This window comes from Schistocerca americana, chromosome 3 (genome assembly GCF_021461395.2).
Source record: "Schistocerca americana isolate TAMUIC-IGC-003095 chromosome 3, iqSchAmer2.1, whole genome shotgun sequence".
Taxonomy (NCBI): domain Eukaryota; kingdom Metazoa; phylum Arthropoda; class Insecta; order Orthoptera; family Acrididae; genus Schistocerca; species Schistocerca americana.
In genome coordinates, this window is record NC_060121.1 from 398891394 (window position 1) to 398963482 (window position 72089).

Consider the following 72089-nt stretch of genomic DNA (forward strand, 5'->3'; position numbering starts at 1 on the left):
AAATAAGAATTTCAGTTGCTATTTACTCTATACTATTCACTGAAATACATTACCGACTAGTAGAAAAAACAATTCAGGTCAACGGTACGTTCATGCCATGATACAAAGTTGTACGTGGAATAGCCACTAATGTGTAACATTATTACAATACGTACACATTATAAGAAGAAGAAACATATAACATTTCAGTAAGGCAGGGAATGCTAGATACCTGTAAAATGTATTGTACAGTTGGTAAACAGCAAACGCGCTGAGCTCAGATTAAGAGCTCTCGAGGAAAATAAACAACGAAGATGCACAGGCTACATTATTTCTAAAATATTTCTTCTCAATAACCCACCAGAATATTCTGAAAATAAAATGACAAATTTAAAATATTCCAGATATTTAGACGTCGTTGGTTTGCTGCTGCATCTGAGGTAAACCCTGAAACAGACACCTGATTATGGAAAAAATGTTTCCGAAATACGTCGTAAACAGTATTTGAAAATTTAGTGACAGATTACGTTGTGTTTTATTTATATTTTAGCTATAAATAAATTCACTAGGTAAGTATAAATTCGTTGTCTTCTAGTAGTATTAACATCCCCTCTATAGTTTTCCTATTCTAGGATCCAGCATTAAAAAAAAAAAATAGTTCAAATGGCTCTGAGCACTATGGGACTTAACATCTGTGGTCATCAGTCCCCTAGAACTTAGAACTACTTAAACCTAACTAACCTAAGGACATCACACACATCCATGCCCGAGGCAGGATTCGAACCTGCGACCGTGGCAGTCGCGCGGTTCCGGACTGAGCGCCTAGAACCGCTAGACCACCGCGACCGGCTCAAGCATTCAAGGACAGTCGCAAAAACTGTAGCTTCTACACTCTCAATAATAGCTTCTAGTTTGAGCAAACATTTTTCATTGCTAGAAGAACCTGATGAACAGTTAAAGCTCAGCCCACAGTTTGTCTGCAGTACAGACAACCATATTTGTTCCTTTTACGGAACCATTCCGTTTGACATAGTTCTTCTTACTGAACTACTTTGATGAACGTTCCAGTGGACTACATAGTTCAGTTTCAATTCGTTGCATATTATGGGCTGTGGAACAAGAATTTAAAGCTGTTTTTAATATTTAAAAAATACAATAATAAAAACATAAACAGATGAGAAAAGGGCTATGGCAAACAGATGATATAGTTTCGATATTTTTAAAAACTTAATTTACTAGACGTATTCAAATTTTCAAATGTTTTGTTATTATATATAATCAACGGTTCGTTGGTGGTGTCGAAATTATTACGAAATTCATTTCATTCTGGCTGCCTTGGTCGCAGATTAATCGTACCCTTTGCACGAGTTGTGGTGGGTACTGGAGGCATGCAGATACGGATCAGTGTGATTGCCTCCTGTACACGCTGCGTCGCAGGTTGCCACCAGGTTTCCGTTTCATTAGCACGTCAAGAAACGGAAGGGCGCCATCCTCTTCCACCTCCAACGTCAACTGTATGTTGGGATGCAGCGAGTTGAGATGTTTGAGAAATTCGCTTAAGCTATCCCGTGCATGTGACCAAACGACAAACGTGCCGTGCACGTAGCAATAGAAACGATTTGGTTTTAAATGAGCTTGTTCTCCAGTAAGAAATTCAGCACAGCTGCCGGCAGATGACATACCATGGAGATGCCATTTGTCTGTTCATAGTTATTTCCATCCAACACGAAATTCTTTGATGTGAGTACAATCTCAAATAGCCTTATCAGGATGGTGTCGAATTTCTTGCTTATCCGTCCCACGGTGTCGGTCAGCGGAACCCTGGTGAAGAGGGACACTACATGGAAACTCACCAAAAGGTCACAATATTGAAGGCACATTTCTTGTAGATGTTTTACAAAGTGATGGGAATTGTGAATGTGATGTTCGCATTTTCCCAGGTGTTCCGCGAGTCCATATGTTGCTGCCTGTGTGTTACTAACTGTCGGACGCATTGGGATATTCTATTTATCGACCTTGGCAGCCCGTACAGAGCTTTTTGGCAGTTTGCGCGTCAAGGATACTGCGAATATGTTCGGTGATCATTCTCTGGAAGCGACTTGTCGGGTTTGCTTCTATCTTCTTGCAAGTCGCGTGATCGAGAACTTCATAATATAAAAACTGGCCATACTATGAATCACGAAAACAGCAAAATGCGTAGGCAATCCTTCTTCTTTTGAGACTGTATAATTAAGGAGACCATTGGAATCACATTGCAAGATGGTTCAATTAAAAAAATAGTAGCCAGCAACTCAGTCAGGTATAGTACTGCACTGGAAGGAAGAAGCTTGCCAGGACACTGTAGCCCAGAACGCGGATCGAGGCACCACTTCCACCACGACCGCCACCGTCCTTCACGGCGGCGACAAGGACAGCGAGCGGAGCGAGGTAGTGGAAGGGGTAACGGCCAGCATATATATAGCACGCCTGGAGGAGCAGCACCCACAGCTATCCACTACCTCACATCCATCTATAATTCCTGTCTCGAGCACAGTCACTTCCCCACCCAACGGAAAACCACAAAGGTATCACCATCCGCAGACCTAACGAAAACCCCTTGTTCCCGAAACACCATAGGCGTATATCACTCCTAAGCTTCCTAGGCAAAATCTTGGAATACTTAAGCCATACCTCATTGTATACCTTCCTCAACGACAAGCAGATTAATATCCCAGATCAAATCAGCTTTCGTGCTGGGCAAGGCACCACACACCAGACCACCCGGGTGGTTGAGCTGGTCCGCAAGACCAGGACAGGAGGGCACAGCACCGGCGCAGTATTTTTCGACATCGGAAAAGCCTTTGACCGTGTCTGGCACGACGGCATACTATTGAAGCTCCACCAATATGAATGTCCCCTCCACATCATCGGGATGATAGCTTCAATTTTTAGATAATAGGAATTTCTTTACATGTGTAATAATCAGGTCTACTGCCGGATGTTTGTGTCGCGCTGGCACAATATTTCGGCCATGTAGCTCGTTGCCTTCTTCAGGTGCTACCTGAGACTGCCGTGTTGGAGGATCTTGTACAGTATTTATGCCCAGAGGGCGCTGGGTGCTCTCTTTGCCGTCCGCGCCCGCCTGGCGCTGCTTGTAATGTGTTGTCTCTTCCCCGGTGTTCCCTTGGACGTCCGCGCCCGACTTGGGCGCCAAAGAGAGCACCCAGCGCCCTCTGGGCATAAATACTGGGCAAGATCCTCCAAAACGGCAGTCTCAGGTAGCACCTGAAGAAGGCAACGAGTTACGTGGCCGAAATATTGTGCCAGGGCGACACAAACACCCGGCAGTAGACCCGATTATTACACATGTCAAGAACTACTTAAACCTAACTAACCTAAGGACAACACACACATCCATACCCGAGGCAGGATTCGAACCTGCGACAATAGCAGTCGTGTGGTTCCGGACTGAAGCGCCTAGAACCGCTCGGCCACCGCGGCCGGCTCCATGTAAGAGTCCCAGTGTGACATCACCTTCGATGCTACCCGTGCCGCCTAACTGATGGGTGTCGAAGGAGTTGCACCTGCAAGCGACTAGGAATCCGTTACGGCCTGTTTCTGAACGTTTGTGAATAGTACCGAGGATGTTGCCGAACGGGATCGTCCTATAGGACCCTTTCCAACTACCGTTTTATTCACGCACATCTTAATTTTGTACCCGATCCCGCAGCACCCACCCCTCTTTCCGTAGGGCACTAGGGGACGAAGAAGGTGGCATGGAAAAGCAAAACAACGTATTTTTACTTCCTACTTCCGATCACGCTGAGATTTCGTCAAATCGTTTTCATTGGTCTGTACTGGCCCCACCCTGCGTATCGGGGCAAAACTTACAATCACACTACACTCCAACGGACTCAGATCACGTTCGGTTTGCAGCCTCACGATGTCATTAGAACAGGGTTGAAACGCCCAGAGGTTGGCAGTAGTATGGAACGTTGTCAGAAACATCCACCTGTTGCTCATCGCACTGCGAACTGTCATTTTCGTAAGCGAAATATATGGAAATAAATGCTCCAAGGCAAAGGATGGTCTCGTTGACATCATCTATGCCACCTCCTACGGGCTTTCTGAGGCGATTCTGAGCGGCGGTGTGTCTGAAATTTCCTCCTCGCCCACCCAAAAGACAGCAGCCTGATTTCAGAGCTGAATGTCGTGGCTGTGACGTCCATTGGAGAGGGATCATAATAAGGAGCGAGACGTGATTAGGAGGACGTGTTATGCCCCTCACATCGTGTGACACTACCACGGTGGTGTTGGGCAGAACAGTAGGGAAATTTGGTGCCACAACTGACACCTCACACGAACTTCTAAGCTGAGGGCTTTTTTCAAATATGTCCGCTTTTTAGTGTTTGAAGTGGCGCTCAGCCCGAGAGTGACGTTAGCGTGTCCCATGCTCCTGCTCAACTACAGAGCAAGATCGTAGGCATATTTGAGCCAAATTTCAATACTCTATTTCTCCAAACACACACACACACACACACACACAGACACTCTATTAGTTTTTAGTCTATTCCGAAATGATGATTATAGATGTTCTTGGTGAGTGTTGGTAATGGAATTTTTGTCAGCAACATTAGATACGCTGATGACACTGTTTTACTTTCAACAAGGCTGGAAGACTTCCAAGAGCTACTGAACACTTACGAGAGCAGTACCATAGGGTTACATTCAAAGGTCAAGAAGACAATATGGATGCCTGTCACCAGAAACGGAGTTGAAATTAATGGAACTATGGTATCGGTAACGATAAAATCGAAAGTGTTATGGTCACATAGACAAACGGTTCAAATGGCTCTGAGCACTATGGGACTTAACTTCTGAAGTCATCAGTTCCCTAGAACTTGGAACTACTTAAACGTAACTAAACTAAGGACATCACACACATCCATGCCCGAGGCAGGATTCGAACCTGCGACCGTAGCGGTCGCGCGGTTCCAGACTGTAGCGCCTAGAACCGCTCGGCAACTAAGGCCGGCGATCACATAAGCATTTTCTGTGTCAAATCAAATATCTATCGGATCTATCTCGCTGAAGAACTGAATACATCGCAATTTATTTCCACAAAATGGGGAAAGTTCTCACAGTCGTGGCAAAGTATTTCATTATACACTCGGCTCTTTAGATGCTACGTTTCCTGTATGCAGCTTTATGGTCTTGAGTCATGAGCACTTATTGACGTATTAGGTAATAATTTGCAGATATTGGAAATGTGGGCTTATCGAAGTATATCATGGACGCATAACGTCAATAGTGAGGCTGTCCTGCTGCATCTCAGAAAAGATTTATAAATTCCCGATACCATCAAGAAATAAAAACTAGACTATTTTGGAGATATAAGGCAAAAAACTAGTACAATTTGTTGGAACTAATACTTCTGAGAAAGACTGATAACACATGTGGTCCAAAACGTAGAATATTATCCTATTTAAAAAACATAAGCTAGTGGTTTGGATTGAGCAAAGAATCTCTGCTCATAGAAGCTGTGGGGAAACAATAGACTTTCTTACTCATGACCAGTGTTATTCGAGGATCAAGCACATAAACAAGAAGAAGAAACTCACTCAGAACTTCACAACTTGAAGTTCAAATTAAAAATGAAAATTAATAGGTAAATGCGTAGAACGAGAAATGAAAACTTATCTCTGTAACTGCAACCAAAATATTGGACACATATTACTTGGAAAGCGTTATTGAAATTAATCTATACAAGCGCATCACAAAAAAATTTACTACGGTGGGTAATCGTTAAGTAATGCAACACATTTTCTTTCTTTGGTAATTTCTGTTGAAAATATTCGGAACTCGTTGTGCAACATCGTGGAATATTCCTGTTTCAGCCAGTGTACCAGGTGTACCGGTATGAAATGAGCGTTTTTTTGTGAAAATGAAACACTTATTTTGAATCGAAAAGTAAAAACATTTTATTCAAAGCACTGGTCATTGCTTTCTATACATTTTGACCACCTCTCTGGCAATTTTTGGACACCACGCCAATAGAAATGTTCGTCTTTTGAAGCAAACCAATCAGACACCCAATTTTCGACTTCTTCGTAAGAATCGAAGTGTTCCTCAGCCAATGCGTGTCCCATTGATGGAAACAAATGTTAGTCGGAAGGGGCCAAGTCTGTTGAATACGGCGGGTGGGGTAGCAGCTCCCAGCCAAGCCTTTTGATTGTATCCTGAACCAGTTTTGCTTTGTGTGCAGGTGCAGTGTCATTTAAAAAAATTACTTTGCCATGTCTTCTGGCCCATTCTGGTCTTTTGTCGATCAATGCGTAGTTCAAATTGATTATTTGTTGTCTGTAGCGATTAGTATTCACCGTTTTCCCGGGTTTTAGATGCTCATGATACACCACACCTTTCTGATCCCACCAAACACAGAGCATTGTCTTCTTGTCGAATCGATCTGGTTTTGCAGTCGATGTTGATGGTTGTCCTGGATTAACCCATGATTTTTCCCATTTAGGATTCTTAAAATAAATCCATTTTTCATCACCAGCAACAATTCGATGCAAAATTGATTTTCTTTCATGTCTTCGGAGCAAAATTTGACAAATGGTTTTTCGGTTTTCTATCTGTCTTTCATTCAATTCATGTGGCACCCATTTTCCACACTTTTGGATCTTTCCCATAGCTTTCAAACGGTCAGAAATTGTTTGTTGTGCAACATTTAGCATTGCTGTCATTTGCTTCTGACTCAAAGTATGATCTTCATCCAATATTGCTTGCAATTCGGCGTCTTCGAACTTTTTTGGTGGTCTTCCACGTTCTTCATTTCTTACATCGAAATCATTATTTCTGAACCATTGAAACCATCTTTTGCATGTTGCTTCTGACAGAGCATGATCACCATAAGCCTCGACAAGCATTAGATGCACTCTGCAGCACTTTTTTTCAAATGAAAACTAAAATTTAATGCTTTGTGCAAATCATCATTTCCTGGTACAAAATTCGACATTGTTAACACCTTTAAAACATATGATTTTGTTTGTTCCATGACTTGATGTATACTAAATGTCTATGACACATGTCATACCAACCAAAAAAAAAATTAAGGTTCGTTCACAACAAATGTTCCCTGTCGACACATTTGTATCTTAACGCTCATTTCATACCGGTACACCTGGTAGTTTCATGAAGTTCCGATAGATGATGGCGCTATAACTAACCTTCAATGTGGCGCCTGCAATGGAGATGCGTTCCAAGCAGAGCGCTGTCACTGAGTTTCCTCTGGCGGATAACCAGAGCTTACTAGATAAACACAGGCGATTGCAGACTGCCTACGAACACCTGGCAGCGAACAAAAGCACGGCGAGTCGTTGGTCAAGGCGACACTCAGCTGTGATTCCTCCAATGTTGTGACATTCTCATTCGTGGTAAACGACGGGTCACAATTAAACACCTCGATACTCAACTAGACGTCTCTGTTGATAGTGCTGACACGCTTACCCACCACTTGCTGTCACTGAAAGGCGTGTGCCCGCTGGGTTCCACGCCCCCTAAGAGCATAAAGTTCTACGAACGTCCGACTTTGCTGAATTTCATACGCGTTACGAGACTGATCGCGACGATGTATTGTCGAATATCGTCACAGGCAATGGGTTGAACACTTCGAACCGGAAAGAAATCGCAGTTCCCGGAGTGGCACCACACGACCCCTCCTCCGAAGAATTTTTTTAAAGCTGCACCCTCAGCCGGTAAAGTCACGTTGACGATCTTCTGGGACTCTGAAGGCGTTATTCCGTTTAATGTCCTCGTACGCGGTGCAGTAAACAACTCTCAAGCGTATTGGGGTACCACTCAGGAAACTGAGGAAACGACTTCAGCGTGTTCGTCGCCACAAAAACGCAAACCAATTTCTCCTTCTCCACGACACCATAATTCTGCTCACCCGAAGAGGAGCTCACAAAACTGCATTGGGTTATTTTTCCTCATCCACCCTACAATCCAGATCTCGCACATTCCTACCGATATCCGGTTGGCCCAATGAAGGATGCACTCCATGGGAAGCAGTAGCTGGGTGATGGAGATGTTACTGCGGCAGCAAGACGTTGGCTCCAATGTCGACCAGCAAAGTGGTACATCTACATCTACATCTACATCTATACTCCGCGAGCCACCTTACGGTGTGTGGCGGAGGGTACTTATTGTACTACTATCTGATCCCCCCTTCCCTGTTCCATTCACGAATTGTGCGTGGGAAGAACGACTGCTTGTAAGTCTCCGTATTTGCTCTAATTTCTCGGATCTTTTCGTTGTGATCATTACGCGAGATATATGTGGGCGGTAGTAATATGTTGCCCATCTCTTCCCGGAATGTGCTCTCTCGTAATTTCGATAATAAACCTCTCCGTATTGCGTAACGCCTTTCTTGAAGTGTCCGCCACTGGAGCTTGTTCAGCATCTCCGTAACGCTCTCGCGCTGACTAAATGTCCCCATGACGAATCGCGCTGCTTTTCGCTGGATCATGTCTATCTCTTCTATTAATCCAACCTGGTAAGGGTCCCATACTGATGAGCAATACTCAAGAATCGGACGAACAAGCGTTTTGTAAGCTACTTCTTTCGTCGATGAGTCACATTTTCTTAGAATTCTTCCTATGAATCTCAACCTGGCGCCTGCTTTTCCCACTATTTGTTTTATGTGATCATTCCACTTCAGATCGCTCCGGATAGTAACTCCTAAGTATTTTACGGTCGTTACCGCTTCCAATGATTTACCACCTATGGCATAATCGTACTGGAATGGATTTCTGCCCCTATGTATGCGCATTATATTACATTTATCTACGTTTAGGGAAAGCTGCCAGCTGTCGCACCATGCATTAATCCTCTGCAGGTCCTCCTGGAGTACGTACGAGTCTTCTGATGTTGCTACTTTCTTGTAGACAACCGTGTCATCTGCAAATAGCCTCACGGAGCTACCGATGTTGTCAACTAAGTCATTTATGTATATTGTAAACAATAAAGGTCCTATCACGCTTCCCTGCGGTACTCCCGAAATTGCCTCTACATCTGCAGATTTTGAACCGTTAAGAATGACATGTTGTGTTCTTTCTTCTAGGAAATCCTGAATCCAATCACAAACCTGGTCCGATATTCCGTAAGCTCGTATTTTTTTCACTAAACGTAAGTGCGGAACCGTATCAAATGCCTTCCTGAAGTCCAGGAATACGGCATCAATCTGCTCGCCAGTGTCTACGGCACTGTGAATTTCTTGGGCAAATAGGGCGAGCTGAGTTTCACATGATCTCTGTTTGCGGAATCCATGTTGGTTATGATGAAGGAGATTTGTATTATCTAAGAACGTCATAATACGAGAACACAAAACATGTTCCATTATTCTACAACAGATTGACGTAAGCGAAATAGGCCTATAATTATTCGCATCTGATTTATGACCCTTCTTGAAAATGGGAACGACGTGCGCTTTCTTCCAGTCGCTAGGTACTTTACGTTCTTCCAGCGATCTACGATAAATTGCTGATAGAAAGGGGGCAAGTTCTTTAGCATAATCACTGTAGAATCTTAAGGGTATCTCGTCTGGTCCGGATGCTTTTCCGCTTCTAAGTGATAGCAGTTGTTTTTCAATTCCGATATCGTTTATTTCAATATTTTCCATTTTGGCGTCCGTGCGACGGCTGAAGTCAGGGACCGTGTTACGATTTTCCGCAGTGAAACAGTTTCGGAACACTGAATTCAGTATTTCTGCCTTTCTTCGGTCGTCCTCTGTTTCGGTGCCATCGTGGTCAACGAGTGACTGAATAGGGGATTTAGATCCGCTTACCGATTTTACATATGACCAAAACTTTTTAGGGTTCTTGTTTAGATTGTTTGCCAATGTTTTATGTTCGAATTCGTTGAATGCTTCTCTCATTGCTCTCTTTACGCTCTTTTTCGCTTCGTTCAGCTTTTCCTTATCAGCTATGATTCGACTACTCTTAAACCTATGATGAAGCTTTCTTTGTTTCCGTAGTACCTTTCGTACATGATTGTTATACCACGGTGGATCTTTCCCCTCGCTTTGGACCTTAGTCGGTACGAACTTATCTAAGGCGTACTGGACGATGTTTCTGAATTTTTTCCATTTTTGTTCCACATCCTCTTCCTCAGAAATGAACGTTTCATGGTGGTCACTCAGATATTCTGCGATTTGTGCCCTATCACTCTTGTTAAGCAATTATATTTTCCTTCCTTTCTTGGCATTTCTTATTACACTTGTAGTCATTGATGCAACCACTGACTTATGATCACTGATACCCTCTTCTACATTCACGGAGTCGAAAAGTTCCAGTCTATTTGTTGCTATGAGGTCTAAAACGTTAGCTTCACGAGTTGGTTCTCTAACTATCTGCTCGAAGTAATTCTCGGACAAGGCAGTCAGGATAATGTCACAAGAGTCTCTGTCCCTGGCTCCAGTTCTGATTGTGTGACTATCCCATTCTATACCTGGTAGATTGAAGTCTCCCCCTATTACAATAGTATGATCACGAAACTTCTTCACGACGTTCTGCAGGTTCTCTCTGAGGCGCTCAACTACTACGGTTGCTGATGCAGGTGGTCTATAGAAGCATCCGACTATCATATCTGACCCACCTTTGATACTTAACCCAGATTATTTCACATTCGCATTCGCTAATAACTTCACTGGATATTATTGAATTCTTTACTGCTATAAATACTCCTCCACCATTGACGTTTATCCTATCCTTGCGGTATATATTCCATTCTGTGTCTAGGATTTCGTTACTGTTCACTTCCGGTTTTAACCAACTTTCCGTTCCTAATACTATATGCGCACTATTTCCTTCAATAAGAGATACTAATTCAGGAACCTTGCCCTGGATACTCCTGCAGTTTACCAATATTACGTTAACTTTTCCTGTTTTTGGTCTCTGAGGACGGACGTTCTTTATCAACGATGATAATGTCCTCTCTGGTAAGCCGTCAGGTATTTTATCGTTTCGCCCAAGGGGGGGTCCCTCTAACCTAAAAAACCCCCGTGTGCACGCCACACGTACTCTGCTACCCTAGTAGCTGCTTCCGGTGTGTAGTGCACGCCTGACCTGTCTAGGGGGGCCCTAGCCATACACAGCACACAGGCCCTTCCATTAAGGTCGCCTCAGGTCGCCGCATTAAATGGAGATAATGTTGAAAAAAAAGGTTTTTGTACCAAAAGAGTGGTGAATGTTATGGTTATTGAAATACTGAGTAAAACCAAACTGCTTTCATTACTTTTTGAACGCCCCTCGTATTTCTTCAGAAACACTCATTGTTTTAAAATCTACACTACTGGCCATTAAAATTGCTACACCAAGAAGAAATGCAGATGATAAACGGGTATTCATTGGACAAATATATTATGACATGTGATTACATTATCACGCAATTTGGGTGCATAGATCCTGAGAATTCAGTATCCAGAACAACCACCTCTAGCCGTAACGACGGCCCTGATACGCCTGGGCATTGAGTCAAACAGAACTTGGATGGCGTGTACAGGTACAGCTGCTCATGCAGCTGCAGCACGATACCACAGTTCATCAAGAGTAGTGACTGGCGTATTGTAACGAGCCAGTTGCTCGGCCACCATTGACCAGACGTTTTCATTTGGTGAGAGATCTGGAAAATGTGCTGGACAGGGCAGCAGTCGAACATTTTCTGTATCCAGAAAGGCCCGTACAGGACCTGCAACACGCGGTCGTGCATTATCATGCTGAAATGTAGGGTTTCGCAGGGATCGAATGAAGGGTAGAGCTAAGGGTCGTAACACATCTGAAATGTAACGTCCTCTGTTCAAAATGCCGTCAATGCGAACAAGAGGTGACCGAGACGTGTAACCAATGGCACCTCATACCATAACGCCGGGTGATACGCTAGTATGGCGATGACGAATACACGCTTCCAATGTGCGTCCCCCGCGATGTCGACAAACACGGACCCGACAATCATGATGCTGTAAACAGACCTGGATTCATCCGAAAAAATGACGGTTTGTCATTCGTGCACCCAGGTTCGTCGTTGAGTACACCATCGCAGGCGCTCCTGTCTGTGATGCAGCGTCAAGGGTAACCGCAGCCGTGATCTCCGAGCTGGTAGTCCATGCTGCTGCAAACGTCGTCGAACTGTTCGTGCAGATGGTTGTTGTCTTGCAAATGTCCCCATCTGTTGACTCAGGTTTCGAGACGTGGCTGCACGATCCGCTACAGCCATGCGGGTAAGATGCCTGTCATCTCGACTGCTAGTGATACGAGGCCGTTGGAATCCAGCACGGCGTTCCCTATTACCCTCCTGAACCCACCGATTCCATATTCTGCTAACAGACATTGGATCTCGACCAACGCGAGCAGCAATGTCGCGATACGATAAACCACAATCGCGATAGGCTACAATCCGACCTTTATCAAAGTCGGAAACGTTATGGTACGCATTTATCTTCCTTACACGAGGCATCACAACAACGTTTCAACAGGTAACGCCTGTCAAAAGCTGTTTGTGTATGAGAAATCTGTTGCAAACTTTCCTCACGTCAGTACGTTGCAGGTGTCGCCACCGGCCCCAACCTTGTGTTAATGCTCTGAAAAGCTAATCATTTGCATATCACAGCATCTGCTTCCTGTCGGTTACATTTCGCGTCTGTATCACATCTACGTGGTGTAGCAATTTTAATGGCCAATAGTGTATTACGTGGTGGGCCAGGATCCACGTAAGGTAGGTGTAAAAGCTGTAGGGAAAGACCAAGGCTGAAGTACAATAAACAATTTCAAATGGATGTAGGTTCAGTAGTTATTTACAGATAAAGAGGCTTGCTCTGGTTAGCTGCATCAAAGCAGTCTGCTGACTAAAGATCCCAACAGCAATAACGTATTGAGGCTCTTCTACGGGTTCAGCGTTTCTTGTAACCAGTAGCATGCTAAGCCTGCAGCGGGCGGACAAGAGCAAGTGAGCCAGCAAATGAGCGTGGGAGCCGCGGTCGGGCTATTAAATCCGCACTTGTGCGTCCGACTGCGGCGGCTGTAAAAGCCAGCAGTTCCGCTCCCCTCCCCACCCCTCTCCACCCCGTCATATCTCCAGCTGGCGGGCCACGCACGCACACTCCGGGGGCAGGGCAAGCGGCCAGCAGCCGGCCACTTGCGCGGTGATATATATGCGGGGCGGCCCCCGCTGTGCAGCAACTGGTTTTCATAGGACCGCCGCCCAATAGAATATATTTGCCGTTTGGCGCCGACTGTCGGCCGCATAGTCCTCGGAGCCGCTGGCACTGGCTTCCGCCCGCTTCCGACTGATTTCCGTACAGGCGACTCCGTAGGAAACTCCGGAAATGAAGCACGCGGAGAACAACAGCGGAGAACAACAGCGCAGATCTCAGGAAATGGTCAGCCTTACATAAACAGGTAGCTTCTGAAAATCTGGTTAAATGGATCTATATTTGATAATTTATTTATTTATTTAACCTGATCAGATTAGGGCCATCAGGCCCTCTCTTACATCGGACCAGTGTTTTACACATGCAGCATTTCACACATCAGAGTTACCTCATGACAATAGTTTAAAAAGAAAATGAGATTACTCTAGTGACAATATGAATAAAGAGTAATGACTAACAAGGGGAAGGCCTCAGACACGGCCAACCGATTCGGCTCTGATTTGGCAGGTCGCTTGTGTACAACCTAAAGCGAAGGACTCTAAGATATTTTTGGTCAACACCCCCGCAATTTTGAGAAAATGGCCCCTAAAGGTTATGACGAGCAATCGACTCAAAATTGGCGGGATCGATAGATAATTGTAAATAAAGCATTTTTCATCATCGGGTATGGGGTCAACAAACGCAAAATTTTCCAGAAATCGAGGAAAGAAACTTTTATAACTGCCGCTTGTGTACCCAGATGGTAAACGCCTTTCGCCGACAGCGCCGATAGTGCTACAGCCAAGGTAATTGGCTGGGAATCGGAAAACCCGGGTTCGAATCTCGAAGAAACGTAGCGGATGTTATTTTTTCCGTTTGTATATTTCCATATCTCAGTTGATAGGGATAGGAGGATTAAAAAGGTAAGTAAATCAATAAGGAATGATAATAATACTTACCTTATTAATCCTCCTATCCCTATTAATTGGGATATGGAAAAATACAAACGAAAAGAACAACATCCGCTAGGTTTCTAAGAAATTCGAACCCGGGTTTTCCAAGTCCTAGCCAGTTACCTTCGCCGCAGTTGCAAAAGTTTCTTATCTCGATTTCTGGAAAAGTATGCATTGACGGACCCTATGCCTGATGCTGAAAAATGCTCTATTTACAGTTGTCTATCGATCCCGCCAATTTTGAGTCGATTGCTCGTCATAACCTTTAGGGGCGATTTTCTCACAATTTCGGGGGTGTTGACACAAAATAACTTAGAGTCCTTTGTTTTAGGTTGTACACAAGCGACCTGCCAAATCTGAGCCGAATCGGTTGGCCGTGTCTGAGGCCTTCCGTTTGTATGTTGCTTAAGTAGATCCGTCATTAACTGTTTTTTGAAGCCGGACATGTTTTTAAGTTCTCTAACATAACGGGGGAGGTTATTCCAGAATCGGGTTCCCGCTACTGTACAGGACTTGGAGAAGGTGACTGAGCGATGCAGTGGAACGGAGATGATTTCATTGTGATGGGAACGTGTGTTTATGTCATGTTGTTCCGACATAAGCGTAAAGGACGAGGAGAGATATGAGGGACAGTGTACATATATAAGGCAGTAGATGAGACAGAGTGTATGGAAATCTCTACGTTTGTCTGCACGCAGCCAAGACAATTTTGCATATGCTGGTGAAATGTGATCATAAAGTCGAACGTCACAGATATATCGGACGCAGGCATTCATGACCAGTTCCAGAGGTCGCGAGTTTTCCTGAGAGAGGCCTTGTAGGATAATATCGCTGTAGTCAATGATTGGGAGTATAAGCGTTTGTACTAATTTCTTTTTCAGATCGAAAGGGAAGCGTCTTTTATATTTTTGTAGGACATGAAGGGATGCTGATGCTTTTTTTGCACACTGCAGTTACGTGCTCTGTCCAATATAGAATTTCATCTATTATTACTCCCAAACTCTTTGCTGAGGGAGAGAAGTTAATATTCGTTCCATTTAGGATAAGAGATGGTACGAATTCCCGATGTTTTCGGCTAATGAGCTTAGAGTGACCAACAACTGCCGCTTGGGTTTTAGATGGGTTTAGTTTTTGTCCTATGTCCTGTGCCCATTTTGATAGTGCATCGAGATCAGTATTGAAATTTTCAATAGCTTTCTTAAGATTGCTTGGTTTCGCACTTAGATCCAACTGAAGGTCATCAGCATACATATAATATTTGGAATAAGTCAGAACCGATGGCACATCATTGACATACAGAGAGAAGAGTATGGGATCTAGTACTGAGCCTTGGGGAACGCCTGACACTATCTGCCGCCATTGTTATTTTATATTCCCGGACAGGACGCGTTGCTGACGAGACGTCATGTATGAGCGAAATCATTGCACTGCACTTGGTGAGAAATCGTCACTCGATTAATTACTAGAGAGATTCAGTAAGTACATCAACACTTTGTTTTTCTGAAAGGCAAGTGGTTTTATTCAGGGTTCCAGTATGCCGTAGTATTTCCCGCTATTATGGCTTTACATTCTATTTTCCAACCATTCAATGCGAAAGCCTTACCCTACCCTACCGAGAGGACCAGTATGCCTGCATGGTAACATTCTACTGGTCGATGCCGGAACCAACGTCTTCTGGCATCAGTAACGTCCTCATCATCCACATACTGCTTCCTGCGGAGTGCATTCTTCGCTGAACCCACAGATAGAAGTCGGAACATGCTGGATATGGACTACAGGGTGGATGAAGAAGAACAGTCCAATGAAGTTTTGTGAGCTCCTCTCGGATGTCCCAGCACTAGCAACAGGGGGATTCAGATGAGCTGCGACGTGTTTGATGGCGATCCATCAATCTGCTCGAATGAGAGTGTCCACACGTTCCAGCACTGCAATAGTCACAACTGTGTGCGGCTGGTGGGCACGCGGGAGATGGGACCGCTTTGCACGTCCCTGTTTCTATGAGAGACGCCTCCTCCAACAGTTCACCGAGCCTTTGTTCACTGCCAGATCTCCGTATACATTCTGCCAGCGCCTGTGAATATATGTGATGCTCAAGTTTTTCCTTAAAGAAACTCAATGACAGCTCTCTACTTGGCACATGACTTCGTTACAGACGCCATTTTATAGGCTGGGTATACCTCCGCCACATATCGGAACTTCATGAAACTTTAGGGGCTTCAGCAGGAATATTCCAAGATGTCCCAGAACCAACTCTGCAGTTTTTCAACCGAAATTGGCCGAGAAAAAATTTGTTACGTTACTAATAAAAAAGCCCCTCGTATTACTGTATGGCATGGTCGGCTGAGAGACGCTGAGGGCTAAGTTAAGCCACCTAGTTAGAAAGGTTATTATTGATATTAAGAATGCATCAGCCTCAAACTGCTGTTAAATGATCTTCAGTTTCATTTTGACATAACCGATTTAGAGGTTTCCAGCCCGTTCTTCAGAAATACGGTCGGTGACAAAATTCGCGAGACACATACACGAAATCTATATCTGGTATACTTATCTTGGGACTACATCTAGCTGTCCTCCGTCGTCCTGCACAATGTAGACTGTCAAACAAAGAACCAACGGCACCTCTACGGACTAAGATAGATGAAAGTTCCAATGAGGGTTTAAGGCAAGAACCATGTGAAAATAAATACAATTTTAGCGATGCCCTACGATCTCCAGTAATGCACTACTCTGTAACTGCTGTCCGGTAAGATCGTTCTGAGGGAAAAGTAGTGTTCGTGAGGTAGTAGGAACAGGATATACACCTGTTACCCCAAGTAAGTTCGTCGGCTACCTAGTGTTCTTTTATTTTTTGTTTTTTCACACGCAACGGAGATAAATTTCGGTGTCCGTTGAGCGAGTGTGTCAACTAATGTATGTCGGGAAACGTAGTTGAATTCTCACTAATACCAGTAATGGAAGGATCTCGTAAATAACAAAATTATATTCACTAATTAAAAATGAATTGAGTTTTCCATTTCCAATATTGCATATGAGGCTTCAGTTAAATCCCCCTGACAATATGATCTACTACACCACTGTCGCAACCGTACAATCTGCGAGCCGAAAAAATAAAATAAAAAAATGAACTAATATAATACCAATTAGTTACAGGCCGAGTCTTTTATAATAAATTTACAAGTTGATATTCAATGCAGTAACCGATCTCCGTAATAAGGCAGAGAGATAAACAAAAAAAAAAAAAAACAAAAAAAAACATGTAATAGAAGACAAATAAAGAAGCGTTATTAGAAATAACTTAAGAGTACCGTCGACAGTGAGGTCATTACAGACGGAGCACTAGCGCAATTGTTTCAAGGATGGGTAAGGAAGCCAGCCATGCCTTTTCAAAGGAACCATCCCGGCATTCGCACGAAAACCCGTAATCAGAATGGCCGGATGTGGCCGGAAGGGAATTTGGCCGGCCTATCTTGAGAACATAAGCCCAGGGTCTTCACATTTGCACCAATTTCACTTGGTATACGCTGACTGCAATTTAAATAACAAAATATAACATTATATTCTTGCGTAATCAACACAAAACATATGTTAGTTACTGTTTTTTTACATATTGTTTGTAAAACTGCTAAGACGTTGTTCGATTTTCTGTACCTTACTAACAGCTGTATCATGCTGGTAACCTAGATGTTCACTACCTCAGAAGCGTTTTGTGTAAAATGTTCCATACTAAGATTTTATCCCAAAGTGCTGCTCATTTACTGAGTCGCACTTGGCACGTAGGAAAATCGAGAGGCCACTCATGATATTTCGCCTTGCTATGGAATTTTTGCTTTTATAACATCCCTGAATGTCCGTCGTACCAGCAAGATCACTTCGTTCAAAACAGTCAGCTTTTAACACTGACCACACCACATCACAAATCGAAAGGTGTCTTTCTCCTAACCACTCTCAGAACTCACAATAATATTTCTTAAGTTCCTCTGCAGCCACATTTCCGTCCACGCATCGCCAAGAGCTTTTGTAAGCTACAGCTTGTCTATCAAGACACGTTCTCCGGAATTCTTGCTGTTCTATACCCGGTCGGTATATGCTTATTATCTGTCTGCTAGTAATTTTCGACTTCACATCTTGACTTGTAATTATGTTCTGGAGGATGTAAGGGTAAATATGACCATAGTTTTTTTTTAACTACTACAGCTAACACATGGAACCACAAGCATATATACAAAAGTCTCAAGTATAATCCTTGATTAAGTCAAGCGCCCTGTTGGCGGCAGCTACCAAAACACTATAATGGCCTTATCCTCTCAGAAGATTTCGTACTAATTGAACTAGACCCCTATAATCATTTACTGTCAGCTACATTTATATCTTTTTGTGTACTGCGCAAATCATTGTATCGCTCATTACGGCTTCTTCTCTATCCATACGCTCACACAGTGATGGAAGAATGATTACGTAAAGAAGTCTTTGCGTGAGGTAGTTGATCTAGTCTCGACTTTGTGACCTGTACAGGAGCGATAGGCGACCGCTACGGACACAGGTTCGAATCCCGCCTCGGGCATGGATGTGTGTGATGTCCCTAGGTTAGTTAGGTTTAAGCAGTTCTAAGTTCTAGGGGACTGATGACCTCAGATGTTAAGTCCCATAGTGCTCAGAGCCATTTTGAACCAGGAGCGATATGTCAGCAATCATAGTTTACTCCAAGACCCTTCACTTGGTGCTGTTGCTTGAATGTTTCAGCAGGCTTTCATGGAATAGTTGGCGTGTCCCTCTTCAGATGTATGCCAGTTCAGCTTCTTCTATATATCCGTGACGCTTACCGGTGGATCAGACAAATTTGTGACCTTCCCAGCTGTTCTTATTTGTGTAGTAAAAAGTCGGCTATTAGTCATGTGTGGTATAGGTCTACATACTGATCAGTGTTGTAGGACATATCGCACTTGTGCTTCTTAAGCAATATCCTTCGTAGGCTGATTGAATTTTTCCAGTATTCTACCAATGAACTGTACTCTACTGCCTCCTTTACCTATGACTGATCATATGTGATAATTGTGTTTCATATTCCTACGAATTATTATACAAAGGTTTTTGTAAGAGTGAACTGACGACAGGGCACCCAGATACCGTTACTTCTGTCGACAGACAACTGCTATCTGACAACAGTGATGGGTAAATAAAACACAGAATTGCAGTTCGCTGTACTCAGGATACTCTTTCACAGAAATTCGCTAAAGAAATACTCTTGCATGAAATCAGACGATGTACGTAGTTGGTTGAACAGGAAGCAACTGCAGCCGCATTCAGTTGTTGTTGTTGTTGTGGTCTTCAGACCTGAGACTTCTTTGATGCAGCTCTCCATGCTACTCTATCCTGTGCAAGCTTCATCATCTCCCAGTAACTACTGCAACCTACATGCTTCTGAATCTGCTTAGTGTATTCATCTCTTGGTCTCCCTCTACAATTTTTAGCCTCCACGCTGCCCCCAATACTAAATTGGTGATCCCTTTACGCCTCAGAACATGTCGTACCAACCGATCCCTTCTTGTAGTCAAGTTTTGCTACAAACTACTCTTCTCCCCAATCCTACCTATTCAATACCTCCTCATTAGATAAATGTCTACCCATCTAATCTTCAGCATTCTTCTGTAGCACCACATTTAGAAAGCTTCTATTCTCTTCTTGTCCAAACTAGTTATCGTCCATGTTTCACTTCCATACATGGCTACACTCCATACAAATACTTTTAGAAACGTCTTCCAGACACTTAAATCTATATTATTCTTCTTGTAGTCTGAGGGTATTTCGCCTGTTTCATACATCTTGTTCACCAGATGGTAGAGTTTTGTCAGAACTGGCTCTCCCAAGGCCGTCAGTAGTTCTAATGGAATGTTGTCTACTCCTGAGGCCTTGTTTCGACTCAGGTCTTTCAGTGCTCTGTCAAACTCTTCACGCAGTATCGTATCTCCAATTTCATCTGCATCTACTTCCTTTTCCATTTCCATAATATTGTCCTCAAGTACATCAGCCTTGTATAGACCCTCTATATACTCCATCCACCTTTCTGCTTTCCCTTCTTTGCTTAGAACTGGGTTTCCATTTGAGCTCTTGATATTCATACAAGTGATTCTCTTTTCTCCGAAGGTCTCTTTAATTTTCCTGTAGGCAGTATCTATCTTACCCCTAGTGAGATAAGCCTCTACATCCTTACATTTGTCCTCTATCCATCCCTGCTTAGCCATTTTGCACTTCCTATCGATCTCATTTTTGAGACGTTTGTATTCCTTTTTGCCTGCTTCATTTATTGCATTTTTATATTTTCTCCTTTCATCAATTAAATTCAATATTTCTTCTGTTAACCAAGGGTTTCTACTAGGCCTCGTCTTGTTACCTACTTGATCCTCTGCTGCCTTGACTACTTCATCTCTCAAAGCTACCCATTCTTCTTCTACAGTATATCTTTCCCCCATTCTTGTCAATTGTACCCTTATGCTCTCCCTGAAACTCTGTGCAACCTCTGGTGTAGTCAGTTTATCCAGATCCCATCTCCTTAAATTTCCACCTTTTTGCACTTTCTTCAGTTTCAATCTACAGTTCATAACCAATAGATTGTGGTCAGAGTTCACATCTGCGCCTGGAAATGTCTTACAATTTAAAACCTGGTTCCTAAATCTCTTTCTTACCATTATATAATCTATCTGAAACCTGTCAGTATGTCCAGGCTTCTTCCATGTATACTACCTTCTTTTATGACTCTTGAACCAAGTGTTAGCTATGATTAAGTTATGCTCTGTGCAAAATTCTACCATACAGCTTCCTCTTTCATTTCTTAGCCCCAATCCATATTCACCTACTACGTTTCCTTCTCTCCGTTTTCCTACTACCGAATTCCAGTCACCCATGACTATTAAATTTTCGTCTCCCTTCAATATCTGAATAATTTCTTTTATTTCATCATACATTTCTTCAATTTCTTCGTCATCTGCAGAGCTGGTTGGCATATAAACTTGTACTACTATAGTAGGCGTGGGCTTCGTGTCTATCTTGGTCACAATAATGCGTTCACTATGCTGATTGTAGTAGCTTACCCGCTCTCCTATTTTTTTATTCATTATTAAACCGAATCCTGCATTACCCCTTTTTGATTTTGTTTTTATAACCCAGTATTCGCCTGACCAAAAGTCTTATTCCTCCTGCCAGCGAACTTCACTATTTCCTACTATATCTAACTTTAACCTATCCATTTCCCTTTTTAAATTTTCCAACCCACCTGCCCAATTAAGGGATCTGACATTCCACGCTCCGATCCGTAGAACGCCTGTTTTGTCTCTTCTGAAAACGACGTCCTTTTTAGTAGTCAACGCCCGGAGATCCGAATGGGGGACTATTTGGCCTCCGGAATATTTTACCCAAGAGGACGCCATCATCATGCTTCCTACGAAACTTCCTGGCAGATTAATATCGTGTGCCCGATCGAGACTGTGATCTTTGCCTTTAGCTACAAGCGCTGTACTGACTGAGCTATCAACAACGATTCGCAACCCGTCGTCACAACTACACTCCTGGAAATTGAAATAAGAACACCGTGAATTCATTGTCCCAGGAAGGGGAAACTTTATTGACACATTCCTGGGGTCAGATACATCACATGATCACACTGACAGAACCACAGGCACATAGACACAGGCAACAGAGCATGCACAATGTCGGCACTAGTACAGTGTATATCCACCTTTCGCAGCAATGCAGGCTGCTATTCTCCCATGGAGACGATCGTAGAGATGCTGGATGTAGTCCTGTGGAACGGCTTGCCATGCCATTTCCACCTGGCGCCTCAGTTGGACCAGCGTTCGTGCTGGACGTGCAGACCGCGTGAGACGACGCTTCATCCAGTCCCAAACATGCTCAATGGGGGACAGATCCGGAGATCTTGCTGGCCAGGGTAGTTGACTTACACCTTCTAGAGCACGTTAGGTTGCACGGAATACATGCGGACGTGCATTGTCCTGTTGGAACAGCAAGTTCCCTTGCCGGTCTAGGAATGGTAGAACGATGGGTTCGATGACGGTTTGGATGTACCGTGCACTGTTCAGTGTCCCCTCGACGATCACCAGTGGTGTACGGCCAGAGTAAGAGATCGCTCCCCACACCATGATGCCGGGTGTTGGTCCTGTGTGCCTCGGTCGTATGCAGTCCTGATTGTGGCGCTCACCTGCACGGCGCCAAACACGCATACGACCATCATTGGCACCAAGGCAGAAGCGACTCTCATCGCTGAAGACGACACGTCTCCATTCGTCCCTCCATTCACACCTGTCGCGACACCACTGGAGGCGGGCTGCACGATGTTGGGGCGTGAGCGGAAGACGGCCTAACGGTGTGCGGGACCGTAGCCCAGCTTCATGGAGACGGTTGCGAATGGTCCTCGCCGATACCCCAGGAGCAACAGTGTCCCTAATTTGCTGGGAAGTGGCGGTGCGGTCCCCTACGGCACTGCGTAGGATCCTACGGTCTTGGCGTGCATCCGTGCGTCGCTGCGGTCCGGTCCCAGGTCGACGGGCACGTGCACCTTCCGCCGACCACTGGCGACAACATCGATGTACTGTGGAGACCTCACGCCCCACGTGTTGAGCAATTCGGCGGTACGTCCACCCGGCCTCCCGCATGCCCACTATACGCCCTCGCTCAAAGTCCGTCAACTGCACATACGGTTCACGTCCACGCTGTCGCGGCATGCTACCAGTGTTAAAGACTGCGATGGAGCTCCGTATGCCACGGCAAACTGGGTGACACTGACGGCGGCGGTGCACAAATGCTGCGCAGCTAGCGCCATTCGACGGCCAACACCGCGGTTCCTGGTGTGTCCGCTGTGCCGTGCGTGTGATCATTGCTTGTACAGCCCTCTCGCAGTGTCCGGAGCAAGTATGGTGGGTCTGACACACCGGTGTCAATGTGTTCTTTTTTCCATTTCCAGGAGTGTATATTTGCGCCAGTACTTCTTCTTATACTTTTCAGTCTTCAAGGAAGATCTCCTGCTAAACTTGCAAGACCAGCACTCGTCGTAGAAAGGAGGAAGAAAGGACGTTGCCAATACATGGCATATCCACAGCCTAGAGAATGTGCCGGAACTGAAATTTTCGCTTTGTAGTGGAGTGGACGCTAATATTACAACTCTGTGCAGATTAAAACTTTGTGTTGCACTGATATTCGAACTGCCAGTAACTTTCCTTTCTGCGTACACTTCGCCGAGTCAAAATTTCATTTTGGAAACGCCCTCCCTATGCTTACATCTTATAACAAGGAATCCTTACTATTCTGGTCTAAATTTGTGTGCTTGCTATCGTTTATCAGCGGTAGCGTTGAAATCTGTGTAGTGCCTATGCCAAATTACTTTATTTCTTTTACTCGTGACCGAGAAAAATTTTCACGCTGAACCAGAATTACTGCGAAATACTTTCAGAAGCTACTCAGGGATTCCGTTTGAGTAAGTTGGTACAAGGGAAATGGCCTCTAGCGGCCCATTAGAGGGTAATACTGTAAAAAAGACTCATTCGGTATGTTACCCAAATTACCTTCACAAAAGTGAAAAAAACCTGCATCATACAATTAGCAGAACTTACAGCACAAAACAGAGAGTAATGTAACATCCCTCGGACATAACAGTATTGTATTGTTGTCGCTTCACAACGTAGCTGTGCAGCTCAATCGTTGCATTCAGCGAATCCATATACGAGATGCGTATCTGCCAGCCTTTTGTCGGTAAACCGATCCATACCGTAATGTATTGCGGCTAACGTATAACCAACACTATCAGAAAAACAAATCTGAGACAGGTCTAGGAAGTACTGAGTGCGAAGTAGAGGACGAAGAATAAGGGTAACAACGCACTGGCCACGTGCCGCGACGGCTGGCGGATAAGCGGTTGTCAATTTCTGCATTGTAAAGCCTAGTTTACACGAAGACATTGGGTTGCGCCACTCGTTCCTTTGAATCAGTTGCACGCAAGTGGTTTCATATATGACTGTAGACACGGCGACACCAGTATACACTTCAGTTTCGCCGTTTTGTGGGTCCCTGAGTCGTGTCTGACATGAAAGTTTCGGCAGCTGCACGTCGCACGAGGTGTGATGGAGTTAAAGCTTATTGCGTGGAATCACTGCATAACAAAAAATTAAGAAACTTTTCTCGATTCGTGACTGGATGTTGCTCAGCATCCTTTCTGAAATAATTTATAACGGAAGATCCACGGAGTTCTTTTAATTATCTTAGAATGTCACCAGAACTGTTCACGTTTCTTCTAATTAGAGTTAATTGTACGATAAGATATAAAGGTACTGTAATGCATGAAGCACTGACGCCAGAGCTGAAATTACATATCATATTGCGTGCATTACAATCAGGAAGACTGGGCATGCTGTAACATGCGGTCCAGTTGGTGATGACGCTTTTTCATTAACACCAAAAATTATTACCATTAACAGTAATAATTATTAACATTAACAGCAGTAATTATTCGAAGCAGGCCGCATTAAGAAGAGAATGGTTTGCAAACTACTCTCCTGAAGATAGATCTGCACAGTGGCAATATTTCAAAATTCTAACATATCTGAGTGGGGAGCACTGCAGCGACGTTTTAAATAGATGAATATTGAATAAAGAATGCAGCTTCTTGAATTTGTATAGCCTTCCCTCCTGTTAACAATATTGCTTAACAAAGAGCTGGGCATATCGTACGATGGGACTTCAATCTTGTACACGAGAGCATTGCCACAGCTAGAATTACACTTGCTTGTATTTTTCTAAATTCAGTTGTATATGTGCTCCTAACTCAATAAATTTTGCCATGCAGCTCAGATATTGTCATACCATCTATGTTATGATCGCACATGATGGTCTAAGCGGCAGCAATATGTTGCTTATTTTTGTAATGATCATCACTGAAATCCCACAAACACCCACGCAAAGCACAGATATCCCAAAAGCGAACATTAATCTCCGTTCCCCACTTCATATTTCAGTTTGTCTACGCTCTACGAACACACGTAACCTCAAAAACTCATGCAACTAGTGACGCCAAAGTTGGAACACGCCGAAAGTGTTTAGTTTCACCAACGAGCTGCGCAAACGCGCGGCGCGCTTGCGCAGTGGCCGGTAGCGCAGTTGCCTGCAGCCTAGTACCGTCGTGTAAACTAGGCTTTATACGCTCGTATGAAAGGCACTTCACTAGAAGAAGGGATCGGTTGGTAGGACATGTTCTGAGACATCGAGGGATCACCAATTTAGTATTGGAGGGCAGCGTGGAGGGTAAAAATCACAGAGGGAGAGCAAGAGATGAATACACTAAGCAGATTCAGAAGGATGTAGGCTGCAGTAGGTACTGGGAGATGAAGGAGCTTGCATAGGATAGAGTAGCATGGAGAGCTGCATCAAACCAGGCTCAGGACTGAAGACCACAACAACAACAACATGAAAGGCAACGCACTGGTTGCCGTTTAGCAGCGTGGGAGCGCATCCGACGTTGTCGCCCACGGAAATCTCCACACCCGCGTGGTTACGCGGTGGCGCGTTTGTAGACTTCGGCAGATTTGTACAGGAGACAACGCATGTTGTCTCGTTTCACGGCTGACCTCTACCACAATCACGCTGTGATGGATTTCGGCACATAGAAAGTAATTTTCGAAGTGAAAAATCGTCCAGCCTTCTTGGAGTATGAAGGTGAATTAATACAGTGACAGAATTTTAAAGTATAAGGGGCCAAATAATTTTCACAAGCTGAAAAGAAAAAGCTGCGTAAGTTGATCGGCCCTTATTTTTGTACTATTATTACATCTCTTTTTTTTTACGTTTGTTTGAATTTGGTCTACCAGATGTTAAGCGAGTCGATATTCCCATTGTAGTGGACTGACATTTACAAAGTAATCCGTTAGTACATGTGTGTTGCGAATAACTTATTCGTTTCCTGTGTGATCCGTTTCTTTTTCAGTACCTTCCAAACCTTCTTGTGGCGTGTGTAATGTGTTCTTCAAATCAACACCTTCTTTCACGTGTAAATTGTGAAGTAAACAGCAAACTTTAACAGTGTTTCTTTGCCAAGTTTATGTTAACACACAGAGATCTATGTAATATCCGCTATTATTTAGCCAAAACGCCAAAAGTGCATTCAGTGTATCTACTTGCTCTGATGAGCCAATAATTAAACACTCCTTTTGTTTTTACTTAAATTATTACCTACACAGGGTAGTAAAACATGTTCTGATAGGCTAAATGCCTCGTCACAAGCAAAGGGACCTTTCCCTTGTTGTTGTTGTTGTTGTGGTCTTCAGTCCCAAGACTGGTTTGATGCAGCTCTCCGTGCTACTCTATCCTGTGCAAGCTTCTTCACCTCCCAGTACCTACTGCAACCTACATCCTTTTGAATCTGCTTTGTGTATTCATCTCTTGGTCTCCCTCTACGATTTCTACTCTCCACGCTGCCCTGCAATACTAAATTGGTTATCCCTTGATGCCTCGGAACATGTCCTACCAACCGATCCCTTCTTCTAGTCAAGTTGTGCCACAAACTTCTCTTCTCCCCAATCCTATTCAGTACCTCCTCATTAGTTATGTGATCTACCCATCTAATCTTCAGCATTCTTCTGTAGCACCACATTTCAAAAGCTTCTATTCTCTTCTTGTCCAAACTATTTATCGCCCATGTTTCACTTCCATACATGGCTACACTCCATACAAAATCTTTCAGACATGACTTCCTGACACTTAAATCTATACTCGATGTTAACAAATTTCTCTTCTTCAGAAATGCTTTCCTTGCCATTGCCAGTCTACATTTTATATCCTCTCTACTTCGACCATCATCAGTTATTTTGCTCTCCAAATAGCAAATCTCCTTTACTACTTTAAGTGTCTCTTTTCCTAATCTAATTCCCTCAGCATCATCTGACATAATTCGACTACATACCATTATCCTCGTTTTGCTTTTGTTGATGTTCATCTTATATCCTCCTTTCAAGACACTATCCATTCCGTTCAACTGCTCTTCTATGTCTCTGACAGAATTACAATGTCATCGGCGAACCTCAAAGTTTTATTTCTTCTCTATGGATTTTAATACCTACTCCGAGTTTTTCTTTTGTTTCCTTCACTGCTTGCTCAATATACAGATTGAATAACATCGGGGAGAGGCTACAACCCTGTCTCACTCCATTCCCAACCACTGCTTCCCTTTCATGTCCCTCGACTCTAATAACTGCCATCTGGTTTCTGTACAAATTGTGAATAGCCTTTCGCTCCCTGTATTTTACCTCTGCCACCTTCAGATTTTGAAAGAGAGTATTCCAGTCAACATTGTCAAAAGCTTTCTGTAAGTCTACAAATGCTAGAAACGTAAGTTTGCCTTTTCTTAATCTAGCTTCTAAGATAAGTCGTGGGGTCAGTATTGCCTCACGTGTTCCAGTATTTCTGCGGAATCCAAACTGATCTTCCCCGAGATCGGCTTCTACCAGTTTTTCCATTGTATGCTTTCTAATTTCTCATCATTAGCTACTCCTAAATTTCCATCAGTTCTCTGTACAAGAACGAATCTTTGAGAACCGACAAATCACCACCTTTTCCATATGCCCCAATATCATCATAAATGAACTTTTAATTGCTGTCACAACGTACCGTTAAAACTATTGGGAACAAATGTTGATAACTGCAATAAAGAGATTCTCGGTTGCCTGCTTTTAAAACACGGATATGTTTCCTGTCTAAGGATCCCATAACATCAGGAAAATTTGCTACGGATTTAAATTTTTCAGCTGCATCTAACCAAAACTTTATCGTCGGTTGGGCAAGGCATTCTGCTTTCATCTTTATCCATATCGCTTGCCAAACTTGCTGGACAACAGCGCTGGCATTAGTTCTTCCCAAGCAACTGGTTAGGGAATTTCAGCAAAAGAACATCCAGAAGCCTGGTACCTAAAACATAAAATACATTTCTTTTCAGTACAGTCGCTGCAAAGTAAATAAGAATATCTGTGGGACTGTTTTGTGAAAGAACATCGAGTAGTTTGGAAGGTAGTAGACGAGATACTGGCAGAAGTAAAGCTGTGAGGACGGGGCGTGAATCGTGCTTGGGTAGCTCTGTTGGTAGAGCACTTGCCCGCGAAAGGCAAAGGTCCCGATTTCGAGTGTCGGTCCGGCACACAGTTTTAATCTGCCAGGAAGTTTCAACATCGGGAAGACAGCAGTTTGATAAAGTGGATCAGGTACTATACTAAAATTCACGTGCACTTCAAACACCTTATGTTTCTTGCTGACACTGTTCCAAAAATTATTTGGAGTACTCTTTGAGTTCAACTGAAGTAGAAGAGAAGGACACAGAAGTTGAGCCTACTGAAGAACTGCATCAGACTTCAGAGTGTAGGTCATTAAAATCGGAAAAGAGAAAGTCTAATGACACAGAAACTGAGAATACAGAAGAACAGCTTGTTGGTGCACTGAACGAAAGTCTAGCAAGAAACGACGATGACCCTGACTGCCACTTTCTGTCGTCACTGCTGAATGATTTTAAACCAGTAACGGAACATTTGAAGGCAACAACCAAAATCAATATTATGAAAGTGATTATGGATTGCCGGCCGGGGTGGCCGACCGGTTCTAGGCGCTTCAGTCTGGAACCGCGCGACCGCTACGATCGCAGGTTCGAATCCTGCCTCGGGCATGGATGTGTGTGATGTCCTTAGGTTAGTTAGTTTTAAGTTCTAGGGGCTGATGACCTCAGATGGTAAGTCCCATAGTGCTGGGAGCCATTTGAATGTTTGATTATGGATTCTTCTTGCCAACAGACCCCGCCACCCGAGAATCATCCACAGATTATCAGTTTCATAAATACTGGCCAGCCATTAACTAGCTACGTAAATGTATACGTAAATGTTAGAGACGTATATCGGGTCACTTCCAAGCAAGTGACCATTACGAACCGATTAACAAGTATAGTAACATAAACAATCACTATTAAGTTTCCATGAAAATGTTCGTATTATTGATCTGCACTGAAGAGCCGAAGAAACTTGTACACCTGGAGGAGGAGGAGGAGGATATTAGTGTTTAACGTCCCGTCGACAACGAGGTCATTAGAGACGGAGCGCAAGCTCGGGTGAGGGAAGGATGGGGAAGAAAATCGGCCGTGCCCTTTCAAAGGAACCATCCCGGCATTTGCCTGAAGCGATTTTAGGGAAATCACGGAAAACCTAAATCAGGATGGCCGGAGACGGGATTGAACCGTCGGCCTCCCGAATGTGTACACCTGCCTAATATCGTGTAGGGACCACGCAAACATGCAGAAGTGCCGCAAAACGACGTGGCATGGGTTCGACTAATACTAATGTCTGAAGTAGTGCTGGAAGGAACTGACACCATGAATCCTACAGAGCTGTCTATAAATCCGTAAGAGCACGTTGCAAGGCTTCCCAGATACGCTCAATAATAGGTTTGGGGAGTTTGGTGACCAGCGGAAGTGTTTAAGCTCAGAAGAGTTTTCCTAAAGCCACTCTGTAGCAATAACGGACGTGTAGGGTGTCACATTGTCGTGCTGGAATTCCCAAGTCCGTCGGAATGCACAATCGACATCAATGGATTCAGGTGATCAGACAGAATGTTTACGTACATGTCACCTGTCAGAGTCGTATCTAGACGTATCAGGGGTCCCATATGACTCCAACAGCACATGCCCCACATTATTACAGAGCCTCCACGAACTTGAATCTCCCCCTACAGACATGCAGGTTCCATGGATTCATCAGGTAGTCTGCATACCCCTACACGTCCATCGGCGTGATACAATTTGGAACGAGACTCGTCCGACAAGGCAACATTTTTCCGGTCATCAATAGTCCAATGTCGACGTTGACGGGCACAAGCGAGGCATAAAGGTTTGTGTCATGCTGTCATCAAGGGTACACGAGTGAGCGTTCGGATCCGAAAGCTCATATCAACAATGTTGCGTTGAATGTTTCGCACTCTGACACTTATTGATGACCCCGCATTGAAATTTGGAGCAATTTGCGGAGGGGTTACACTTCTGTCACGTTGAACGGTTTTCTTCAGTCGTCGTTGGTACCGTTCTAGCAGGATCTTTTTTCGGCCGCAGCTATGTCGGAGATTTGATGTTTTACTGTATTCCTAATATTTACGGTACACTCGTGGAATGGTCGTACGTGAAAATCATCGCTACATCGGAGATGCTGTGTCCCATAGCTCGTGCGACGACTGTAACACCACGTTCAAACTCACTTAAATCTTGATAATTAGAATTATATTAATACCGTCAGCTGCCGACGGTCGTTGATATACATCAACGGGGAGAAGTGAAAATGTGTGCCCCGATCGAGACTCGAACTCGGGATCTCGAGGATAGCGCGACTGCAGGGTCTATCTCGCGCACGCCTCCTGCGAGACCCACATTCTCACCTTAAATGTCTACACACTACATTCGTAGTGTCCCACCCCAACACACTCATTACTGGCGGAAGACATTCTTACCAAGTACCTTCAGAGTTCGGGGAACATGTGTGCTTCCGCACAGAAGGAGAAGGTCATGGCCGTTAATGCCAGAACTATATACTTATATGGATATGGTGTCCGTTCTTTCGGACATGCTGCCGACCGCAGCGCCGTATTCTGCCTGTTTACATCTCTCTGTATTTGAATTCGCATGCCTGTACCAGTTTCTTTGGCGCTTCAATGTATGTTGATGAAATTGACCTGTAATGTAGCAAACTCATTTTATTTACTGAATTTAGTTTTATTCTCTACAGCAGGATTTACTACACTGTGTTCCACGGAACACTGGTGTCCTGTCGGAAGTAAACTAGTTCTCCGCAAACAGTTGTTAACATCATAGCGTTTTTCCCGACATTTTGACATTAATAACTAAACTTTACGTTTTGTTATCATTACTGTTATTACTCGTGATTTAAAACTGGAGTTATCTCTGAATAAATCTTTTTTCACTTTTTAAAATTTTGCTGACCTTAATGTAAACAATGTGTTCCATCAAAGTATCAGGATTACTTAAATTTTAAATCATAACTAAGACCACAGAAATCATTATAAAATTTTGAAATAGTAATTAGTACTGTCAAAATGTTGAAGAAAACGCCATGTTATTAACAGCTTTTCGTAGAGCGCGTAACTGCTTTCCGTGTAACACCAGTGTTCCACAGAACACAAAGACTAGTGGGCACAGACGGTAAAAACAGCTGGTACCTGCTACTAGAAGGGAATCACTCATTTACTGGAATGAGGCAGCACTTTTTGCCATCCATCGCTTACAATTCGCAAAAAAAAGAAAAAATCTTTAAACTTCCTGGAATATTAAAACAGAGTGCTGGACTGGGGCTCAACGCCATGACTATTTCCTTTCGCAAGTGTTGCTGCAGAAAGGCATAGGGCCCAAGTGTGAGCCCCCGTCTGGCACGAAGTTTTAATCTGCGAAGAAGTTTCATATTAGCGCACACTCTACTGCAGAAGGGAAAATTCATTGTGACATATTATCTTGTTTACATTAAGATTAGATTTTTGAAGAAAATTGTTTTTATAGTGTCATAAACATTTCTGCAGACATTGCATTGTTTTTTTTTCTTTTTTTTTTTTAAATTATGAGAAGAGGAAAACACACATACACGATATTTGTGAGAGTAGTGAAAGGTGCTTGTAATATCCTGTTGCTTTAAATATTATAATATTAACAGGCTATCACATCTTCGACAGCACAATAATCTGCACGTTACAGAATCAGAATAGTAGTTTGCTTTCACCAATACGATTATTTCACTCTTCATTGTGTTTGCGAACAATTGTCTACCAAGTGTATATGGAGGAGATCCCAATACTTCAGCCTTTCCCGCTGAGTTTCACGAGACGTCAGTCTTTACGTTTTTGATTTTGCGCAGAATCATTCTCACCCTACTGCACCCTGTATCTGCATTCCCCGTGTCGTAACGTGTTTTGGATCCTTCGTTCGAGAAGGAAGGGTGGGCTCTTCCATAATCTGGTCCGATTCAAACAAATTCCAGCGAGAGTAACCACTCGTAAATAGAATGGCGCGCAAAGCTTAAGGATGAAAGCAACTTTTGGATTATGCGTTACTGCCAAGTAACATACCTGTCGAAAGAACTGTTGCAGTACGGTACACAAGGAAACTGGAAAAAAATTACAGTAACACTTTCATTGAAAGATAATTACGCTGGAGTCTTCACGATTCAAATGTTCAAATGTGCGTGAAATCTTATGGGACTTAACTGCTAAGGTCATCAGTCCATCAGTCCCTAAGCTTACACACTACTTAACCTAAATTATCCTAAGGACAAACACACACACCCATGCCCGAGGGAGGACTCGAACCTCCGCAGGGACCAGCTGCACAATCCAGGACTGCAGCGCCTTAGACCGCTCGGCTAATCCCTCGCGGAAGTCTTCACGATTCATGATGGTCAGCTGGACTTGCAGAAGATGGGAAATGATTATTAACAGGTTTTGTAATCAGCACGGGTAACAATGTAAGCTCTGCAACGAGCTCTCATGCTGACCAAAAGTTTGATGAAGAGTTCTTTTGGTAAGGTGTCGCACTGCTCCAAAATCGCTGTTGACAACTGCTGTATGTTCGTTTTTGCATGTGGACGTGCTGAAATACGTCACCCAAAAGAAATCCACGCGTGCTCGATCGGATTGAAGCCGGGAAAGGGCAAGCTGGTACATTCACCGAACGTATCCTCACGTTCCAAGATCTCCATGCACTGTTCGATGCGATTTCTGATTGTCGTCCATCAATTCGAAGTGAGGGCCGAATGCACTCCTGAACCAGCAGTGTCAGAATAACACTGATCAGTCGGCCCATGCAACAATGAGCCCCAGCACACCATAACACCTGAGCCACCAAAACGATAATATTCGACAATGTTCCTGGGTGCATTACGTGTTCCCACAAGGTGCGTAATTCCGTTATGCTACAGCCTGTATCCTTGCCCGCAACTAAATAAACCTCTCGATTACGTTGATCAGAACTTGGAATCAGAACCGACGTTCCAGGCTTCTTGTAAACAAACTCGGAACAGTTTACGAATCTGACGCTTTTAAACCGAACCAGGTCGGGATTTTTTCAAACGTTTTTACGTCTAATTTAGAATTCATAGATGTTATTGTGGTCTTCAGTCCTGAGACTGGTTTGATGCAGCTCTCCATGCTACTGTATACTACGCAAGCTTCTTTATCTCCCAGTGCCTACTGCAGCCTACATCCTTCTCAGTCTGTTTAGTGTATTCATCTCTTGGTCTCCCTCTACGATTTTTACTCTCCACGCTGCCCTCCAATACTAAATTCGTGATCCCTTGATGCCTCAGAATATGCCCCACCAACCGATCCCTTCTCCTAGTCAAGTTGTGCCACAAATTTCTCTTCTCCCCAATCCTATTCAGTACCTCCTCATTAGTTATGTGATCTACCCATCTAATCTTCAGCATTCTTCTGTAGCACCACATTTCGAAATCTTCTATTCTCTTCTTGTCCAAACTATTTATCGTCCACGTTTCACTTCCATACATGGCTACTCTCCATACAAATACTTTCAGAAAAGACTTCCTGACACTTAAATCTATACTCGATGTTGACAATATGCTCTTCTTCAGAAACGCTTTCCTTTCCATTGCCAGTCTACATTTTATATCCTCTCTATTTCTACCATCGTGAGTTATTTTTCTCCCAAATAGCAAAACTCATTTACTACTTTAAGCGTCTCATTTCCTAATCTAATTCCCTCAGCATCACACGACTTAAATAGACTAAACTCCATTATCCTCGTTTTGCTTTTGTTGATGTTCATCTTATATTCTCCTTTCAAGACACTGTTCATTCTGTTCAGCTGCTCTTCCAGGTCCCTTGCTGTCTGTGACAGAATTTCAATGTCATCGGCGAACCTCAAAGTTTTTATTTCTTCTCCATGGATTTTAATACCTACTCCGAATTTTTCTTTTGTTTGCTTCACTGCTTGCTCAATATACAGATTGAATAACATCGGGGATAGGCTACAACCTTGTCACGCTCCCTTCCCAACCACTGCTTCCCCTTCATGTCCCTCGACTCTTATAACTACCATCTGGTTTCTGTACAAATTGTAAATAGCCTTTCGCTCCCTATGTTTTACCCCTGCCACCTACAGAATTTGAAAGAGAGTATTCCAGTCAACATTGTCAAAAGCTTTCTCTAAGTCTACAAATGCTAGAAACGTAGGTTTGTCTTTCCTTAATCTATTTTCTAAGTCACGTTGTAGGGTCAGTATTGCCTCACGTGTTCCAACATTTCTGTGGAATCCAAACTGATCTTCCCCGAGGTCGGCTTCTACCAGTTTTTCCATTCGCCTGTAAAGAATTCGTGTTAGTATTTTGCAGCCGTGGCTTATTAAACTGATAGTTTGGTAATTTTCACATCTGTCAACACCTGCTTTGTTTGGGATTCGAATTATTATATTCTTCTTGAAGTCTGAGGGTATTTCGCTTGGTTTGAAATTCAAATATGCGCCCTTCAAGTACTGGTTCACTATTGTCCTTCCTTAAAGAGTTGGACACTGGTCATGAGTGGAACTTTGATGAATTATTTCTTGCCACACTGATGGATGAATTTATAATTTCAGTTATGTTTTCAAGATCTTAGTTCAAAGTATCGTATAATGAACAGATCACATTTCGTGATGCGACAAGGTTTAATCACAACTCTGGATTTTATCGGTATGGTCGGGGAATTCCCTCTACCCTAACCCCTCCCCATCCACCACTCCCGACGACCGAATCAAGATGAATGGGAACCTGAGCGGAACTTATTTTAAATGAATTCCGTGATCGGTTTCCCCAGATATGTATCACTGTTACATCCTAAATGAGTGTTTAAAAGTGCCTTTAGGCGCAACATCGAAGTTCACGTGAGAGTTACAGCGCAGTTCCGCGCTGCGAGGGACGCTGACGTGTGATGTACTATCGTTTCACTGAAATTCTGCCGTAACTCGGGTGGTGTGCGTTCGTAGTTCCTTCCGGCCCAGTTCCCGCGTTACTTTACAACCTGTCGTCAGACAGCGACGCCGTAACGTCAGCCGGGGCAGCAGAGCTGCAGCACAGGCGTAATTAGCCGTGCAGCGCGCGCGTCGCTTGGCGGGCGTGGCTGGGGCCGTGGCCACAGTGGGGCGGAGGGCGGCGCGGGGCACGGCACGCGACTGCCAGCCGGCAGAGGGAGCTGCCATCACTCAGACGCCGGGCTGTGCGGCCGCGGCTGCCGGGCGCAGCGCCTGCGTGACGCCGAGTATAGCTCTACGTCTGGGCACAACTTGTATGCCTGCTGGCCACGTTTGTTACACTTCACTCATTTCGTGCCGACCATCATTTAGAGCAGTTTTATGCACTTGCAATTAAAAGTCAGTATACAGGGTGTTACAAAAAGTTACGGCCAAACTTTCAGGAAACATTCCTCACACACAAATACAGAAAAGATGTTATGTGGACATGTGTCCGGAGACGCTTAATTTCCATATCAGAGCTCATTTTAGTTTCGTCAGTATGTACTGTACATCCTCGATTCACCGCCAGTTGGCCCAATTGAAGGAAGGTAATGTTGACTTCGGTGCTTGTGTTGACATGCGACTCATTGCTCTACAGTACTAGCATCAAGCACATCAGTACGTAGCATCAACAGGTTAGTGTTCATCACGAACGTGGTTTTGCAGTCAGTGCAATGTTTACAAATGCGGAGTTGGCAGAGGCCCATTTGATGTATGGATTAGCACGGGGCAATAGCCGTGGCGCGGTACGTTTGTATCGAGACAGATTTCCAGAACGAAGGTGTCCCGACAGGAAGACGTTCGAAGCAATTGATCGGCGTCTTAGGGAGCACGGAACATTGTAGCCTATGTCTCGCGACTGGTGATGATGATGTGATGTTGTTTTGGTTTGTAGGGCGCTCAACGGCGCGGTTATCAGCGCCCGTACAATGTCCCAACCTTTGCTCAGCCCAATTTCGCCATTTTCCTGGATGATGATGAAATGATGAGGACAACACAAACACCCAGTCATCTCGAGGCAGGTGAAAATTCCTGACCCCGCCGGGAATCGAACCCGGGACCCCGTGCTCGGGAAGCGAGAACGCAACCGCGAGACCACGAGCGGCGGACTCTCGCGACTGGGGAAGACCTAGAACGACGAGGACACCTGCAATGGACGAGGCAATTCTTCGTGCAGTTGACGATAACCCTAATGTCAGCGTCAGAGAAGATGTTGCTGTACAAGGTAACGTTGACCACGTCACTGTATGGAGAGTGCTGCGGGAGAACCAGTCGTTTCCGTACCATGTACAGTGTGTGCAGGCACTATCAGCAGCTGATTGGCCTCCACGGGTACACTTCTGCGAATGGTTCATCCAACAATGTGTCAATCCTCATTTCAGTGCAAATGTTCTCTTTACGGAAGAGGCTTCATTCCAACGTATCGAATTGTAAAGTTTCATTATCAACATGTGTGGCCTGACGAGAATCCGCAAGCAACTGTGCAATCTCGTCATCAACACAGATTTTCTGTGAACGTTTGGGCAGGCATTGTTGGTGAAGTCTTGATTGGGCCCCATGTTCTTCCACCTACGCTCAATGGAGCACGTTATCATGATTTTATAGGGGATAATCTACCTGTGCTGCTAGAACATGTGCCTTTACAAGTACGACACAACATGTGGTTCATGCACGATGGAGCTCCTGCACGTTTCAGTCGAAGTGTTCGTACGCTTCTCAACAACAGATTCGGTGACCGCTGGATTGGTAGAGGCGGACCAATTCCATGGCCTTCACGCTCTCCTGACCTCAACCCTCTTGACTTTCATTTAGGGAGGCGTTTGAAAGCTCTTGTCTACGCAACCTCGGTACCAAATGTAGAGACTCTTCGTGCTCGTATTGTGGTCGGCTGTGATACAATACGCCATTCTGCAGGGCTGCATCAGCGCATCAGGGATTCCATGCGACGGAGGGTGGATGCATGTATCCTCGCTAACGGAGGGCATTTTGAACATTTCCTGTAACAAAGTGTTTGAAGTTACGCTGGTACGTTCTGTTACTGTGTGTTTCCATTCCATGATTAATGTGATTTGAAGAGAAGTAATAAAATGAGCTCTAACATGGAAAGTAAGCGTTTCTGGACACATGTCCACAAAACATATTTTCTTTCTTTGTGTGTGAGGAATGTTTCCTTAAAGTTTGGCCGTACTTTTTGTAACACCCTGTGTGAATGAAAGGTGTGTGTGCTTCCGTGCATGCCGCAAAGATCAGGCACCACACATTCGCATAACTGATTCATCTCGATGTGCAATGAATCCACCGCCTTCAGTTTGGATGTACAATTCCGTTCGACCACCTGTGGGAATATCAAAGCAGCGAGCATGGAGGACACTAGATGGGACAGTGACACTAGATGGGAATGTGGATTCCCCGAGAGGCGTTCCGAAATAGTCCACGCAATTGCGATAAACACTGTGTCCGGGTGGTGGAGTGGTTAACGCAACTGCCTAGTAAGCACGAGATCCCGGCTTCAAATCCCAGTCTGTCTCAAATTTTCACTCGTCGCTGCTAATTACGCACGAAATCCCGATGCGGCTGATATCTTCAGTTCCTTTTCCATTTCTTTCTCCCCACTCCACCTTCAATTTACTTAAAATGTATCACAGCTGCGGATTTGGCGTGTTGTCTGTTCTTTCGGACGTGTTCAATAGAACGACAGCACACATTCGTATAACTAATTTGCCTCGATGGGCAATGATTCCACCACCTTAATTTCAGTAGCATAATTACGTACGACCTCCTGCGGGAATCTCAAAGTAGCGAACATGGAGGACATGGACGGGGACACGGATGCGAGAATGTTGAATGAAAGCATGCAGACGTGCATGCATTGTGTCGTACAGATCCCGGATATCAGTTTGTGGGATGGATTTCCATGCATGTTGCACCTGATCGGTCGATACAGGGATGGTTAACGCTTTCTGTGGATGACGCTACAGTTGTTGTCCTTTAGTGTTCCATTTGCGCTTGATTGAAGACGGAAGGTGACCTAGCAGGCCGAGGCATATGGACACCCTGTAGAGCACGCGGCCGGCCTGGGCGAGACAGTGCTCGATTTCCTTCTCGTATTACATTAGTAATTTTCACAATAGCTTTCACTGCGGACATCATTCGTGCAGTTTTCCTACATAGTGCTTCCTGACGTATAATCCAATCAAAATTTAAACAATTTATTCTTTTTTTTGTTAACTGTCCAACGAAGCCATTTTCGCTTAAGGCCATAACTACTGCACCATCGGTGCAAATTGCAGAAAATCATCAATTTTCTCAACATACTCTTTAACTGCTTCAAAAATATCCAAACCTGTTGTTCTGAGTAGTGGACCTAAAGTGAGTAGCTCTTCATGTACAGAAAAGTCGTCCATTATTAGACAAAATAAAAATTAGTAGCTGACTAAGATCTGTTTGATCGGTACTCCCGTACACAGACATAAGGCCGTCAATTTGCAGCTTAACTGTTCAGTTTCTCTTCTATGCTATATCCCATAGCAAGAACGCGACTTTTAATGTGTTACGTGACAAAGCAACTGTTTTAAAGTGCTCGGCAGCATCATCGTAACCAAATGCTTTTGACCCATCACTGAAGCATTTTTGACGTTTTGCTAATACCACACATGACGCAGTTAAATTCTTTTCCTTAAGATCGGAATTGAGTTCAAAGAAATACTTAGTCTCATTGTCTTCATTGACGACACGGTTTTCCGCATTCTTTCGTTTCGACATGCCTTAGAACTGTAGCAGAAAAACGGCCACAGTAATAACGACAGTGCCGGCCGGTGTGCCCGAGCGGTTCTAGGCGCTTCAGTCCGGAACCGCTCGACCGCTACGGTCGCAGGTTCGACTTCTGCCTTGGGCATGGATGTGTGTGATGTCCTTAGGTTAGTTGGGTTTAGTGGTTCTAAGTTCTAGGGGACTGATGACCTCAGATGTTAAGTCACATAGTGCTCAGAGCCATTTGAACCATTTGAATAACGACAGTCAAATCCAGAATAACAACGACAGTAATAACCAAAAGGAGAACTTGAACGATAGCGCAGTATTATTAACAGTAAATCTGAACAATACCCCGAGAGCAATTGGACTGACGAAACAGCGACGCGTCTTTGAAGTCGGATAGCCACTGAATATGAAAAGGTCTCTGCTTCCAGGGATCGGTGAGGCCGCCCCACTCGATTGGAGACAACAAACGAACTATAGGCTGCGGCGATGCCGTGACGTCACCGCGAGAGCACAGCTGAAGGGGAAGCAATCGCTGGAGGGGAAGACACACGAGTACGCTTTGGCAGGCCTCCTATAGGGCATTATGGGTTACAAGAGCGGTATGTGGGCGAGAATTGAACTGTTGAAAAAACGTCCTGGAATGCTGTTCATGAAGGGCAGCACAACAGATCGAATCACCAGACACACTTACAGATCTGGAGTCTGCTTGCATAGGATAACTACACGAGTGCTCCTGCTGTCACACGAAATCCCAACCCAGAGCATAACTCTAGATGTAGCTCCAGTGTGTATAGTCCGCGGACAGATTGGCTGCAGTTGCTCACTTGGCCTCATTTTAACCAACACACGGTCATCACTGGTGCTGAGGCAGAACCAGCCTTCAGCAGAAAACACAACAGCTCTCCATTCCACCCACCAGTGAGGTCTCGCTTGGAACAGCTGAAGTTGCAAACCGCGATGATTTGGGGTCAGTGTAATGCACGTTACAGGGTGTCTGGCTGGGAGTTGTCCTTGAAGTAAACGATTTGTAACAGTTCGTGTTCGTTATGCCGCTGTTGCCAACTGCGATGAACCACTGACATAAGCTGAAAACGACGGTCTTCCCCTTCGGTAGTGCCACGTCGCCGTCCTGAGCCCGGTCTTCTTGCGACCCACCTTCCGGTGACCATCGTTGCAAGCAATCAAGTACAGTGGCTACATTCCTGCCAAGTCTTTCTGCAGCATCGCGTAAGGACATCCAGCTTCTCGTAGCCCTATCAAATGACCTCGTTCTAACTCAGTGAGCATCTGATAATGGTATCTTCATCGACTTAAGGGCATTCTTGACTAACATCAACTCACTACGTTCAGCCCCAAAGGTAGCTAACGCTCACGACCGTTACACCGCGTATTTAAAGCAAACCTGATTTGCATCCTCATTACAGAGCTATTAGCATCACTCTTATGCCACTGGCGTGAAATTTGAACAGACGTCATTTTTCGGATGTAGGAACACGCCTACTGACTTTCGTGTTTATCGCACAACTCTTCCTTCGTGCTGCGATCTTTTCCAGTCGGTGTAGGTAAATCATGTGCAGTGAACTGCATGACACCGTCTAATTACTTAAAACGCCTTTTCATACAAAGCTTGACACATGAAGTTTAAAAGGCGTCCACCGTATACTGACTATCCAAAACAACTAAATATTGATAAGTGGTTCTTCGGTGAACTCATTTTCCTCACATAACACGAAGGTGAGCTGCTAATTGAACATAACAGTCCTTAACGTTCTCTAACTTCCTCTAAATGTTAAGTCGTCTGAAGTCTCCAAAATATTAATTTCTTTTAGCCCTAGGTTCTATCAGAAAGAAAAGGCACTACGGAAATCCAACTACGAGACTATAGATCGACAGATAATAGATTGCACTTTACTAAATGCTTCATCTCTTACAACGTATATGAGGTCAGACATCACAGGAGGAGGAGAGGTATTTTGATGTGCACACTGGAGAAAGTATTAACGATCTAAATTGATGCTTAAATGACATTTATGGACTAAACTGAGCGTTCTCTTGAACTTTATTAAACATAGTTAATGTATAAAGTCATAACTCTACGGTCCCATAAGAGTGAACCGTATTAATCATCACTATTCAGCGAGGATTAGGATGACTTCGGAATCCAACATGGCCATTCATGTGCTCGCACACGAAGACTCCAACATTCACAGGATAACTGACGGTAATATTCACCATTTACCAGCAAAAATTTGATTCGACGAAACTGGCTTGTGACTCGCAGCACAAGCAAAAACGAAACTTAATCGGAATTGCGATGAATGAAGTGAATCGTTAGCAGGTAACGAACAAGTTCCGTCTCATCTGTATCTGGTTAAATGATTAATTAAAAGAAAAGACGCTCTGGAGAACTTGATAAAACTACAAGATTATAAGAAACGTGGATTGACTGTAGACTTTTTAGACGCACAATAAACACGTCGAACGTAGTCTGACTAGCAGCAAGCAGTCTCGGAGTCTCCGCACACTCCATTACCTTCCAAGCAGTGAAACTCGCAAAGAATAGTGAGACGTTTCTGCTCATCGCAGTTCTGAGACAAGCTCATGCTGACAGCAGATTTCTCTCGCACTGATTAACATAACCTGCTGAAGATAAAGTACAGATTAGGTTTTGTACATGAAATGAAATGCACATTGCAAAAAGTATACAAATCCACGCATGCCTTCGTACCTTCAACACAAATTCATCAGGAACACGGGAATGAGAATGAGTCGTAGAAGCGTCAGTGCAATGGGTAATTATTACGATCCGAACTATAAACCTTTGATGCAAGAAGTAGTACAATTGCCGTACGTGACACACGTGGCATACAGGATCACCATGTAACTGAACACAGTAAAACTCTAAATACATCAGAAAATACTGGAATAATTCCAATAAACGATACTGTAATGCACTGAGTGCGCCTACTGTGAAGATGAGTTAATGAAATGGCCGTGATGTATTAACTTGTTGTGAAGTTTCTTTCTGTTTACCATTCTCGTGCAACGAGTTTCTGCTTGTTGGCTAGGAACGACTGGTTTAGTAAGTTGTTATTAAGTTTCTTTTTCGTGGCCATTCTCATGCAACGAGGTACAAAAAGTGCGGTTAGGTTGCGGCTTGGCTTTTGAGCCTTGACGTAATATTTGTTTACATCTTTTCAGATGTCCAATATCCCTTTACTCTCGTTCAAACTTAACTTTTGTTGCCCATTGAGGTAGTTAGCTTTCGATGTACGTTGTACAGTTTCGGGTTTTCATTACTTCATCATCCGCCGTCCCCTTTGCTGAGCGGTCAGCTAGCCTGACTAGCGTGCAGCGGGTTCGGGTTCATTCCCAGCCAAGTCGGGGAATTTCTCCACTCAAGGACTGGGTGTTTTATTCTTTTCGTCATTATCTTCTCAGCATCAACACCCAATTGGTCCAGTTTCGCGTCAAATGAAAATACTTGCAACTCAGCGGCTGAACCGATCCAGGGGGGTCTCCCGGCTATCTTCACAGATTCTATCCAAGATACAAAAAGTTGCATGTAGTGTACAGGAAGTGCAAAACATACATGAATACTTACAGGGTTAAAACAGTTTAAGCCACAGCATCACATCTGTCATTACGTAAATGATGGCCATGTCTCATGTTTAGAGCATGTCATGAGTACCAGTACACGACACAGGACTTTTAGAAGCAAGCATACAAATAACAAGCGTAAACAGAGCAGTAATTAATTACTTCCTTACTAATAACTGTATTCTCATGCTGCGGCCAAGGCTGCTGTCCTCCTGTCTCGGACAGGTTCCTTTTGTGTCCCATCAACTGATGTTAGTGGGGTTCTTTGTCGGCGCGTTTCATCATTCTGGCATGAGGCTTGGTCCTCTCTCCATGAAAATAAACCTAGGGCCATTAAATCGGTCCCGACGGCTTGGACGACCTCCTCAAGCCCTTCCCGGCGAGAGGAGGTCATTTTGACCAGGTTGCGGATTGGGCATTGCCGATCTAGCCACCGCTACCTGTTGTCCGGTGACCCCGCCCCGTAGTGCCCCTGTGGTCATCCATTGAAGGTGCTCCATATGTTATTGTCCTGTCCCCGTTTTATTCATTCTCGTGTTGTCCTGTGTCTGCCGTCTACCTTACAGGAACTTTTAGCTGATGACGCTCGAACAGCTGCCCGTATTCTTAGTTTTATTACATTGAAGGACTTGTCCAAAAAGATCTGACTCATTTATTTTGTTTATCTGCGTCTTTGTAAGTACTTTCTGGTGTTTCCCCCTTGCGTTTTTCTACGCTATTAGTGCACTACCGTTTGTGACTGGGCGCTAATGACCTTAATAGTTGAGCGCCCTAAACAAAACAAAAAAAAAAAAACATTTTGGAGACTGTATATACATACTTCATTGTATGTACCTCCAAAATTATATCACTGGAAGACACATAATCCATGTAATATGACGTCATAAACTTTGAGCTGCGTGAAACTTAAACTGAAGGGTGAAATTCGCTAGAGATACAGGTTAAGTATGTAACAAATATGTGTGAAATGTGTTTAATATACAAGGAATTTGAGTGACTTGTGTGTACATGGGCAAAACCATGGGCAAAAATCTCCACCTAAACCCCTGGTTCTCATATTACTTACTATCTGGAAAGAAATACTGTCAGGTTAAGAACCAACAACCTCCTATTATGGTGGGGGTGATAACGTGAAGAAAGTAGAGACGAGTAGGAGATAGACAGACAGAGAGGAGGAAGGAGGATATGGACAGAGGGAGGAGGAGGAGTAAAAGGTGAGAAAGGGGAGATGAGAAAATGGACAGAAAAAGGGAAGAGGAGGAAATGGACAGAGATATGGGTAGGAGGAAATCAGGAGTAGGTAATGGAAGATGTGGACGGAGAGAGGGGGTGAAAGTGATTGACAGAGACGGAGGAAGGAGTAGATGGGTAGAGATAGGAGGAGGAGATGGAGTAATAGAAAATTTGAATAAATGCGTACTAGGGCAGCGCCGGGTACACAGTCAGTGTGAAACATATTCCTCTGTGGAGCTCCCTCTCTTCGCTGGACGTGTATTTAATACATACACCAGTAGCATGCATAGAAAAACTGACAACCATGTTTTCCTAACAACCTCTAAGAAAGCGTCTATTGGCACCCTACTTTGTCCTTTTAAGAGGGAGATTCACAGTCTCACTCTAACACGGCTGCTACTAAATGTCACTGGAACATAAAAAGAAAATACTTTTCGATTGCCCTCCCACATCAGCTTATCACATTGCATGATATGAGGTTCAAACCAAGCAATACGTAAATAATTCTGTATCACGTACAGACCGATGGAAATTTGTTTGCTAATATACAAAACGAGAGTCGGTAAGGGTTACAGGCATCTGCAGGTATGTCGAAGTTCTGTGCCCAGTGGCGAGAATTATACATCTAGGCAATGTGGAGATCACTGCCCGTAACTGTGGTGACCAAGCAACGGACACAGCACACTAAAAGTACCAACACAAGATGTTCATATCAATTGGCAAAGACAATCAGCACCTGAAGAATGAGGTAGTTGTAGGAAACATGACAACAGGTAACCAAAGTAGAGCACAAAACACGTAATGGAAGGATAATCTAGAACATTGCGTACTTTAATGCAATCAGGGCACAGAAAAGAAGCAGGAAACTAGATTCATTATAGTAGACATAGTCTTTTTGTATCACTTATGTAATATTAATAATCCACATAATCCACGTGATGTCCTAGTACCGTAGCGGGATTTTAAAACGGTCTAATGCAAGACCGAAGTCAACTGCAAATATAAAGAAGACCTTTAAATTCAACTACAGGTGTCATCCGTATTACATAAATATGGAAACGCTGCTCGCTAGATAACGTGTACTTACTCCCCCAAAACTTATTTTGAAACAGTTGGCATGTTTCCATTATAAATAGTAAGTTAAAGGAATATAATTATATGCCAATTACGTAAATTATTGTTTCAGGGTCGGCTTTCCGGTTGTTGCTGTTACTTTGAGCCAAATGGAATACTGGAGGACAAATCCTTACTGCTATGGTTTCCAACGCTTCATTTCCAGTGGTTGTGATGGCGATGTGCGCGCAATGAGCCGACAGGCTGAATCTCTCGTATTAACACCAATGACTCAAACTGTCATCATGTGTGCCCACGACTAACGTCGGGCGTGCCTCTGAAGATACAGAACAGCCTTACATCAGACCTAACAGTGAAGTTTCTTCCAATTGGAGTATGAAACTCACTGGTGTTTTGCAATGTTTTTCTGTGACCGTTCCTACAGCTGATTGGCCAGATCGGATTCTACATCTTGCCAAATGAATAGTTTTCTAGCAATTTCTGTTGATGCAGCTTAATTCCCGCCTTTCCCTGCTAAACCAGCCTTGGGACAGGTTTCTTGGATCTATGCCAATCATAACTTTCGGGATGTCGCCTGCAGCGTCATTCTCTGACAATGTGCCACTATGTCAACAGGAGGCTAATGTTGTCATCCTACAGACAATCCTTCCAAAGTTCATTTTGAAACTGTGTCTGAACAACAAATTCGTTTTGCTGTTGGCGTCCAAGCTTCTTCCTACTGTGGACACAAATATTGGTTAAATCATCTTCAATGTGGATCGTCTCCTGTTCCTCATGATCTTGATGTCTTCCTGAGGATCTGTAATTTCTGAAATGGTAACACTCGACGTAATTATTACATGTTTCAATCTTCTGCTGCATACAAGGCCTCATCTAAGGTCGAAGAGTTCTGTGGTAACATATTATTATCTTTTAACTAAAAGAAGCTTCTTGTAGATGTTCATAGTGAATTCCCATGTTAAATTTGTCATTTTTTATCCTCTCTCGTAAGTGTTTCAATTTCCGTATCTCCTGAAACTTCCTCCTGTTAATATCATCCACGTTTCGTTTCCATTGCCTGATCCCCTCATGACGGACATAGCTGAAGAGCAAGGTGGTGATTACGTCACCCTCCAGTATTAGTCTTACAGGAATTTTATGAAAGTTACTGGACGTCATGTTGCTTAATGTCGTCTGGTTAGCCCAATCACTCGATTTCCTATTCACATACAGTTTCTCGAAATTTTATAACAGTCTTTCTCTTATCTAACGTGTCATACGTGTTCAGGAAGTCTACGAACGTGAACACATCATTTAGTGTATTTCAAGTTTTGATATTTAATTGCTAGTCTTATTCTCAAGACCTGTTACACACGTCGTCTGAAACCTCCGTGGTATTCACCAATTTGTTGATTTAGTTGCTTTTCGAATTAATTCAGAAGTTACATGGCACTTCATTAAGGGCACATACCATTTCTCCGAAGCACATTACGTAAAAGTTATTTGGATGAGTAAGACCCAAATGCAGGACCTTGTGCATACTATAAGCGGCGCGGTTGCGCTGAAGGCCACTTGGTGGGCGAGGCGGGCTCCAGAGGCTGCTCGCGGGAACAATGCGCAGCCCATAAATTGTGGAGCGTCCCTCCGCTGCCGATATTGGCGAAGCGAGCGCGCGGTGTCGAGAGATATGGGATCAGCTACTGGAGGGCGCTCCCAGGAAGAGGCCGCAGCTTATAAATCTGCCCGCGCTGTGGGAGACTCAACAGCCTTACCGCCGAGACTACGCCGGCGCTGCCAGCGTTAACTTCACAAACACGGTGCCTGTAATCGACTCGCGATCGTTTGGTACTCCATACCGCCCTATCACAGAGATTATACAGTTTGCCTAAAACACGTAAAGATGAGCTTTCCCTCAGATAAATCCCGAATGCTATTGCGTCTCCTAGTTACGGGATATCTTAGTAATTTACTAAGCTACAATTTTTATAATCTCACTAGACTATACAAAATTATTCCCCCTTAGGAAACATCACGCCCATAATGTGTAACACCACCACTAGCCTTGTAATGGCCTTGTAATTTCCTTACTCAAGGACGAGATTCCACAAGTTTTCTTCACATACATTGTATCAACCTGCACATTCATTATTATATACCACACAGCCAGGAAATAGTCTACCTCCACAGCTGAGTGGTCAGCGTAGATGGCTGCTATGCGGAGGACCTGGCTTCGGTTCCCGCTACTGCCAGGGATTTTTTCCGTGGTGAGAGAACTAGGAATGTGTGTAAACTCAGCCTCGTGATGCCTTTTAGGAGCTGCTTGATGGAGGAGTAGTGGCTTTACTGTCTGAAAAGTCTGCAAAAAGGCCATGAGAGCGGTTTACTGACCACATTCCCCGTCCATACCGCATCTGCATGACGCCGCATGGCAGTGGATGAGGTGGCGGCCAGTAGATACCCCTTGCGCCGTCACGGCCAGACGAGGAGCTCGTTGTGAATCCAACAAATAGTGGGGTTTTTGATTGCTATGTTTCACCTGCTGTTTCCAATAATCAGAATGATTTTCTGTGGGATTAGCAACGGGGATATACAGAAAGCGAGTCGAGGTACCGTAGAATGCTTCTGGTGTCTGTCAAACAAGTAACGTATGGCTGAATCCTGTGAACATGTTACCCTCATGGAAGACTAGAGTATCCATAGCAAGCTCAGCGTTGTATAAAAATGGGTCAGACTTGCTCATCGAGAATATTGCAATAAATATTGAATTTCCTGTTCATGGCGACGTGAATGGGTGTGCGAAAGTCTTGGCACGAAAACGCAACACCAAACATTACAGAACCATCTGCGGACTGATCTCCATTTTCCACATACTGCGGATTAAATGCTTTATTTAGTATTAGCTCTTTGTTTCACTTGCAAAAAGGCATAAACCTGACTCAGTAGATGACACTCTATGCCTCCACTTATCTACTGTACAGTTTCTGAGTGCTGACTGAAGATGTGCTACTTTATGTGGCGCTGTGAGTAAGGGCTTATTCCAAGATACTCGATTCTAAATGTCCACTGCATGCACCACCCTACTCAGTGTTCGCTGGGAAACTGCTTAGGCGGACGTGCATTGACTGGTAGCACGCGTTTCAGTTGGGTTCGGAATCGATTGTCACTGACCAGATGTCACTATCGTTTCTGGTCCCTATAGGTTATCATTTTCTCCGACCACTGTTCTTACACTGTGTTGCATGGCAGGAAGTGGTGTACTATTCCTTGTAGACACGTTGGACCTCCACACAAGGATAACTTCACCCACATTGTGCACATGGGCACAGACAAACAAGACAGCTCTTTTCTGCTTTACAGTTATGGCTTATTGGCATATTCTTCGCAACTGACTGACACATACACGCTACATCTCTGCTATTAGGGCCTATTACTTTAGCAAAGAGGGTTTAATGGCTCCCTGTTACGAGTACTACACCTTCTCAAATGTGACCAGTCTGTTACTTTAAGGCGACAGTGAATGAAATTAGATTGTGCGCTGGGTCATGGCCCAATGTATTTCAGAACAATCTTGTGCTAAATAACCAAACCTTCTAGAAATGGCACACGTACCTGGTAATGACTTAGTGAATGGCAACTCATGTCCTGATAAACTATAAAATTTGAAGCCCACAGGAGTTCAATACACTTCCCTGGTACTTCTCCTAAACAATGACTTGTCTGCAAGTTTTGCAGTTAAACAAATAACACTTTGAGTGTGGCATTAATATCTCTCCGTTTAGTGATGGTCACACGCCATAAACAGAACCAGAAAGTCCAACAGGAAGATGCTCACTTATCACACTACGTTACAGTAGGGTGTAAGCCAGGACGGCGAGGACGATTATAATTCAGACGTCTTCCACTATGGCAGTGGCAGCTGACGTAAACACTTCCGACACCACTTTGTTAGGGGCCTGGGCTGATACCCTTACAAGTGCAGGATGACCAGGTGTGAGGTATGGTGTTGAAGTCCACTGTGTTAATGAATTACCCTGAAGAGCCAAAGAAACTGGTAATACCGTGTAGGGCCCCCGCGAGGACGCAGAACTGCCGCAACAGAACGTGGCATACACTCGACTAATGTCTGAAGTAGTACTGGAGGGAACTGACACCATGAATCCTGCAGGGCTGCCCATGTATCCGTAAGAATACGAGGGGGTGCAGATCTCTTCTGAACAGCACGTTGAAAGGCATCCCAGATATGCTCAATAATGTTCAAGTCTGTGGAGTTTGGTGTCCAGGGAAGATGTTTAAGCTCAGAAGAGTGTTTCTGGAGACACTCTGCAACATTTAAGGACGTGTGGGGTGTCACTCTGTCTTGCTGCAATTTCCCAAATAAGTCGGAATGCATAGTGGACATTAAAGGAAGCAGGTGATCAGACAGAATGCTTACGTACGAGTCATCTGTCAGAGTCGTATCTAGACGTATCTGGGGTCCCATATCACTCCAAATGCACACGCTCCATACTATTACAGAGCCTCTACCAGCTTGAACAGTTCCCTGCTGACATGCATTGTCCATGGATTCATGAGGTTGTCTCCATACCCGTTCACGTCCATCCGCTCGATACAATTTGAAATGAGACTCGCCCGACCAGACAACATGTTTCCAGTCATCAATAGCCAGATGTCGGTGTTGATGGGACCAGGCCAGGCGGACAGCTTTGTGTCGTGCAGTCATCAAGGGTACACGAGAGGGCCTACGGCTCGGAAAGCTAATATCGATGATGTTTCGTTGAATGGATCGCACGCTGATACTTGTTGATAGGCCAGCACAGAAATTTGCCGAAGGGTTGCACTTCTGTCACATTGAGCGATTATCTTCAGTTGTTGCTGGTCCAGTTATTTCTGGAGTTTTCTCCGGCCGCAGCGATGTAGGAGATTTGATGTTTCACTGGATCCCTGATATTCACGGGACTCTTCATCGCTACCTCGGAGATGCTGTGTCCCATCGCTCGTGCGCCCACTGTAACACCACGTTCAGACTCACTTAAATCTTGATTATCTCCTATTGTAGTATGAGTAACTGATCTAAAAACTGCACCTCACGCTTTCTATCTTATATAGGCGCTGCCGTCAGCAGCGCCGTATTCTACGTATTTATATATCCCTGTATTTGAATAGGCATGCCTACACCAGTTTCTTTGGTGCTTCAGTGTAGTATTGGCAAAACATACATTTATTTGATTTAAGTGCCACAAATGGGTCATCTTCTTCACAGCTGTGGTGAGTGCAGTGGATGAAGCACGCAGCCCTGGAACATACTGACTCATCCACCTCTCCGCCGCTGATGCAACACCTCGTTGCCACACAGGGGAACGGGAGTCAGGCAGAGCTTGTACCGTGGTGTCGACCGTCTGATCATTCTCTACTCGTTACTTGGGCACACTCGTCGACATGGAAGGAGTGTGCCCGAGTAAACTCTAGCCACTCTGCACATGATGCAGATAGCAGTGTAGAGTTATGGCATAGCCTCTCCACCAAAGGTCGGTTGTGGACGCCAGTGTCTGCTGACAGATACAGGTCGCGGCAGCAGCCTTTAGCGCACCTCTTGGAAACGACGACGGGCTGACAGCGCGCCAAAGATCGTCGTTCGTTGCTCAGCTAGTCGGAGGTATAAGTTCCCAAGACTTCACCTTAGCTAATGAGATGGTGGCATCTTACACCGACCAGTCTTTAGCAGACCAGGTAGGCAATAATCTCGAAGGTAGACGTCATCTCCCGAACAGCATGTCACAGGAACTGGATCGTAGCTGGCTCACTGTAACTGAATAGAATATGGGTTTGGAAGTCTGAGTATTCAGTGTTGTCCGCCCGACGTAATGACATTGTCGCTTGCTGAGAATGACCCCATGTGTCCTTTTTTTCTGTACTCATTAGTGTTGTTCGCCACACCTCGGAGTCACAACAGTGACTTTCAATCATCGGTTTGGTGATTTTCCGCCATGTCAAAGGGCTTATGTATGTTATAGTGGAACATATACACATTCTTGTTGCATAGTGCTGTACTGTGGGTACGAAGTTACTATCCCTCATCCGTGAGGTCATGTTGCTGAATTAACAATTCAGGCTTCTAGATCAAGCGAGGTAAAGCAATGATTTCCGGGTGGGGCCTAATTATATGCCGTATCGTCGCCCTGTCTATTCGTCATTCTGATTGCTACACGGTGTGCTGGCCTCGTATTACTCGACTTACCTCTGGCTAGAGAAAACTTTAAGAAAATTTTGCATTTGCCAATAATATCTTTCGGTGGTGCATCAATATCTCGTCTAGTGAGCTTAATAAGTAACTGTAATTACTTTTTGAAATAGATAGTATAATACCTCTTCCATTAAATAATTTAGAATTATTCATGGGTACAACCAGGGTGCTAGACGTATCAGATGTTGTACTTTGGTTACCAGTTGATGTTATTGATCTAGATGTTTGACATAAGGTACTGAGAACTCTTGTGATTATGTAACCGATGCAGAAAAAAAAGAACAGTATGAGAAAAGCACGACGTCTGTTCACTCACATCTGACGTAAATGAGAATGCGAACAACTGAAGTGATCGGACAACCGATTGTCAGACACACGTTTTAGGCAGGAATTCCCCGCTAGCTCCGTTCATCCGAAATTGTCGCTTCTGGTGTCGTGGCGAAGTGCATCACACTAGTACACCTCCGACAGCACTAATGACGGGATAAGGTTTCTTTATTTTAAGTGTAAGTATTTTTCTAACTTTTCGAACTGCAAACAGACGATCGAGAGATTTCATTCATTCAATGACAGTCTGTTCTTAGCGGTTTCGATTCTAATTCAAGATTATATCGAAAACCATCATAATGAAAATTATTGCCCAACGTACATACTAGTACTTTTTAAATAAGGAATGTAAAATATTTCAAAGGTCACCTCATATCTCAAAAAACTCTAACGTATCAATAAGATCATCAAAACGCCTCTACTTCCATAATGTCACCTTTCATGAACTACTACCGTAAGGAGTCATGATAATCCACTACTTCTTTATCACGGGTAAAATCGAAGATTTGTCACTAGAATATGCCAACTGAAGGTACTGTGGCTGCAAGAATGCATTAATTGCATGTATTCTCAGTGAAAATGAATCAAGAACTCACACATAATATTGTGGTGTTGTTGACTAAATAACTATGTATAACGGCACTTTTCTTCTATTATGAATAAAACAGTCACTGAAAAACCGCAGACTTAATGACATTCTGTGAAATAAAATCCCACAATATATGAGAATAATACCTGTGTATTTCTCGTCAGCGTCTGACCCGGGCCATGTAAGCATAATAGATATGTTCCAAAACCGAACAGTACAGTTACTCATGTTCTTTCCTTTTTCTTTCTTTTTCGTAGTGTCTCTGTGATGACAATTCAACGTCGGTAGAGACGCTACAAGATTTATCTTAGAGTTATTTTGTGCTTCATGGAGACGATTACCGTAAAAATTCAGGAGTACTATACATCAAAAAGAGTATCTCTGGCCGCCTATTTGTTCGCTTTATATTTGCATCAGTCGAACGTATTCATGTTTGTAAACTAAATGGTGAAGAATTTATACAGGTACTTTGAACCTATTAAGATTAATAAGTCATTGATGCTTCTAAAGAAATTATAATTCAGGCTTCAATATATAGCACTTCATTCAAAATACATAACGTGAATAGACACTGACGGAAAAAAGTCGCAGCACCAACAAGAAATGATGCTACATAACCGAAAGTCAGTAGGCGTGTCTCTACAACTGAAAAATCTACATCTACATCTACATTCATATTCCGCAAGCCACCTGACGGTGTGTGGCGGAGGGTACCCTGAGTACCTCTATCGGTTCTCCCTTCTATTCCAGTCTCGTATTGTTCGTGGAAAGAAGGATTGTCCGTATGCTTCTGTGTGGGCTCTAATCTCTCTGATTTTATCCTCATGGTCTCTTCGCGAGATATACGTAGGAGGGAGCAATATACTGCTTGACTCTTCGGTGAAGGTATGTTCTCGAAACTTTAACAAAAGCCCGTACCGAGCTACGGAGCGTCTCTCCTGCAGAGTCTTCCACTGGAGTTTATCCATCATCTCCATAACGCTTTCGCGATTACTAAATGATCCTGTAACGAAGCGCGCTGCTCTCCGTTGGATCTTCTCTATCTCTTCTATCAACCCTATCTGGTACGGATCCCACACTGCTGAGCAGTATTCAAGCAGTGGGCGAACAAGCGTACTGTAACCTACTTCCTTTGTTTTCGGATTGCATTTCCTTAGGATTCTTTCAATGAATCTCGGTCTGGCATCTGCTTTACCGACGATCAACTTTATATAATCATTCCATTTTAAATCACTCCTAATGCCTACTCCCAGATCATTTATGGAATTAACTGTTTCCAGTTGCTGACCTGCTATATTGTAGCTAAACGATGAAGGATCTTTCTTTCTATGTATTCGCAGTGTTGTGTCTAGACAAGACAGCCTAGACACAATGAGAGGAAGCCGAAAGGCACGCGCTAAGCTAAAGCTGGATGGCGTGAGGTCTGAAACAGGATACGTAATGAATGCTATAAAGAAAAGTACGTAGCTTCTGGAATACTTAACTTTAATCCATCCTTGTTGTATACATCGCTTCAGTTTGGAACCGCGTGACCGCTACGGACGCAGGTTCGAATCCTGCCTCGGACATGGATGTGTGTGATGTCCTTAGGTTAGTTAGGTTTAAGTAGTTCTAATTTCTAGGGGACTGATGACCTCAGTAGTTAAGTCCCATAGTGCTCAGAGCCAACGAAGCGCGCTGCCCTCCGTTGGATGTTCTCTCTCTCTTCAATCAACCCTCTGTGATACGGATCCCACACTGCTGAGCAGCATTCAAGCAGTGGGCGAACAAGCGTACTGTAACCTACTTCCTTTGTTTTCGGATTGCATTTCCTTAGGATTCTTCCAATGAAGCTTAGTCTGGCATCTGCCTTACCGACGATCAACTTTATATGATCATTCCATTTTAAATCACTCCTAATGCGTACTCCCAGATAATTTATGGAATTAACTGCTTCCAGTTGCTGACCTGCTATTTTGTAGTTAAATGATAAGGGATCTATCTTTCTATGTATTCGCAGCACATTACACTTGTCTACATTGAGATTCAATTGCCATTCCCTGCACCATGCGTCAATTCGCTGCAGATCCTCCTGCATTTCAGTACAATTTTCCATTGTTACAACCTCTCGATACACCACAGCATCATCTGCAAAAAGCCTCAGTGAACTTCCGATGTTATCCACCAGGTCATTTATGTATATTGTGAATAGCAACGGTCCTATGACACTCCCCTGCGGCACACCTGAAATCACTCTTACTTCGGAAGACTTCTCTCCATTGAGAATGACATGCTGCGTTCTGTTATCTAGGAACTCCTCAATCCAGTCACACAATTGGTCTGATAGTCCATATGCTCTTACTTTGTTCATTAAACGACTGTGGGGAACTGTACCGAACGCCTTGCGGAAGTCAAGAAACACGGCATATACCTGTGAACCCGTGTCTATGGCCCTCTGAGTCTCGTGGACGAATAGCGAGAGCTGAGTTTCGCACGACCGTCTTTTTCGAAACCCATGCTGATTCCTACAGAGTAGATTTCTAGTCTCCAGAAAAGTCATTATACTCGAACATAATAAGTGTTCCAAAATTCTACAACTGATAGACGTTAGAGATATAGGTCTATAGTTCTGCACATCTGTTCGACGTCCCTTCTTGAAAACGGGGATGACCTGTGCCCTTTTCCAATCCTTTGGAACGCTACGCTCTTCTAGAGACCTACGGTACACCGCTGCAAGAAGGGGGGCACGTTCCTTCGCGTACTCTGTGTAAAATCGAACTGGTACCCTATCAGGTCCAGCCGCCTTTCCTCTTTTGAGCGATTTTAGTTGTTTCTCTATCCCTCTGTCGTTTATTTCGATATCTACCATTTTGTCATCTGTGCGACAATCTAGAGAAGGAACTACAGTGCAGTCTTCCTGTGTGAAACAGCTTTGGAAAAAGACATTTAGTATTTCGGCCTTTAGTCTGTCATCCTCTGTTTCAGTACCATTTTGGTCACAGAGTGTCTGGACATTTTGTTTTGATCCACGTACCGCTTTGACATAAGACCAAAATTTCTTAGGATTTTCTGCCAAGTCAGTACATAGAACTTTACTTTCGAATTCATTGAACGCCTCTCGCATAGCCCTCCTCACACTTCATTTCGCTTCGCATAATTTTTGTTTGTCTGCAAGGTTTTGGCTATGTTTATGTTTGCTGTGAAGCTCCCTTTGCTTCCGCAGCAGTTTTCTAACTCGGTTGTTGTACCACGGTGGCTCTTTTCCATCTCTTACGATCTTGCTTGGCACATACTCATCTAACGCATATTGTACGATGGTTTTGAACTTTGTCCACTGATCCTCAACAGTATCTGTACTTGAGACAAAACTTTTGTGTTGAGCCGTCAGGTACTCTGAAATCTGCTTTTTGTCACTTTTTCTAAACAGAAAAATCTTCCTACCTTTTTCAATATTTCTATTTATGGCTGAAATCATCGATGCCGTAACCGCTTTATGATCGCTAATTCCCTGTTCTGCGTTAACTGTTTCAAATAGTTCGGGTCTGTTTGTCACCAGAAGGTCTAATACGTTATCGCCACGCGTCGGTTCTCTGTTTAACTGCTCAAGATAGTTTTCAGATAAAGCACTTAAAAAAATGTCACTGGATTCTTTGTCCCTGCCACCCGTTATGAACGTTTGAGTCTCCCAGTCTATATCCGGCAAATTAAAATCTCCACCCAGAGCTATAACATGGTGGGGAAATCTACCCGAAATATTTTCCAAATTATCCTTCAGGTGCTCAGCCACAACAGCTGCTGAGCCAGGGGGCCTATAGAGACATCCAATTAGCATGTCTGAGCCTGCTTTAACCGTGAACTTCACCCAAATCATTTCACATTTGGGATCTCCGTCAATTTACTTCGATACTATTGCACTTCTTATCGCTATAAACACACCTCCCACTTCACTGTCCAGCCTTTCTCTGCGGTATACATTCCAATCTGAGTTTAGGATTTCATTACTGTTTACGTCTGGTTTCAGCCAACTTTCTGTCCCTAGTACTATATGGCCGTTGTGACCGTTTATTAATGAGAGCAGTTCTGGGACCTTTCTACAGACGCTCCTGCAGTTTACTATTAGCACATTAATATTGTTATTCCCTGTTGCATTTTGCCTACTCCTACCTTGCCGCGTCCCAGGAGGCATCTTGTCGGGCCTAGGGAGGGAATTCTCTAACCTAAAAAACCCCCATGTGCACTCCACACGTACTCCGCTACCCTTGTAGCCGCTTCCGGCGTGTAGTGCACGCCTGACCTATTCAGGGGGACCCTAAATTTCTCCACCCGATAGCGGAGGTCGAGAAATTTGCACCCCAAATCTCCGCAGATTCGTCTGAGCCTCTGGTTTAAGCCTTCCACTCGGCTCCAAACCAGAGGACCGCGATCGGTTCTGGGAACGATACTACAAACAGTTAGCTCTGATTCCACCCCGCGAGCGAGGCTTTCCGCCTTCACCATTTCCGCCAACCGCCTGTACGAACTGAGGATGACCTCTGAACCCAGACGTCAGGAGTCATTGGTGCCGACATGAGCAACAATTTGTAGTCGGGTGCACCCAGTGCTCTCTATCGCCGCCGGTAGGGCCTCCTCCACATCTCGGATGAGATCCCCCGGCAAGCAGACAGAGTGAACACTGGCCTTCTTCCCCGACCTTTCCGCTATTTCCCTAAGGGGCTCCATCACCCGCCTAACGTTGGAGCTCCGAATAACTAATAAACCCCTCCCCCCGTGTGCCTGCTCGGACCTTGCTGAAGGAGCAGCCACATGTCCACTCACAGGCAGAGCGGGTGATGCTACACAGCCAGCCTCCACATTTACCCTCCGCCTCGTGCGCCGCGAACGCCGCTGAACCCGCCACTCCCCTTGGGGAGAGGGTGGCCCAACCGCGCCCGGTACCCGCGAAGATGTCTCGACAGCAGGGACCGTGGGTGAAGCATGTAACACCTGGAGTGTACAATGCGACGCACCAGACTCCCCACTGCCGCTACACTCCGAGGCAGCAGCCTGAAGACGGCAGACCGCGGCCATCAACACGCTCAGCTGTTCGTGAACAGTGGCCAGCTCCTCCTGCGTCCGTACACAGCAGTCACACATCCTATCCATCCTAAGGAATCAATTTACTGAAGAGAGTTAATCAACTTTTAACTAGACTGCTAATTCACTAAAGGTGGCTGATTATTGACTAAACTGTAATTGGTAGCCACTTCTTGTAGAAAACAATGAAAATAGCACTACCTGTCTCTGGACTGTATTGAAACCAAACACTAGCACTACTGGCACTATGGTTGACTGAAGGGACTCTCCCTGACTGTATTGAAAACAAACACGAAATCTATGGAACACTGTTAATAGCACTCGACAATTAAAGCTTCCTAAAAGCAAAAACACACGGAAGAAGAAGTGACAAGCAAGAAAAATACCGTTAATACTTAAATTAAGGTAGCTCGCTGCACAGCAGACGTGAAGCAGACGGCGGTTAGGACAAATGATGTCGGTTCAAATTCCGCGCCAGTCGCGCCTTATTGGTGCTAGTAGCTCCACTACGAGGATGCAAATCAGGTTCGCTTTAAATACGTACTGTAACACTCGTGAGCGTTAGTTGCCTTTGAGACTGGAGGTGGTAAGTTAAAGTTACTCAAGAGTGCCTTTAAGGCGATAAAGACACCTTTATCAGCAGCTCAGTGAGTTTGAACAAGGTTGTGTAATAGGGCTACGAGAAGCTAAATGTTCGTTCTGGGATATTGCAGAAAGACTTTGCAGGAATGTGGCCACTGTGCATGATTGCTGGCAGCGGTGGTCGCGAGACTGTAGTGTAGGGGCACCACAGTTTGAGATAGGGAAGTTAGATTTCGTGCGATATTCTGAGCACAAGTTACAGCCACGTGCGAGCCGGATTGCAGTCAGTTACGCTGACCAGCGGTTTCGAAATGGCCACAGGGGCCGTCGAACCGGTGAAAAGCGTAAACGCAGCGGTTTGCATGTCGCAAGCTATAGGCAGAAGGGGCCCACTGGCGCAACCGTGGTGTGGGGCGTACGTGACTCGGAGCGATGCGTTAGCGAAACAGAGGCACGCAGTCTAGTATAAGTAGGTGTGGTTTTCTAACGAGATTCATTCAAGTGTGGCAGCTCTCGTGGACGGCGGGGAGTGTCACACTACCAGCGACACACGGCAGCAGATGGGTCGTCAGCGTCCCAGTTCACGGAGGGTTACTGGTTCGACCCTCTAAGGCAAACGTGGTGGAGTCAAGTGTGGCAGCTCTCCTGGACGGCGGCGCGTGTCACATTGCCAGGCTACAAGCAACAACAGATGGGGCGACAGCGTCCCAGTCCACGGCGGGTCGCTGGTTCGACCCTCTGAGGCCGACGCGGGGTCCGCAGCCAGCCAGGGTGGGCCACTCTTCGGCTCGCTACCGCGGGCAGTCGTATCGTCTCTCGACACATGCCGGAGACTTACAAGGCGAGGGCCGCAGGCTCGGACGCCAGACTGGGTGCGGTCGTTGCCGCCGCATTCGCATCTACGCCAGCCGAGGTATAAGCAGCAGCGCGGCCGGCCTACGGCTCCAGCGGAGCAGAGCGGAGTCAACGGGGACGGTGGCCGCTGAGTCGGCTACTGGCGCAGCCATCCTGACGTAATCGGAACTCTACAGATGGCGAACAGGGCTGGCCGGACACAGCGCTGCGGTGCACAGGTCGCAGGGGCAGTGACCTCAGCAATGTGGGGCCTGTGACAAGGACCGAGGTGAACGAAGCTCTGTAGTGAAAAAAATAAATCATTTGAAAAGCTCTGACGAGTTTTAATACGGCACCTCCTGGCACCCCTTCCACTACAGTAGGGTCACAAGAAGACTGGACTCCGAAGGCCACATGGCACTAACAGGAGGGAAGACCATCGTTTTCGGCGTATGGCTCAGGCATATCATACTGTATCTGCAGCACCAATTTGAGCAGCAGTTGGGAGCACAGTAACACATCGAACTGTTACCTATCACTTTCTTAAAGAAAAGCTCCGAGCCAGAAGCCCTGTAGCGCGCATACCACTGACCCCAAACCACAGCCATTTGTAACGTCAGTAATGTCAAGCGAGAGCTCATTGGAGGGCAGGGTGAAGGTCTGTTGCGCTTTCTGATGAAAGCTGGTTATGCATCGGTGCCAGTGATGGCCGTGTGTTGGTTAGAAGGAGCCTAGTTAATGGCTTCCATCCAAGCTGTCTGCATGCTAGACACACTGGACCTACACTTGAAGTTATGATCTGGGGTGCGATTTCATAAGACAGCAGGAGTACTCTCGTGGCCAGCCCACTAACTCTGACTGCAAACCTACGCGTCAGTCTGATTATAAGGTGGCTATAATTTCGCACCTTACAAGCACTTATCTACATACTTTGCTGTGATTTATAGCCGGAATGAGGTATCATTTGATAGCTTGTACATCGTATATGTGAATATGTAAATAAGACTGACATCGTCAAATACACCTTGTAAATAATTGTTAACGCTTACTGCTTAAAAGGTGACTGAGTGTCTTTATTATCAAAACGGCATAATGAATGATTGCCTATACTAGTAGTAGAGGTTGGACCCAGTGGAAATGAAACGGCACGCGTAACACAGGCCCTGGGTGGAGAACCACACATAGGTGTGTTGGTCATGCGTAACACAGGAAGTAACCAAAGTCGGACGGTCAGGGCAACTGAGCGCTGAAGCACAACACAGCAGCGGCCGGCAGGAATTCTAGCGGGACCGGAAGGATAATCGGATAATACTTCGGGAACTGAAAATCTTGGACGCCACAGAGAGGAACGAGGAAGCTTTACCTCGGAAATCACGCAGACTGGGTTATTTCTGAGGATTTATACTCTGAGAAGTGTACAATTGTGTGAATTTGTAATTAATGGGTGTAGGTATTTCCTCGCAAACTTTCCGCGCCGGACGACAAAAGACTAAAATATGGTTGGTCGGCATTCGGAAGAATCTGTAGAGAGGGAGAATATTCTGTGACTTCGAGAATATGATTCGCCTTCTGCAGTTACGAGGGAGGAGAGCCGAGCTTTACTGGGAAGCCAGCGGTGGAGAGGAAGAGGTCTTCTGTTTTGAGCGTCTGAGGGTCGCTCAGTATCAGCTTTGTTGCTACAGACACACTTGCTGTCGTTGCTCTCAGGAGGTTTTATAGTTAGATACGATTCTGGACTTCGCCTCTGGGTAGGGAGTCGTCGTTGAGTTTGCAGCGTTCAGTGATTGAGAGCACTTCTTCGCCGGTCGGTGTGGCCGAGCGGTTGTAGGTGCTGCAGTCTAGAACCGCGTGACCGCTACGGTCGCAGGTTCGAATCCTGCCTCGGGCATGGATGTGTTTGATGTCCTTAAGTTAGTTAGGTTTAAGTAGTTCTAAGTTCTGGGAGACTGATGACCTCAGATGTTAAGTCCCATAACGCTCAGAGCCACTTGAACCATTTTTGAGAACTTCTTCTGCCTATATTCACGTTGAGACGTTATCTGAACTCTGTCGTTGTGGCTGGGAATTCGCGTTACTCGTCTGTAAAACACAGAGAGGAGAAGACAGTATTAGAATGAGATTTTCACTCTGCAGCGGATTGTGCTCTGATATGAAACTTCATGGCAAATTAAAACTGTGTACCGGACCGAGACTCGAACTCGGGGCCTTTGCCTTTCGCGGACAGGCGTTCTACGAAAGACAAAGATCCGGAGTTCGAGTCTCGGTCCGGCACACAGTTTTAATTCACCAGGAAGTTTCAAGACAGTATTAGATTATACTAATCGGACGATCGTGTTCTGCCGTCCTGGGGTTTGACTGAGGTTTTTCTATTTATATTTTGTGGCTAGAGTTCTTCCGTCATTACAGACGTGTACGAGAACCATCACTCCGGCGCTCTGGACGCAGTACATACAGTGATATAGCTAATTGCATCGGATTATTAGGGCTACAAAGTTAAACAACTGTGATGACGTAAATTTTATTTCCACTGACGTTGCACATCACTGTAGATCATTTTTGAAAGTAGTGTCTCCTATACACATGCTCATAAATTAAGGATAACTGCAGAATCAGGTGCCACACAACCTGACACTACACACAACTGGCGCTAATAGCATAGGCACATAGGGAGCACACACGACACAGATCTGTAAGTCTGCGGTAAAACACCACTGTTTCCTGCACATGTATCCCAACAATAATATGGGATATGATCACCATGCACACCTTCACAGGCTGCGCAACGGGTTGGCATACTCTGGATCAAATGGTCGAACAGCTACTGGGATATAGCCTCCCATTCTTGCATCAGTGCCTGTCGGAGCTCCTGAAGTGACCTAGGGGTTTGAAGACGTACAACTGTGAGTCGGCCGAGAGCATCGCAGACGTGATCGATGGGGTTTAGGTCTGGAGAACAGGCAGGCCACTCCATTCGCCTGATATCTTCTGTTCCAAGGTACTCCTCCACAATGGCAGTGCGTCATCATCCATCAGGAGGAAGGTGGGACCCACTGCATCCCTGAAAAGACGGACATATTGGTGCAAAATGACGTCCCCATACACATTACCTATTAAAGTTCCTCTGTCAAATACATGCAGGAGTGTATGTGCGCCAATCATAATCCCACCCCACACCATCGAACCACGACCTCCATACAGGTCCCTTTCAAGGACATTAAGGGGTTGGTATCTGATTCCTGGTTCACGCCAGATGAAAATTGGACGAGAATCACAGTTCAGATTATACCTGGACTCGTCCGTGAACATAATCTGGGACCATTGTTCCAATAACCATGTCTTTTGTTCTTTACGCCAGGCTTTACGGGCTCTTCTATGACCAGGGATCAGTGGAATGCACCTTGCAGGTCTCCAGGCGAATAAATCATATCTGTTCAGTCGTCTGTAGACTGTCTGTCTGTAGACAACTGTTCCAGTGGCTACGGTAAGGTCCCGAGCAAAGCTATCTGCAGCACTCCGTGGCCGTCTGCGGGCGCTGATGGTGAGATATCGGTCATGCGGTGGTGTTGTACACTGTGGACGTCCCGTACTGTAGAGCCTGGACACGTTTCCTGTCTGCTGGAATCGTTGCCATAGTAGTCTTCACATCACACTTTGTGGCACACGGAATGCCCGTGCTACGACCTGCTGTGTTTGACCAGCATCCAGTCGCCCTAGCATTCTACCCCTCATAACGCCATCAATATATGTTCTTTGAGCCATTTTAAACAAACAAACACCATTAGCACGGCTGAAAATGTCTGCACTCTTACTCGGTGCACCGTACTCTGACATGCACCAACACATCTTTGGGTATGTGGACTGCTGCCAGCGCAACCGTGCGATGACCGCAGATGAAATGCACCGCATGGTCGTACCCCGAGGTGATTTAAACCAGAAAACTACCCCCAGAGCGTTGTTTCACCATGTATCAGCATTATCCTTAATTTATCAGCATGAGTGTAGTATTTGGTACGTAGATGATGTCAGTTATCTCGCGTTAATTATATTAGATCACGTAGCCATAAAAAGGGGCAGTTTTGTGCAGTTGATCAATAATATTAGTCAGTAAATTTATTTTTATCTCTTTATGTCCATTGTACATTGATAAATAAACGTTTTAAATATATAAAAGTGTTTTAATCTACAATAAATGTATAATCAGAAACAACATTTATCATTGTAGTTACTAGTTTCTTTAATCATCCATTTTTGTTGATGTTGTAATTTGTGTGTAAAAGCGCAAGAAGGAGGAAATGATATCAGCATTAAGACATCCTAAGATCTGCTTCAGGGGGTAGTCAGACAGGGCAAAATCTTTATTTTCGCGTTCAGTATTTTCCGTTGCGCACATTCATTTTTACACCCGCCCGGACCGAGCGAGGTGGCGCAGTGGTTAGCACACTGGACTCGCATTCGGGAGGACGACGGTTCAATCCCGTCTCCGGCCATCCTGATTTAGGTTTTCCGTGATTTCCCTAAATCGTTTCAGGCAAATTCCGGGATGGTTCCTTTGAAAGGGCACGGCCGATTTCCTTCCCAATCCTTCCCTAACCCGAGCTTGCTCCCCGTCTCTAATGACCTCATTGTCGACGGGACGTTAAACACTAACCACCACCACCACACCCGCCCGGAGTAGCATCTTGGATGATGATTCGACCTGTTGTGCTGCCATTCATGAAGAGCATTCGAGGGGACGTTTCCCAGAAATATAACGCACACTCACATATCGCTATTATAGCCCAATGTGATCTACTAAGCGTCGATGTGTTGCCTTGGGGTGCTCGGTCACCAGATCTATCTCTAATCGAGCACTCAAGAGATATCATTGGACGACAGCTCCATTGTCATCCACAAACAGCATTAATCGCCCCTGTATTGAGCGACGCAATGCAAGAGGCGTGGAACCGAATCCTACAAACTTACACTCAGCACCTGCAAAACCAATGCAGGCACCTTTACATGCTTGCAGTGATTATTCTGGTGGTTACACTGTTTATTAATGTACCAGCATTTCATATTTTCAATTGCCTCCCTCACTCTCACATTATTTGTGATCTTGAAATGTTAATGAAATATGTTACCTTGACAAATGTATTCCAGAAATTTCGTTTCTCTTCATTGATTATTTTTTGGTGTTGCGATTTTTTTCCGACAGTGTGCAATCAGCAGGATACTGGCAACTTGAGCAACGGTTGGGTGGCGTATCTAGTTACGGGAAATAATTGATTTATAACTGCTTGTCTTGGCGTACCTATTCTCAATCGGTCAACCAGACGTAATGACTGCAAATTGCCGAAACATCTAGTCACCTCATTGAATTGTCCCCTGCCTCTACTCTCGTCCCATGAAATGTTATGGTGATGGCACATTAATTAAAATTAACCGTAAAGTAGCAGGTAATGTCAGGAAATCTACTTCTAAAATCTTCGCGTGGCAAAAACGATGCCATTTTAGGTTGTTAGGCAGGGAGATAACAATATTCTCGACGGCCCGGCGTGAAGGGAACACCACACGACACACGTCAGTTACTTTCGGCATTATTGGGCGAAGTCTTGCCAATTGCGTGATGTGCTCGCCCTTGGGTTGGGTAAAAGTCGGGGATGGTTTCTTCATGTCACTTCTGTCTGAATGGGTATCCCGAGCCTCGTGGTGGGAGACCTGTAGAACGGGAAAACATAAACGGCGAAGCTATAATGCCACCAGCGACTCGTTGTTAATTTTCTATGTCAGTCTGTGTCGTCTTTATTGCCCCTTGCAGCATTCTCCATCCTTTGCCTGGTGGTGAGGTCATTGGGATAGTATTATCTGAAGTTACTAACTGTAGTGCACAGCGAGCTGCATCTATGTTTTCTGTATTGTGTGTGTGTATGTGTGTGTGCTTGTGTGTGTACTTCAATGTTTTGTTCAGTTATTTACTTTCAATGTCTGAACCCACAGCTCAGTTCTCGTTGGCCCATATCATTTTCTAACTGCTAGGAGTAGCAATAAACGTTTTACATTTCTGTTCTCATTAATATTACTTTTTGTTGTATTTACTCACTGCTGCTGAGGTGACGTTCATTACATCTTGCATGACACTATAAACAGGGCATCCACTACCAGCAAATTGTACGACATGAACCTCTCCAGCAAGCAGGAACAAATGACCAAACAGTTCATGCAAGGCATAATTTACATAATCCTGAGGTTTTATGTGCATTAATTACACATATAAAGCCACTTCTCAGAGAAGGACTGTCCGTCCATTTCCCCTAGGCTGCTGCTGTGGGCGAGCGGTTCTAGGTGCTTCAGTCCGGAACCGCGCTGCTGCTACGGTCGCAAGTTCGAATCGTACCTCGGGCATGGACGTGTATGATGTCCTTAGGTTGGTTAGGTTTAAGTAGTTCTTAGTCTAGGGGACTGATGACCTCAGATGTTAATTCCCGTAGTGCTTAGAGCCATTTGAATCATTTGAACCATTTGCCCTGCCACCCCATTCCTCGCTCCAGCTACCAGAACCTTGTTGCTTCCTCATCCACACCTTACCGTAAATGTATTGGTGATCTGGCTGTAAGTCTTGGTGGCTGAATACCAATTACAGGAATACTTAAATATAGTCCTCATTGTTTCCAACAATACCTGACACCACAAAACCTTTCGTTTTTTCTCCTCCTTTGGCCGCCGATTTCGTTGGCAGTATTCCTTGTTCCATTTGGGATATCTTGGGGGAAAAGAGAACGTTCTGTTTGAACCAACCGCTGTGCAGGAAAAAAAAAGTAAGCACAAGCGGTGGGCTGTTCTGATCTCTGAAAGACGCTTCCGTCTTCGTTCATTATGAGAACAAACGTAAAATTTTCCTTCATCTAAAAAGAAAAGAGCCAGAGGGAACCGACGCTTCTGTAACTATAGTGCGGCCACACCAGTCATAGAGCTAGTGTCGTCTGCTAATGACGTCATCGCTCGGAGGCGTCGCTTGGCCGCCCGCCTCTGTGTGCGTGCAAGAGGAGCTACGAGTAGGCTGCAGGGGGAAACAGCGCAGGTAAACTTAACTCAAAGGAGTAATTAGCCTCAATTTCAAGTTGCCGCCGCCGCCGCAGCGACTCGAGACGTTCCCGAAGCGATCACGGATCCTCGCCTCGCCTCGCGTCGAGCCTCCAGCTAATCTCCGGCCTGCGGCTCGCCTGTCAACCCCACCTCGCGTCTGAAGCTGCCGCTGTCGGCAACACCCACTCCTACCCGCTGCTAGGGCCACGGGCGCCTCGCTGCAGGGCCTTGTCAAGTCTTTCCACTGTAGCTGAACCCTGCCGGCGTGCGACGCGGGCCTAAATCTGGATCAGTAGCCGCGGCAAAGGAGGTCGACCTCAGCGGAGACCTTCCTCGAGGGTAAGGTCATCCCTCCATGACACGTCAAGAAACATTGGCAAGCGGCAAAGAAATATGCACAGTTTTCCTCAACTTGCTGCAATTGTGTTAGATAAAAAAATTACTTACTTGAAGAAATACACTAATCAGACACTTTTTTACATCTTTGATTATGCCAAGATGCGTTTCACAATGTGAACCATCTTCAGTTCGTCTAATATATTTCCACCGATCAGCAAAAATATAGCGACCACCTGTTTAATAGCTCATTGGTCGCAACAGAGCAGCAATTCTACGTCGCGTCGATTCGACAAGTCCACGAAAGATGCGTGTTATCCGACATCTACACACAGTTCGCGCAATTGCCGTTAGTTATGCGCAGTGGTACGTGGACACGTAACTGGTTTCCGACAGAGATGCAGATGCGTTCTGTTGGCTTCAGAACTGGTGAATTTCGTGTGAAGACACATGTGTTCACATGTCGAAATGCCACTGTCCCTATAAATATTACATGGGATGTTAGACGTATAGGTGTAGGTAATTTTAATGATGACTGAAGGCAGTATATTGAACATTGTTACATCAATATTTGCTTTATTTGTGGACTAATAATTAGAGGCATTACAAGTAACATGTTTTTAGGTTGGTTAGTACCTTCAGTTAAGTTTGGCACAAACAAGCTGTTAGAGTTTATTTTCCAGTGGGCAGCAGGTCAGATATTGACGTGTAAATGTGTGGAGTCAAATCGATATTCTATACCGACAGGCGCAGTCCACTTTCCGGCACAGTTACAACCGTGCAGAAAACGATAGGTAATAAATTAGTGACGTTTGGAGGAAGACTGTAAGACGCAGAGAAAAAAAAATCATGCACTCTGAAGCTGGTGCATATTAAGATGCCAATTATCACAATATCTGCATCTATACCCCTAATACCCAGCTTAGTTCCACTGACTGTGTTAATTAAACACTGTCTGAAGAATAAAGCTAAAGCACCCAGAGGCCATTGTCGGATGTCATTGTTATTTTGTACACATGCAAATCATTGGCGGGTATATAAATTATTGGATTTCTAATCCTCTATGGCATGTAGAATGGCCACCAGAGATCATTAACGTTTTTCATGTTTAGTGTTCTCACCATCCCTGGTAGGATACTGAAGGGACGTGAACAGCGTCAGATACTGAGTGATCACGGTGAAGGACAAAGAGATGCCATATACACATGTGAGACAGCGTTATCAGTTCTAGACAGATTTGGAAATGGGCCTCAATGTGGATCTATATCTCACCAACTGGTCGAATAGTACAACATACAGATTTGTGGGGTTTTCAGTTGTGACAGTGGTCCGATGTTGGACTGCATCAGAACAGAGAATCGCAGTGCTGTAAATGAAGTACAATGCAACATCTCCATATCTGCACTTGCCTTCCGAATACAGGTAATCCCTGCCCGCAACATTCTGTGTCATTTCGCGCCGGTGGTACGAGATTAGCAGTAGCCGGACAAGAGAAGCTGTCACCGTGTGGGCTACCGTCAACACTGTGGTGTCACCGCCAGACACCACACTTGCTAGGTGGTAGCTTAAATCGGCCGCGGTCCATTTAGTACATGTCGGACCAGCGTGTCGCCACTGTGTAATCGCAGACCTAGCGCCACCACCAAGGCAGGTCTCGTGATACGAGAGAGCACTCGTCCCAGTTGTACGAGAACCTAGCTACCGACCAGATGTACGAAGCCTTTCTCTCTCATTAGCCGAGAGACAGAATAGCCATCAGCTAAGTTAATGGCTACGAACTAGCAAGGCGCCATTAGCCATACAGTGATTGTACTTAAAGTCTCCTGTGTATCGTCAAGATCGATGTACCACAAAGGAATGAGTAAAGTTAAGTATTAAACCTGCTCCGTACTTTTCTTCCTAACATTAATTACGTATCCTGTTCCAGTACTTCACGCCCGTCTGCGTTAGTCTAGCGTGCATTTTCAGCCATCTCAACTTCACGGTGTCGGCCCAGCTACCGACACAACAAACACCACAACACAAACGGCTGTGTTAGCAGTGGTGCCTGGGAAACAGTTACTGCTGATGCATCGCATCACACTGCGTTCAGTGCTGAGTTGCTGTTCTGCGCTGCCCCGGATGAGAATCGCCGGCGAGGATGTCGACGATCTGGAGAGAGGTTCCATCCTTACAATGTTTTACAGAGGCTGATCAATGTTACGATTGGGGTTATGGTGTGGGGAGCCAACGCGTATGACTTCAGGTCATTGTAAATGAGGGAACTCTGACAGCTCAACAGTACGTCAAGGACATCCCATGCCTCCGTGTGTTATCTGAAATGAAACACTACTGTGATGGCATTTTTCAACAGGACAATGCTTGTGTACACGCATCACGTTTCTCTGTGAAATGTATGTGCGATGTTGAGTTAGCCCTGTGGCCAGCGAGATCGCCAGATCTGTCTCTGATGGAACAAGTGTGGGATCAACTAGGACGTCAACTCTGCCCCACCGACAATATCAGGGATATCAAGGAATACTTACAGTAACTGTGGGCCAGCTTTTCTCAGGAGAGGATACAGTCGGATCAAGGCATGTATCAAGGCGAGAGGATGCCCAGCGACATACAGATAAGAGGGCTCATACTGCCAACTTCCTTATATATCTGACTTGATTTTGTAACCACTGAAATAACATCACAAATCATTTCTGTACAACTCTGGATGTTAGCATGGCGTGAGTCGCTGACGCATCTATACAGTTTTAGGATAGCATCGAAAAATATTCTCACGTGCTACAAAATTACGATGATAGAAACTATGTTTCAGGAGTTGTATTTCGTAATGTTTAGCGACTGATTTGATTGACCTCTCTAAAATGTAGCTAGATAACCTCACGTATTACCGCATCGCAAAGTCAGCTGAATTATATTCCACGGAGATAGGGGGGAAACTAAGCGCCAGTTACCAAATATGATTTTCAAAACCACTTCCTTAAAATTACAATTAGGTACACGTTTCAGTGACATTAATGTGACCACTGCCTATGTTCGAGGTCACCGTGCAGTAACCACTCACACAGGGAGCGATTTATCTAACGTCCAGAAAGGCAGGGTCAGTACCTTTCGGACCAAGGGTGGAAGCATTTCGGAAAACTATTAAGTGCCGCAGCACTTAAGGTATACGGTGCGTGGCAAAATGAAGCTATTTAAAAATGGCATCAAGGCAACTATGGTGCAACATAGCCACACATGACAGGGGTGTGGAGTTTCGAATGGGAGAATAGACTTGCAATCGTTGAGCAACAGACAGCCCAGATGAACGAAGAGGTTACCAACAGCGTCTCCTCAACCACTGTTCAGCAAACGTTGTTGCCTCTGGGCCTCCAAAGCAGGCGTCTGATTCTTGCAATCATCATTGAAACATCCCCTTAGAAAAATTTATAAATGACAGTGCTGGTAAATCTCTTACGTTATTTGATTTTCAAACAGCTGAACAAAATTTCAATAACTCCCACAAAACAATGGCCCTGACTAATAATAATCTATACCTTTCATGAATCACTTACCTCACAAAAATCTTCGTTACCCGAACTACTGCAATACAGCGAGCGCCAATACTGTCAGCTAAATAAAAGATTCTAACTATTGAAGGCACTAACTACTGATAGGCATAGTTAGCAAATGAAAGATTTTGATGGAGAACAACCACTGCAATTACCGTAATAGTGTCAGAAACAATGGCTGGAGTTTGCGTGCCAGTAACCTATTCGGAGGTCTGCTGAGTGGCGGCAAGTGGCCTTTTCAGATGGATAGCGTTTCACGCTCCTTCGGATAATGGTCGTTGGCGTGTCAAAGGTCCAGGTCCAGGTCCAGGCCAGAGAAGGGAGTAGTATGCTCTGGAGAGTGTTTTCATCGTATTCCCTGCGTGATCTCGTTTTTCTCGATGGCACAGTGGATCAACACTGGTATATCGTTGGGGACCATATCCACCCCTACATGCAGCTTGCTTTTTCCTCGGCACGATGGCATCTACCAAGAGGACAATCCAACGTGTCACACAGCTCACAGTTTATGTGCGTGGTTGGAAGAGCAGGATGAGTTTACCATACCCCGATGCCCACCGAATTTCCCGGATTTAAACCCAACCGAGGATATGTGGGACCACCTTGATCAAGCTGTTCGCGCCGTGGAACCTCTCAAAGGAGAAATGTAGCGCAAACTGTCTACGACACTGGAATCGGTATGGCTACACACCCCGGCCGGTATATTCGACAACCTCATTAACTCTCTTCCTGCACGTCCGCACTGCATAAGTTGGTTATCCAGGCTTTGAATCACTGATCACTTTAATATGACTGGGCTGTATGCAAACATTAATTACGGGAATTAAAGCGATCAATTTTTTGAATAAAAGAAGGGAGGGAGATAAGGAAAAGAGATAAGGAAAGGACAGAACACACTTTATTGTCTATAATAAATCATACAATCACCATTGATCTTTATTTTACAATAGCCATTGCCGACTTTGGCCCATAAAAAGAGGTACTCATCAGCATTTAACTTCTTCTTCCTTCTCGTAGTCAAAACAAATGGCATGCTTGGAACAAGAGTACCATAAGGCTGCTTAGCCAACAGTCCTGTAGTCTCAGCAATATTCCATGTCTTTCAAGCCAAAATGTTAGCATCTGGAAATGCTTCAAGGCCACCATAATCTGCTTGGTTGCCCCATACAACAGCAAGTGTCAGCCAGGTACTACCTCCAAACACTGCTTGTACATCACAGGTAAAGTTCAGATGCAGTCCACGAAAAACATTTGGACCTCCAATCAATTGCTGTTTATTAAACGGCCCAGCCAAGTCAATATCAGTCGCCTTCAAACTGCGATACACAGGTACACTGCGCCGCCAGCGACGACGGTAACCACGTCGCAGAGACATTGCTGTGACACGTTAACACAATATGTATAATATTGTGATATGTGATGTTAACGTGCCACAGCAATGCCTCTGCGACGTGGTTACCGTCGTCGCTGGCGGCGCAGTGTACCTGTGTATCGCAGTTTGAAGGCGATTGGTATTGACTTGGCTGGGCAGTTTAATAAACAGCAATTGATTGGAGGTCCAAATGCTTTTCGTGGACTGCATCTGAACTTTACCTGTGATGTACAAGCAGTGTTTGGAGGTAGTACCTGGCTGACTCTTGCTGTTGTATGGGGCAACCAAGCAAATTATGGTGGCCTTAAAGCCTTTCCAGATGCTAACATTTTGGCTTGGAAGACATGGAGTATTGCTGAGACCACAATATATATATATATAGTTTTATTTGCTTTCCATATCAGCAGTTTGATACACTCTGTGTAACGGAAAGTCGTTGATGCACGCTGTGGTGAGTGGTACGTACCGTGGCACGTGCAGCAGTAAGGAGTAAAAGTTGAGTGAGCGAGGCGGCACCTCAGGAGTCATAAAACCGGGCGGCGGGGAAGGGGCGGCGACTCGACCACACTTCCGGCCGCTCGTAAAGCCGTGGCGCTGCCGCCGCTAACGAATCACTCTCCCTAATTGAGTGGGCGGCGGAGCGGCGGGGCGGCGGACACTGTGCCGCAGTTCGCGGGGCGGCGTGTTTAACGACGGCCGTCTCTGTTCTCGCCAGCAGCAACTGGCGCCAAACGACGTTGTCACTGGCCCGAGAGGTGATCTCCGTTTCCTCGTCGCTCTTTAGGGCTTGCTGCTGCTCCCTTGCTGCAGTTTCTTTGCGTTTACAGGTTCCCTGTTCTTCTGTTTCTTCTCAAGATCTCACTGTACTGATACCTACTGCTGCTGCTTCTTTCATTATCTCTTCTTTTCAGCACTTGAAATTTTGTAACCGGGAGCACATTGCAGGTCAAATAATGTTATTGACAGCATCCACTGCAGTGTGCAAGTAAGACGGCGCTTGCATGATGAATTGTACGCACAGAGAGACGAAGAACACTCTTTCGGCGCAACCATTGTGCTGTTTATCTTGCTTTCACACTGTCTTCTGCAATTGGCTGTCCTAGAACCACCCTAATTATCACATTCTGTTGGCGCCCATTGCCACAAAGCTTCCCTCGCAAAGGGAGGCCGTGGTAGGCTGCCCGACGGCTACGTCAGCATGAAGCACAAGTTAGCAGTCATCATCGTGCATTGGCAAGGGAGAGTGGTATTGGCGCCTAGATTGATAGATTACGGTAGGGGGAGTCCAGACGAAATTGTTGGAAGGATATAATTGGCGAAAGATTTGT